This window comes from Centruroides sculpturatus, unplaced genomic scaffold (genome assembly GCF_000671375.1).
Source record: "Centruroides sculpturatus isolate CEXI.00-Female unplaced genomic scaffold, Cexi_2.0 scaffold669, whole genome shotgun sequence".
Classification (NCBI taxonomy): domain Eukaryota; kingdom Metazoa; phylum Arthropoda; class Arachnida; order Scorpiones; family Buthidae; genus Centruroides; species Centruroides sculpturatus.
In genome coordinates, this window is record NW_019384872.1 from 5863 (window position 1) to 77951 (window position 72089).

General features: G+C 29.2%; 1 protein-coding gene across 3 annotated transcripts; it reads left to right on the plus strand.

Annotated features, from left to right (window-relative positions):
- Positions 1-8946: 8946 nt before the first annotated feature.
- Positions 8947-49367, plus strand: LOC111630901 (ras-specific guanine nucleotide-releasing factor RalGPS1-like). 3 transcript variants are annotated; one of them, XM_023375061.1, is made up of 16 exons: positions 8947-9081; positions 10924-11052; positions 16910-16960; positions 17041-17124; positions 19699-19881; positions 20754-20877; positions 20960-21091; positions 21164-21257; positions 21331-21540; positions 27563-27595; positions 27671-27777; positions 31141-31195; positions 31280-31379; positions 40877-40969; positions 46923-47120; positions 47878-49367. In XM_023375061.1, the coding sequence occupies exons 1-16, from the start codon at positions 9016-9018 to the stop codon at positions 47902-47904; spliced, it is 1686 nt and encodes a 561-aa protein (XP_023230829.1). In that variant the 5' UTR covers positions 8947-9015; the 3' UTR covers positions 47905-49367. The 3 variants fall into 3 exon arrangements, with proteins under 3 accessions (XP_023230829.1, XP_023230828.1, XP_023230827.1); XM_023375060.1 differs by having other exon boundaries at positions 47220-49366; XM_023375059.1 differs by having other exon boundaries at positions 47217-49365.
- Positions 49368-72089: the final 22722 nt, after the last annotated feature.

Below are 72089 nucleotides of genomic sequence, written 5' to 3' on the forward strand. Positions count from 1 at the left end.
ACCATATATGCTGAAACCAATAGTGTCATCTTGTGTCTGTGTGAGGTCAGCCGATTAGGATGAGGTTTTTTGACAGTCGAGCGGTTCTTTGTGTCGTGTGGGCGCAGAATGACTTTCTGAGACAGGTTTACCATTTTAACCCGTTTATTATATTACAAAAGATTCTTACAACGTTCTTCAAATTTTCAACGTAACACAGCTCGTGGAGCAAATTAAAAGTTCCTTCAAGGGTCTGACGTTCGGTCCGCGTTTCTCCGTTTGGTCCTTCGATGTCGTACATTGAGATCGATGGCCCTGGGGCGTGCGGCACGGCTTCGGCGACAGTCTCTGGTGAAAGGCAAATCCGTGCAAATCACGACGTCACGGGAGAGCGACAGTAAGTCACACTGGGAAAGACGCACAGAAAGCAACGAAAGGAGATGATGAACGGCAATCGGAGGAAAACCGAAATTGTCGTCAGTGCTTCCTCTGTGTCAGCAAAAGCCCCTTTAGACAGAAACGATGAAAAATGTAATTGTCTCTGATGGTGAGGTTGGAATTGGAAAGATCTGTCAAGGAAAAATCCGAAGACAGATAAACAAAGGTCCACACCGAATCAGAAGACAGACATCGGAAAAAGGGAGCTATGACGAGGATGCCAAACATATTTGTGACTTCCGAACATGGTATGCATGTACAAGATACGAAAGCATACCGGAAGCGCATGTTACAGCTTTTGCGTCACTCTTTGGTGACGGAGGAGTCCAATTAGATATTGAATCACTGTTCGTGGTCCTAAACAGAGAAATTGGGCAGGAACACAAATACATTCGATATTCATCCCTTTTTGGCTTTTCTGGGGAGATTTTGAATCGGATTTTAAGATTCATATGAATTGCTCAATCTATGGAGAAACAAAAATGTCTTTGAAAAAAAAATCGGCTTAGTTATAAAAGAGGAAATGTAATCCTTACAAAGAAAATCGCAACTTTTGTTCAAGGTTACGCGACACCTTCTCCAACTCGATATCCACGCGAGCGCGAACTATCCGTTCATTGTCCAGTTCATTGTCCTATCTCGAGTGGGTCGCGCCGAGCTGGTGGACGAACGTCCACCAGCTCAGTGGGACCTGAGGCCCAATGTTAAAATGTCGCCACCTGATGCGACATTTTAAAAGAAAGGGGGATGCCCTGTGAGGACCCGAACAGGGGTTGATTGAGAGGTCCGAATGAGGGGTATCGATTTAAAATAAAAAGTTCCTTTTCAGACACTAAGGAAAGGGATTAGGTGTCTCGAATGAACAGTGCAATTGTTTTTTTTTTTCGTAAATTTGTTAAACAATGGAAACGGATAAATTCGAGGAAAACGCGACGAGAGAGAGGAATCATATTCAGTTGCAACGTTGACCTCTCCCGCGCCCTTCATTAGGTTTCGAATGGTCACCAGGTGACTATGAGCGACCAATGGAGAGGCGGCAATGGTTAAGAAATCTATAAAACCGTGCGACTCAAGGGACATTGGTTCTTGGTTCTTGGTGCTCCTCTCCAGGATTTTTGTGATCCTACTTATCAACAGGACCGATTCGTCAACTACTGTGACTTACTGTCGCTCTCCCGTGACGTCGTAATTTACACGGATTTTCCTTTCACCAGAGACTTTCGCTGAAGCTGTGCCGCACGCCCCAGGGTTGTTGATCGCCACGTACGACATCGAAGGACCAAACGGAGAAAGTCGGACCCTTGAAGGAACTTTTAATTTGCTCCCCGAGCTGTGTTACGTTGAAAATTTGAAGAACGTTGTAAGAATCTTTTGTTATATAATAAACGGGTTAAAAATGGTAAACCTGTCTCAGAAAGTCATTCTGCGCCCACACGACAGAAAGAACCGCTCGGCTGTCGAAAAACCCTCACCCTAATCGGCTGACTTCACATCTGCTTGATTAAGAACATTTTTAAGATATTTTGGGTGACTAATTAAAATGGAAAACCCTGTATAATTTTAATGTTTTTTTATCCACTAATACCCAAGAGGATAAAAAAAATTACTAAACATTGGTAGTTAGTTGTGGGTTTGCATCTTATCAAGTGACTATGTGGATTTTTTTGGTTTTCTGTGTATGTATAACACCTGAATAACAGCCAATTTACCATAAAAGTTCTCATGGAAGACATTTTCCATGGCAATGTTGTTGCTGTACCCCATCAAACCAAAACATATTTTTCTTTAGCATTTCTGTAATAACAAAGCTCCTTGTACAACAAAATAGAACTTCATTGCTTGACTTTTAGACATTTTACTTTCACACATTTTTAAGAATGTATTACATCCAAAATTCAAGGACTACAGAGTTTTCAAATTATTTCATAGACATTTTTCTAATTAAAATATAAAATAATAATTTATAATACAAAGCTTACTACAAAGAATTCCAAAAGTGCTTTTTTGAATTCTAATAGTTCATTGGCTCAACAGATAAAGGTAAGTAAGATACTGTAATTATGTTTTGTTAGAGAGTTATTATCAGAATAATCAAAATATAAGTACTTTAAATCTTGCTGGCTTCTAATCAAAGAGAATCTATTCAAGTGCATTTAAAGAAAAAAATTTAAAAAGAAAAATTAATTTAATTTTTTGTTCTGAATTATGTTGTTTGTTATGGAGTAATTCAATATGATGTCTGCACTGGGTAGGGGAGATATGTAAAAATTTTGTGACAGTGGGGAATGTTAGCAGAACTTTTTCTATTTGAAATAATTTTTTACTGGTGTCATTATGCCAAGTATTTTGATCAATGATCATACAGCAAGTTCTTGCTTGTGTAAATAGTTGCACTTTAGTAGAAATACCTGTACTAAGTATGTTCTGTTAGAAATGCTTTAGTATAACTTTTAATATGAAAGGATAATGGCAGCAATTTAACCTTTACAGATTACAGATAAAGAAAGATACCACTGAAAGATATACCAGTGTATAACATTTAGTGTAGGAGCTACTTAATACAATATCACTAGACTCTTCTGTGGTAAATCAATGTTTTTTTTTATTAGTCTATTTTTAAAATTAGTCTTGCCTTTGTAGGAAATGTGAATAAATTAATGTACTGTAGATTGTTTTATAGAAATGCTTGATTTCAGTATGGGGTCCAGAGATCAGCATCGAGAGGTGTCTAAAAATTGATGACAAAATGTGATGGATTGGTTAGATAGTAAAAAATAACTTAAAATTGTTGACATCATATTTAAATGACTAGCCTGATATAAATTTTCTAAAATTTGTATTGTTGAAAATTTGTAACCTAAGGCTATCTATCTATTTTGAAAAAATTTTAATACATTAAGATACTACTAGAAATTATTATGATAATACTGTACAGTTTGTTTTTAAATTAATAAAATTTTACTGAATAAAAAACCATCAATTTTGGTGGTTATAATATCTATCTGAAACTCTGAATTTAAACTAACTTTGGAAAATATTTGAAGATATAAGAAAATGCATAAAATAAGAACATATTTTATATTCTTGGCAGTTTTTTTTACTTACATTAATTTTCAGCTCAAAATAATTAACAGTAAATAATCAACTTTCAGATATTAATCAAATGGTTAGGGTATTGAGAAAAAAATTAATTACTTGGCACAAATATCTAAAGTGCATGAAACACAAAAAAATTTCATATGCTTGATTACTATGTCAATTTATCCTAAACTCACACTAATTAAATTTTTTTTTACTTCAAATGTTATTTAATATCTTTAGATGACCATATATAAATTTACATGCTTAAGATTAGTAATTTAATAAACTTAATTTTCAAAGAATAACAATTTTTATTTTTAAACCAGTTCTCTCTAAATATGATGTTACCAGTGATAATATTAATACAAAACTAGCTTCTAATTTTTTTTTGCAAAATATAAAATTAACAACAGATACAATGATTAAAATTATGATGATTAAAAATGAAATAAAACAGAAAAAACAAAATGAAAATATTTTAAATTATTATGTTGTTCTTTGAAACCTGTATTTATTCTAAGGAGAATTTTCTACATCGAAATATAAATATTTTAGGTATGTAAGAATAGTTTTGAAAAGATTTGCAGTCTTATTATTATTACTATTACTATCAAATATCTAAAGTAAATAAGTTCTATTCATCTATTCATTTCATTTTAAATTTCATATTTGTTATTGCATACTCTTTATAAGAATGAATAATAATTTTAGAATTAAATATAACAATAATGGAGACATAACATAACCAATATGAAGTTCATAGTAATATAATTTAGTTTTGTGTAATGTAAGGTTATATATGATTTTAACAATTTGGAAATGCATCAAATTTCTGGGTGGGTTCATTTGTCTAAAAAATGTGTAAATCAAATAATATGTTTAAAAACTTTTAAAAATTTCTGATTGTTTAATCTTTGTCTCTGTTTACTTTAAATATTAATTTATATATATTAATCATTATATAATTTATTATTGATAAAAAGTTGCATGAGTTATTAAAAGAATTTAGTACAAAATTTTTGCATCCATTTTGTAGCAAGTTTTGTGCAATAAAATATTTTTCAAATTAAGTTCATATATATATATTGTGTATGTTAGTCACAAATTTTTAAATATTGTTTGCATTCCATTGGTTAGATACATAACTTCTAGAATATAATATAATCCTTGCTTTTGAAATTAATTTGCTTAGAATCTTAAAATGGTCAATGAAAGTAGCCAAAAATCTTTGTTCTTATATAAATCTATTACTGTATATTAAAGGTTTTTGTTTTAAATAAAATATAATGGATGAAAAAATAATAATAATAATTAAATTTTTCTATACTGGTTTGTTTTATGTTCAACTTTGTATCTCTTGAATAATTTTTCTTTTAATTATTATTGTGTATTATTTCACTTCTGCTATAATTAGCAAAGCACACTAATGTATGATTTATAGAATTTTACATCTGCTAATGCAGTACTTTATGATTTACTAAATAAACATTCTTTAATGAGTGGCATATGTTTGTAAAAATACTTTATTAAGCCTATATTTTCTAGAAAATAAAAATACAAAATATTTTTTTAAGCTGAAAGTATTTATTTTATTTGATAATCTAAGCAAATTTAGATCTTATAAGTAAATAAGATTTCTTTATCTTTTGAAAATTTCAAATCAATCACTTAATAAATAGGCAAGCTCAAAAAATTTATTTTAATACTTGTATATACAAGTTACAGTAGTCATGTAGTCTACTGTGACTTTTTCTATTATAATTATAATTTCTAGATGTAGGTTTTGTAGAAAGTAGAACAAATAGTACTTTTTATTTGTAAAGCATATAATTAATTGAGCTTTAAAAATTTTGTAAATAGAATTTTTAATATGTGAATATATTAGTTTCAAAAAATAAAAGTGATTTTTTGTGTACTGTGTTTATAAGGGAAAATTTAAATATTAATAGTTCACATTTGATGATTCAAAATTGATTTAATTGTGTAATTATGTAAATGATGTTTTCATAATATATTTAATTCTAGTTTTATAATATTATATTTATATTTTGATGTAGAAAATTTTCTTTAAAATAAATACAGGTTTCAAAGAACAACATAATAATTTAAAATATTTTATCATTAATTATGTTTTTTCTGTTTTATTTTGTTTTTAATCATCATAATTTTAATCATTGTATCTGTTGTTAATTTTATATTTGGCAAAAAAGTTTTTAGTATTTTTATTTTAAATTATAATTGGTAGATACAGTTTAATTTTGAAATTACCATGCTTGTTCTTACAAATATTTTTGAAATGAATAAAATGTCTGTTGAGGATCAATGAGATCAATAGTTAAGATTTGAGAAAGGTCATTGCACTAGATTGATACATACAGCTGTTACCATAACAACGAAATCTAAATTACTGTATTTCTAATTACTTAAATCTTTTTCACTTCAGTTTTATTTTATGTCATAATTATTATAGTTCTACAATAATACCTCTTTGTATATATAATTTCCAATGGTAAAAAAAATAATATTAAACACGTAATATGCATAAATCTTTTAATTGTAATAAAATAAAAATTATATTTTCTTTGTTATTTTATTAATAAGTTTCTAATTATAAATATGTAAATTACCAAACATTTGGTTGTAGTTTTTGTGAAAATTCTTTAAGTTTAAATCTTCTGTAAGTTGCTGGAACAATGCAAATACACCTGAATTGTGTTTCTGTGCAACTTAAAGGAAATAAATTAATATTAAATAAAACTGGTTAATTAATTAGTTTTATTCAAGAAAAATACATGATTATATAATAATAATGAGAATTTATTTTATAATTAAGTTCTTAACAATTTAACATTATTTATATGAATGAGAAATTATAATTTATTTATTTATTATATATAATAATTTAATGATTCAAGTAAAAATTAGACTATGCTTCATAATAGTGATTTGCCATCATACTATGAAAAATAAGTTTATTTATTTCCTGTAAGTTACACAGAAACATATTTTGGTATATTTACATTTGTTCCATCTTTCAGAACATTCTGAAGAATTATATTATGACAATTAATCATACATACTAATAATCTTTAACCAAGAGACCAAAGGTTAGATCTGGTCTATCCAGCATAAGATTTTAAAACATTTACATGACTAAATTTTAAGTGAAACTATTATACTAGATTATTAATAAAATTAAATAGATATTTTAACTTTTTAAACACAAAAAGTATCATTTATTTTTATTTTTTCCACTGCTTTTCTTTGGTCCATAGAATTTTGTCATCAGTCATATTTGGTCCATGTGAGAAAGATGTGAGAATCATGATTCATATCATTAATTTTTAAATTAACTACCATATAGTTAGATGTGAAAAAACTCATCCAATCTTCAAGTTTTATTACTTCCTGCTTCATTGAAGATCTTGTGGTTGTTTCTCAAGTCCTAAGTACAGTACTTTAAGACCAAAAGACCTGAAAGTACTGTATGTCAGACTTATGAGAAGCAATGAACATTTTCTATTTTTTAGAATAAAAATTGACTTAGAGAAGGAAACAGCTGATGCAGAACTGATTTTAAATGTGAACAGTATCCAGTCTAATGGTTTTTTTAGTTTCTTTTGAAGTTATACCTCTGATGTAGGCTAAAAGACATAAAATTGCAGTTATTTCTTATAAGTGTGAAGTAAGATATCTGATAAAGCAGGAAATAATAGCATATGACCTATTTAGCCATAAATTGATGTGTGATAACATTCATTCTCCTAAGACAATCATTGTTATCAATATTTCACTGATTATAGTTGAAAAATCTTTTCTAATTCAGGGAAAATATTGGTTGAATGGTTTGAGTTTTATTTTTTACTTTCCTAAAGTTATCTCAAAAAGAAGAATATATTACTATTCAAGATGATGAGTTTTAATTGAATCATTTATCTATCATTCTGCATTTTTCTCTGAATAAGAAATCTATCTTTCCATTAAATAATGGATGACTCGATTCTAGTAGTAAATAAATTTCATTATTTCACTATTATCTAATATCTTTTATTTTACTTTTATTTAATATTTGTGTAAGGACTGATAAATAAAATAAATATAAATAAATGAGGTTATCAAAATAACTATAACTATAACCTATATCAATAACTGTTCTTTGTGTGATATGTTACTGAAAAAAAGCCAATAGCTTTTGGTTTTTTTGAAATAATACACAGAAATCAGTAACAGAATGATTAATTAAATGAGATTATATTTCAAAATTATCTTTTATTATTCATTTAACAGAATGTTTTAAACACTTGTGATTATCATCATATGTTGAAGTAAACAATCTTGTACTACTGACTCAATTTCTTCTTTTGAATTAAAAATTTTTATTAGTTTATTCTGTCATTATTTATTAGTAAAAATAAAAAACAAAATATTTCTGTATATATTATTAAACTTTTTAATGTGTGTTTTCTCTGTCAAAACTACTATTTATCAACTTTTATCATAAATAAAATTTGATATAATAATCTTCAGAAATTATTGTTTTTATAATGGAGTTGAAATTGTTGCTTTTAGGATTAGATAAACAAATTAGGCAAGTCTATTATTAGCCAAAAAATGAAGGGAAAAAAATGTAAATTAAGTAAAGTTATTTTTTATATTCTGAAAGCACCTGAAGGATACAAAATAAATATAATTAAAAATACTTTTCAATCAATAAGTTACAAAATCATACATATTTATTATATTAACAGTTTTTTAAATATTATGATTTATAATAATCAGAAACAAATAATCAAGTAAATGAAGAACAGCTGAAAATTAAAATGATTGTTTATAGTAAAAAGATTGTGATGATTAAAATTTTCTTTCTCCAAATACATTAATAATTCTTTGTGTATTCGTATTTCAGAAATTTCGGTTTAGTAAACAGAAATTATTTCAATTAATAATAGTTTTTTTTTTTTGTTTTAAGTTTAAAGTCTAGAATAAAATTGTTTGTGTAATGAACGCTATGGCCATCTTTCATTATAAACTCCAAAGTTCATAAGCTCTAGATAAAATAAGTTTGTTAGACTGTTTATGTTAGTCTAATGAAATATAAATTTTTTTTTATTTCATTAAAACATTTCTTTCTGAATTTAAGAGTAAGATTCAAATACTTATTTATATCAATTGGTTTAAATTTAAAAGGACATTATAATAAATTTGATGTACTTAACATTTAAAACTGAAATTTTATTTTCTTGAGACTTTGAATATTTCTTTTAAAAAATATTTGTTAGAATTTCAAGGTTTAAATTTATTATAGAATNATATTTATAATATAATAAAAATTGACATTGTTTTTAGCATTTTTAACATTAATTTTTTTTCTTCTATATTTCTAAATTTTGATATGAATTTTATTAAATCTGACTTATTATAATTGTATAAACTAAATCTAACCTTTTTTTTTTTAACAGTGTGACAACTATAATATATTTACTTAATGATTTCAACATTTATGATTAAATTATCAGAATGAAATATAGTGAAATGGCAACTGATATTGCACGAGGTGGAATAGAAGCTCTGCATATTGCTGAGGTATTTAGTCTATATTTATTTATATATTTAGTTGATACTGTAAAACAATGCTGTGTAAATTAGTCCAATAAATTAAATTAGAAGTTTTTAAAATTAAATATTATTTATTTTTAACAATATACAGATATGAAACTATCAATGTATGAGGTGATTCAAAAAAATAAGTTCATTGCCTTTAAAGTCAACCAGAATTTACTTTTAGAAACAAGATGCATTGCAACTATACCATTTTTCAGTGTAATCATCTTGGCAATTCAAGCACTTATCCTAGCACTGCATCAGTTTCTAGAAACATTCAGCAAAGAAATGGTCCATGTCCCTCAAGGAAAGTTTTCATATGCACATATGGTAAAATAATCAATGTCAAATAATATTATCAAACATCAAAGCTTGAAGAAAACGATACAGAGAAGGTCAGACTTGTTAAGCATTGGTGTACTTTATTGGATGATAACACTTACTCTTATCCCAAGAAACCAGGTGTTTCTGTGAAATCATCACTGGGAATAATTGAGTCATCTCTGATGCATTCCCAACATCCCCACTCATTTTGTGTTTTTTAAGCTGAAATGATAGCCATCCAAATGTTTCAGCAGTCAAAGCATGTTTAAAAGCCTTTCTCAAGGGACTTGGACCTGATATTTTGCAGAATGTTTTCTGAAAACTAGTGCAATGCTGGAATAAGTGTTTGAATCGCCAAGATGATTATGATGAGTAGTAGTACAGTAGAGCCTTGATTATCCAACTCAAATGGGGACTGGAGTTGGTCGGATAACCGAAAAGTATGAAAAAATCCATTATTAGTGTAGTATATTATTATATCCCATGTAATTAGTATATCGCTATTAACCTACTTTGCGTTGAATTTTCATCAATGTTAAGCCTAACAAAAATTTTTTAAAATAATAATCGTCGCTATTGTATCGTTAAAAATTAGAAAATTAAGCCTCATTTAAATACTGGCTCCCTTTCATGGTCGAATGAGTGTTGCCAGCTAAAACACGTAAAAATAATATTAAAGTAGCCAAGACATAGCCAAATATTGTAGTGCCACATCACTAGTGGACATTTGAAATTTGCCGACTAGGATGGTCGGTTAATCGGGGGTTGGATAATCGAGGCTCTACTGTATAGTGATTTGTTTCTGAAAATAAATTTTTGTTAATTTGAACAAGGCAAAAAACTTACTTTTGAACCACCTTCATAATTTGTTCAGATAGTTTGTTACATATTCTGTTCAAATAATGCCAATATTATATTACAATAAAATTAATAGTTTCAGAATGTAGAGGGGGGGAAAAAGCTTAATTCTATCTAAAATATAAGAATACTAAATTCTGCATGACGTGTTTTGAATAGAATGACTAATTGTATGCTAGAGTAATAATAAAAATCATTTAATAATGTTTAAAAATTATTTAAAAAGCAATTCATTTTAATTACATTCACTAGTTTACTGCCATCATTAATCAGTTATTTTGAGAAAATAAATTTATAATAATAATTAAATTTTGAAAATTTAAATGATTTGAATTAGATATTTACATTTAATATAATCCAAAACTGATATTAACTGTCATTTCAAATTTTCTCAAATTATTTTATTTAATTATTACTTAAGATAATTTATAAAAATTTGGAATATAGTATATATAGTATATCCTGAAAAAATATGATTTGTAATGTAATGACAAATGGAAACAAGAATAAGTATAGATTAATGAATCTTAGAAACACCTATCTTAATTCTTACAACATATTGCTATAAAATTGTTCCATTGTTAATAACATATAAATTAATATAATCATTGAAATAAGGAAAGTATGATATTTATGAAACAGGGTATTGCTCGAATTTCTTCAAAATCAGAAGATCATTTAGATACACGGTGGAATGTGGGCGTAAATAATATGAAAACATTTGATGCCGTTGTTTTTGATGTTCTTAAAGTTATGCCAGAAGATTTTGCTGTAAGTTTTGATTTTTAATTTATAACTATTATAAAATGTAATTCATTTTATATACGAAATAACATTTTTAATATTAACTGGATATTGTATATATATAAACAACATTTTTTGAGAAACTCATCTCTTTTTGTCTTCAGAATTGAAAAAATTTTTAAATATAAACATTAATTACATTAGTTAAAACAGGTTTTTTTTTCCAATATACTATTTCTACTTTTAAAAATTCATCAGCAAGTTACATAACTTTCCTAGCTAGAGTTAAAATTGTATGTAGCACCCATTTCTTATGAAATTTTATTTTTGTTAGAACAATGATGTTTAGATAATGAATTTTAAGTTAAGTCCTTTAACTTAAAATTAAACTTTATTCTAATCTAAGACTATATATGCACTTGTTCACACATCCATAACTTGGTACGTGGCTGAAAACAGATCTCTTCTTGTTTCAAGTGGTCTTGCATGGGTTTTGCCAGTTCATACACAGTTTGCGATATCAACACTTGCTTTAGTTTAGTATTCCCTAACAATTTTTAAAAACTTTTTATATTATTAATTATTATAAAATGCAAAAACCTAATTTTGAGAGTAGATATGAGTTTTATAAAAACAAATTGTAAATGTTAATATTAAGTAAAATCTTTATAAGTCCAATTCCACTTGAGAAATGACATGTAACCTCTCTCTTTCTCCTCTACTGTTTTGACTCTTAACTACCAAAATTTTATAGCAACAATTCCCTAATAAACAAACCTTTCTATAAAATTTCAGAAATTTTCGACAAGATAGAAAAGAGTTATTAAGCTTCAAAGTGGGTGGACAAAACTGTACCTCCACATACACACAAACACAAACATTCATGTGTACAGAGAATAGCCCCAAATTTTTTTTGCATTTCTCGACACTTCAGGGTCCTGAATCCAAAAATGTTAAAATCTTGGGTGGGTAATTTTTACAGCTGGGAAAGTAAAAATGAATTCAAAAAATTATATTTATTTTTTAAAATAAGTTTTTTTATGATGATGAAGTAAAAGCAAACAATTTATAAAATTTAAAATATATATTCCTTAATGAATCATTGGAGCAATTAATTATTGTCTAAAATTGTTGTATATTTTTTATACCAATAAATTGGAAAATATCATCGTTCATTAGAAATCATAATTAAAATGGCTATTTTAATTATGGTAATTTGTATATACAGTAGAGTCTCGAAAACTCTGCACTTGATAACCCGGCAGTCCGGATAACTCGGCCACACCCTGGCAGGGCAAAAAAATCCTTAGTTAATTAATTTTCATTATAGACAGCTTTATGCCTCATAAAGTATTTTTCTGAGGTCTGTCTTATCAGGTGAATTACTGTACACAGTGTATTCATTAATTTTCATTTTCATGTAGTAAATGCTCTATGCCTTCATAAAGGATGTACTTTTCCTTTGCTTAAGGGTATTTGGGCAGTTTATTCTCTGTTGTATTCTCAAGTAAACAATACATACAAGTACAGCACAGTATTTTCTGAAGAAACACTCATACTTATTTTTTTTTTTTAACCGCATTCCCGATAACCCGGCATTTTCACAAACTCGGCCACCCTTCGGTCCACATTAGGCCGAGTTTTCGAGACTCTACTGTAATATGTTGTCTTGTTGCACTGTTTTTAGAGAAATTTCTTTCAGTAATATTGTAGTAAAAATTAAAATTAGCTTTATAAAAAGAAAAATTGTAACAATTATATTTTTTTTGATTGTTATAGAATTTTTTTATATTTATATTTAATTTATAATTTTTCTATAGTTGATTTTATCTTTTCTTTAACATTTAATATTACAAATATCATTATTACTTTTTGATTTTGATTTTTTGTATAGACATTTCAGTTTTGCACATAATTAAAAGTAAAAAGTCGTCATATACTATTAATTTAATCTTTATATGAAACAAAATTTAAAATAATTTCATATTGATGATAATTTTACATAAATTAATCAATTCAGAATAAATTGATTTTATTTGAATTATAAATATTCTCTGATTTAATATTTTAAGTAAATTATCAGAATGTTTTTGATATTTACTAAGTGTTTCAATATATTTTTATGGTCTATGTAAACTATACATTAAATACTGAATGCTTTAATATGAAAAACACCAAACCACACTTTAATCCAGTAAAGAACAAAAATTTGACGACGATGTAACATTTTCAACCTTTTTCAAAGGCCATCATCAGGTTCTAAAGATGGAATATAAATTTGAACAGAAAACAAAATTCAAATATAACTGGATAGATATATATTGTGACATGTCACATACATACACATTAAAAAAATTATTAAATACAAACTAAGTTTGATTCTTTTATCAAGTTCAGTTTGTATTTAATAATTTTTTTTAATGTGTATGTATGTGACATGTCACAACATATATCTATCTAGTTACATTTGAATTTTGTTTTCTGTTCAAATTTATGTTCCATCTTTAGAACCTGATGATGGCCTTTGAAAAAGGTTGAAAATGTTACATCGTCATCAAATTTTTGTTCTTTACTGGATTAAGGTGTGGTTTGGAGTTTTTAATATTGTTATGGTTATTGACATGAATGAAACATCAATTTATCAGGTGACAAAACTTTGCACAAATCAGTAGAACCCTGTTAAGAAGTTTTTGAAGGGACCACAGTAAAAAATTTCTTAGGCAGGAAAACTTTTCATGCTGGAGTTGTAAAAGAGTAATTTTTTATTTGTGTATTCAATTTTATTTCAATATTAAAGTAATATAATATAAAATAGCATAGTGTAACAGTAGAATAATAAGATGCACTGACAATAGCAAGTGCTTAAATGTCTGGTGTCAAAATGACATGTCATTAGTTAATGGACAACATCAGATAGGAAGTATTGTCAAAACAATAAGACCTCCAGCAAAATTAGTGATCACCCAGATGTGCAGGTGTTTGATATACAATGTGAATGAAATACAATGGTGAATATCTGGATATTACTTTATTAAAACTTTACTGTTTTTATAAGTGATAAAGTTATGGTCAGGAAAAAGATTACAATTTGTCTCCAATGTTCTTAAGTTGTAAAATATTATTGATGAGACTAATATTTTGGAATTTCTTGCATGGGAAAACTTGTTAAGCAGGAAATTTTAACACATCTTATGGCATAAATGCTGGGACTGGAAAATTTGGACAACTTATGTTGGAACTTCTTAAATGGGTTCTACTATAGTGGCTATTTACAAAACCTACACAAATTTTTTGATCATCTGATATTTGTAAAATTTAAAGTTGTATTATATGAAAATGATAAATTGCATTTGAAAAATAGTGTACAACATTAAATTTGTGCACTTTCATTTCATATCCTTACATAGAAAATTGTTTCATGCAAATGAATATTCTTCATAAAATAGTGTTATTTTATGTAGAAATATTGTAGAAATATGTCATTTAAGTAGAAATATTAAAATAACTTCAAGAACAGTTAAAGCAAACAAGTATATTATTTATTAAATTCAAGTTACTGTGTTTGAATATGACACTAAAAATTCTATCCAAATTAAAGATGATTATTTAATTAATTTTTTATGTGGAGAAACAATATGGTCTTATTATATGATGTGGCTATAAGTTACATTGTTTGTAAATGATCTTATAATGCAACCCTTATCTTAGCTGAGTATCTTTGAATATTCAGTGATTATTAATATACTTGACTAAATAACATTGAATGAGCAATCAACACGTTCTTGCATTATGACTAATACTACTATCAGAAAACATAGTTATTTCATAAACACAAACTTTTCGTTCAGTTTGGGAATTTAGCATTGCAAACATATATTATAGATAAACCTAATTCTGTTTGACTATTACTCCTAAACTGTACTTACAATAATAATAATAATGTCACACCAATATCTTTAAATGCAGTAGAATTTTAATTATACTCGACATTTTTGGTTGTTTTGTTCTGATGCATTAACTTTCAGATCAAATCAATAAGTTCTATATTGACAGCATTTGTTCTGTTTAGAAGATATTTTTTTCCTGGGAGAAGGTTGTTAAAAATAGAATTTTAACTATACTCTAACGTTTTTGGCTATCTCATTTAAATGTATTGGTGTGACATTATCTGGTTGAAGCTTTTCATCCATTTGGCAATAAAAAGTCAATAGTAAGATCTTCAAAAATTTGATAAAAACCAATAAGAAGACATTTAAATTTGCATATTAACTCATACTATAAATAATGAAAAGTTTTTGTATTTATTAATTTTATACTGTCCACAAATCCTTAGTATATAGCTCATTGATATCATATCCAAAGAAATCACAATACATTTAGACATAAATAGGATATAATGTGATTATTTGCTTTTGAATGTAATCTGAAGAGGACAATGAAGCTAAAATATATCACTACTACAAGTTGAATATTGAAGAGTCTAAACTGAATTGTGATTTCTTTACATATATCAACAAGTTAAACAAACACTACAAATTCATGACTGATATAAAAATAGTGAATGTATATGATTGTTAACATTATTAATGTGAATGAAAATATTTTGTTAGATTTAATTGTCTTCTGATTCATTTTAATCTTATCTTGTATATTCAGTTGTCTTGGAAAAATATAAAACTGTTATCAGCTTAAAACAAGATGACAGACATTTATAAAAGCTAAATATTACATTTCATTTATAAATACAGTAGACCCCCCTATAACGCTTAGATACGTTCCATGCTAACCGAAAATTACGTTGTAGGAACGATTAAATACATGAGCCAATCGCAGCCCGATAGGTGGGAACTTTACGGACTAAGGCTGTTCGAAAGGTTTTCTTCTATAAAATTAACCGATTCTAGACTAATTCCACTCAACATTTCCAAAACACGTATAATTTTTTGGGAGTAATCCGTATAAACTATGCTATAAACAAAAAATTATAGGATTACTTACCGAGTGTGTACCGTTCGACTACGCCCGTTGTTCAAAGCTTGTCTTCGTCGCGGAACAGCACACGAAACGGCGGCCGCGATATCTGATAAATAATTTATCGCAGAAAAATAACTTGACCTTTGGAGACATCATTAATATAAATAATTTTTATGGCCGTTGAATAAGAAGTGTTTCTTTCACAAGAAATGTATAAAATTAGTGCTGTATTAGACTTACGGTACCTAATTTACATACTGTGCAGACGATAATAAACTCAACTTACTAGCCTAAAATCTCCGTAGCGTGTTGCCAGGCGGCAGAAAGCATATATATAATTATAATAAAGTTACAATAAATTAAGTTAATATATAATTATATATACAGTACCTAATTTATATATAATTAATATATAATTATATGTACAGTACCTAATTTATACCTAATTTATATATAATACTAAACAGACGATAGCAAACTCAATTTAGCCGCTCCGTAGCGTGGCGCAGGGTCGGAGGTAAGTAGTTCGGCTGCTCATCCACTATTGGTCCAGACTCTATCAATCTTCTCGCGAAACGACGTTATAGGAGGTACGTTATACGAAAGTTTCTACAATTTTTTCGCTACGTTATAGGAATTGTCGTTATAGGAACGTACGTTATAGGGGGGTCGACTGTAGTCTACAATGCATACAAAGAAAATGGAATATTAAAAGATCAAAAATAAATGAAAATAATTATCTTATTTTTACGAAGCTTTATAAAGTAGTAAAATTATTCAAGTTACAGCTATTATATAATGTAATAATTTTAATATGTATGTAATACCACGTATGTATACAGTACTGTACATATATGAATTTTAATAAAATTATGATATCAAAACTTAAATTCAACAACAATAATTTCAGAGTCAATTAACTTTAATGGATATGGATGTTTTTAAGACCATTCAACCAGAGGTATGTTATATAAAAACAAAAAACTTTATTTAAGTTTCTAATTATTTGATAATTAAAAATTCTTATTATTAATCTTGCAGGAACTTACAAGCTGTGCATGGAATAAAAGAGAGAAATTAACTTCAGCACCCAATGTTGTAGCTTTTACACGAAGATTTAATCATGTAATTGTTTTTATATATATTACATTAAATTTTACATAATATCTAATAATATATCTTGTGTCTGTATATTTATCAGCTCTATGTAAATGGCTTTTTATTTGTGGAATATGTATTTCTATGGTAACCATAGAAATAGAATTTGAATTCAGATTTTCTTTCAGAATCTGCTAAATTTTAAAAGTGATTAACTGTTAAATTTGCAATAATTTTTTAATTTGTTTATATTCAAGAAAATAAATTACTTCTGTTACTGTGGCATTGCTTAAAATTGATTAATATTCTTTCTTAGTGCATCTCATTGTTAAATGTATAGGCTTATTAGAAAAAAATTTTACTACAATTTTGTATCATAATAAAAATGCTAGTACTTTTAACAATTCTGTACTGTTGAAAGTACTTGCATTATTAAAAAAAATTTTAATGTTCTCCAACAGTGTAAAGTTTTGTATCCAGTAGTAAGTTTTAACACCTGTTTGCTTAAATTATTTTTAAATTAGTTTTGCGTTTTGAAATGATTGTTTTGTCTGTGTATCTTTACAAAACTATTAGTTGCTACAGAAATGAAGAAAGAACTTTCTACAGCACTCCAATGGGACTATTGGGTTAAATTTTTATGAGAAGTCTTAATGTTATAGTTGAAAATTGTGAAAGTGGCACCCTACTAGTCAAGATTGGAGCTTACACTTGTTCATTATGTGGGAGTTCCAATGGGCAACTTTGATGCATTTCATTAGCAATTGCATTTGAATTATTATATTTTGTTTAGAATAATTTGTCAAGTCATAGTTTCAAGAAATATATATATAATTCCTAGGCAACTCAGAACAATTGTGGGGCACGTTATTAGGAAGTAACAGAATCTTTACAAATATCATTGTGACAAATAAATAAATAATTATTATATTTTAATAAATATTGCATAGTTTTAAGTAAAAATCAATTTTTTGATGATTGTACTAGAGTATATCTATATCTATCTATATATATATATATAAATGGACATGTATGTCCCTATATTTCACTTTTCCGCAAGAACTACACATCGCACGTGAATGGTGTTTGTACGTGGTGGTAGCCCCAAGTCTCCATTCGTGCATAGGGGTGGTTGCGTCTCGATAGCTATAAGGGTGCGGGAGATATGAGGCTGGAAGTGGTTGAAAGTGGCTTTCTATTTCGAATGTTTTGTTCGAATTTGTTCGAATTAAATTCGAACATAAAATTCGAATATTGGTTCGATTATAGAACGATTGTAAACGTTCCAGAAACGTTGAAAATAGTTCGTTTGACTTGACATGAACGGGAGATGTTCAGAAATAGAATCGAGACCAGATCTCTAATCAGAAACGGGGGACCTAATTCTTGCATTCTGTGAAAACGGGTAAAATTGGCTATAATATAATTATCTTAATCTTCACTATTGTTACTTTTTGCCCAGCGAAGCGGGTCCTTGCAGCTAGATTCTAGATTACTTAGAAAAACAGTCTTTTATATATATAAAAAAACTATATTACATACAAATGTACGAACAAATAAAAACCCAGCGAAGCGGGTCCTTGCAGCTAGTAATATATAAAAGTAGTGCAAAAGTAGGTATATAGCTATGAATCAGAAATACAAATGTTTGGTGCATACTTCTTTGTTATTTATTTTACAACTTTTATTATTTTGTATTTCTTATTTGTGATTTATATATAAGAATGAATGTTTTTCGATAATAAAACTGTATATATACTTTTGTATTTGTGTTTATACAGGTAACCCCCGTATAACACGGTAGTTACGTTCCAAAAAATTGTCGTGTTATGCGAATCCGTGTTATACGAAACAAAGAACTAGTACGAAAAGGAGGGTTAGGTTCCAAAAATTAAAAAACATGCTATTATAATTTCATAATTAAGATAAATATCTTTATTAAAATTTTCTTAAGTGATACATAATAATATAAATTAAACAATGTTTTCTTCGTCATCACTAAAAGCACTATTAACCAAGAGCGTTTTCTTTTTGGCAAGTTATTCTTATTTTCTGAGTATTTTTCTGCGTTATCTTCAGATCCATGCTTTACCTTTTGCAAAAAGTATGTAATTTTAGATTGCTTGCTTTTAGTTAAAAGATCTTTATAAATTTCCTTATATGGTGCTAAGCACTTATGAAGAATAAAGCAAGTATGGAATAAGGAAAAAACATCTGGCAATATCAGAAGCAGAAGCATCGAGATCTGGTGGCAACATTGAAACAAGTTTTGAGAAGAACCAGAATCATCGACAGAAGGAAAATAAAATTTACATACTTAAGTATTAATAGTTCACGAAAATAATAATTTTCATGAACTATTATTTCTTAAGTATGTAAAAATTTATTACGTTTCATGTTGTATGAGGGTTTTACCCAATTCTCGAAATGTGTCAGAGTGAATCCGTGCTATAACAGTACCGTGTTATACGGGGATGGTACCAATTCTTGAACCGTGTTAGAGTGAATCCGTGCTATAGAAGTGCTGTGTTATACAGGGGTTACCTGTACTGTAAAATTTAATTTAAAATTAAGTATTAAATAGGAAATATTTTCTTTTAGGTAACATTTTGGGTAGTACAAGAAATACTTTCAAGTCAAACACCAAAACATAGAGCAGAAATAATGACTCATTTCATCAAAGTTGCTAAAAGATTACAAGAATTAAATAATCTTCACTCAGAATTTGCCATTATTTCAGCTCTACAAAGTGCTCCCATTTTCAGATTGACAAAGTCATGGGCTGTAAGTTTAGTACTTAAAATCATTATCTTTTACTATATTAAAATTATAATACTAGTTTATAGAAATTGAAATTGAAATTGTTTTGAATAAAATTTGTATTGTATTATCATCTTTAAACATTATTTTTTGAATTATTTTCTTACATCATAGTTTTCAAAACTGTAAAATAGCCTACAACATTAGCAGAGTACCAATAGAATACAGCAAAGATAAAATTTTATCCATTTGTGAATATTTTAATTTCAATCTGCAAGAATGTTTGTCTTTATAGATAATTAAGCATTATATGTGACTATACTCTATATTCACATGTAATGCTTAATAGAAGATTAATAGATAGAAGAACCTAAAAATGAAAGATATTTTTGTGATTGTTATATTAAAAATTATTGAAATTAAATGAATATAGAAATAAAAGTTGACAGTTTATATATAATGGAATTGAAAAATTAAGTAACTGTTATTTATTTTAAAACACAGTAACTCTAGTTTATTTTTAAAATAATTTAATTTCCTTAAATTTTATTATGTTTTTTATTTTTTGATGAGGTTTAATTGAGTATTTTATTTTATTTTTGCTCATTTTGAAATTTATTTTAAATAAGTTTCTAGTTTTTCCATTAGAATAAGTTATCTTTCATTAAGTGTTATGAAATAGTAATTAATGTTTAGCAAATATTTAAACTTGAGGATGAACTAATATTAATAATTCTGAATGTTATGTTTCATAAATCATTAATCAGTTAAATCTCTAATTTAAAGTTTAGAAGTTATTACTAATTTGCTTAATATTTATTATAATGAAAAATAAATTAAAATCTATAAATATAGTAATGAAAGTAATATATAAATATGAAAATTTTTATATGTAGCAAATTTCAAAGAAAGATAAATCAACCTTTGATAAATTAGCTGAGATCTTCTCAGATAAAAATAATTTCGAAAAATTACGAGATCATATGGGAAGTCTGAAATTACCTTGCATACCATATTTAGGTAGTATTATTTTTATCTTTTATATATATATTTAAATGTAATGATTATATTTTCTTTGCTAAAATCATACTTTTTCTATTAGGTTTATTTTTGACAGATTTAGTTTACATTGATTTGGCTCATCCTGCAACACAAGGTTTAGATAATCATCAAAGACAAATGCAAATGAACAATATATTAAGAGTTATAGCTGATTTTCAACAATCTACCTATGGTAAAGAAATATTTTATGTGCAGTTGAAATATTACTAATGAATTTTTTTATGACGGAAAATTTATCTTTCAGAAAATCTACATGTTTTACCTCATATATGGAATTATTTAAAATCAGTTAGATATATAGAAGAACTTCAAAAGTTTGTTGAAGAAAATAATTATAAGTAAGTTAATGAAAGTATTATTAATTATTTTGTATTTTTGTATTAATATTTTGTTTTGTTGTATTTTTTATAGGATATCTTTAAAATTAGAACCTCCTATAACTCATCATAGTCTTAGTCAAAGTAGAGAAGATTTGTATAGTTCAGGAAAATTTCAACTTGAATGTAAAAGTAGTTTACAAGTACCTGGTCAACTGCTACCTGGTTCCTCTAGATCTATGCCTGGACATTGTGGTCCAAAATTTGTGCCAGGACACAGAAAAGCTCACAGTTTAGGAACAAAGTAAGATTTAATGATTATTTCAAACAAATATTTTTTAATATACACTTGTAATTGTCAAAAATAAATAATACACTTATATTTATTATTAAATATATAGAACAAACTTTTAACCTTCTGATTAGGAACATTTATTTTGAACTTTCAAAATATAATATCAAAAGCAATTAGCTGTTATATTTTTTCTTACATTTTCTAAATTTCAATTTTATCTAGTCAAATTAATTTCTTTCTATGAGAAAATTTATTATTATTATGAGAGTGCAGTAGAGCATCAATTATCCAAATGCCGATCAACTGAAACGTCAGTTAACCGAAAGTGTTCCAGTTAGACTGTATTGTGCTGAATCGAACATTTTTGATACTAGATTAACTTTTCAAGTATAATTTTTTTTGTTTTTATATTTTTCAATATATTTATTTTGCTTGTACAAAATAAAGAAATAATTTTTAATGATACAGTAGCCATGATTATTATTATAAAATTTTCATTAGGCTTAACATCAACGAAAATTCAATGCGAAGTGACATGCAATGAAGAAAAATTTAAACATATTAATATACTATTATTGGAATATACTAATATACTATATTAATAATGTATTTTTTCGTACATAATTGGTTATCCAAAAAATCAATTTTCCAAACAACCCTAGTCTCGAATTGATTCAGATAATCGACGCTCTACTGTATTCTATAATTGTGATGATTGAACTTATAAAGTTAATATTTCAAAACAAATCTGCTTCATTTCTCTTTCAAAAATGCAGTAAGAATCATTTCATAATGCAAGTATTATCATTATGAAAACCTAACAAGATTTCAGAAATTTTTAAAATATCTTAAACTATCAAATGACTTTGATGATTCCCCTTATTTATATAAACTTAACCAATTTTTCTAAGTACAGCAAAAACATTTGTAGCAAACTTTCTGTAAGTACATATTTGCCATAATTTCATATTACACTGGTCAAAATAATTAGAGAATCATATGAAATTTCAAGGAAACGTACATACAATCAATCATCATAAATACAAAAGTGTCTTGTTATGATGTGTGTATGTAACAAACAACACAATAACAACACTGATATGCAAATTTAGCATTTAGTGCATATGTTATAGAATGGCATACAAGGTTCATATAAGAATAACATGAATATTTAGTCTACTAGAAAGCTCTCATAATGTATATGGTCCCCTCAAACAGCTAAAACTGCAGCAAAACTGTGTGGCATTGATTCAGTTCGGCTGTCAACAATGTATTGAGGGTATGTTGCCATTCTGCATAAAGGGCTTTCTCCACTTCATGAAAAATCAAAGCAGGTGCTAACCTTGAGTTCAGAATCAAAGTTTAATAATAATTTTAATTTTATGAATTAGTAATGTGAATTTCTTCTATGGTTTTAAAAATAGTTAGGTTAGGTTAACCCATATTTGAATGTAATTTTTCTCAAATATCAGATTAAGCATAGTTCTTCTTTGCCAAATAGAACTAACACACTAAGCCATTGTATTATATTTTACTTTGTAGAATACAGCAGTCATAGAAAATTCTGTTTTACAACACCAATGCTATTACATACAACACAATCAATAAAAGAAGAGTTTGATCCATTGATTGATGATGAAATTACCTTTTATTTATAACAATTTCATCATCATCTCAATTATTTTATCATTATTACTATACTATANATAGTTAGAGGATAGCAGTCCTCTTTAATATTGTTGAGGGAATGATATTTCATATTTAAAAAAAAAACTAATTATATTCAATGTTTCACATGAGACTGATTCTGTTTATCATCACAAATTAACTCCAAATTTTATTCAAACATATCATGTTGCATTTATCTAAATGAAAAGCAATAAAAGAATTACTATGTAGCTGCTCTCAACTATAGTTAAGGATAAAATAGAAGATTATTTTTGTATAGTTTTGGAAATGAATAATTCTTAGCTAATTAATATAACAAACAAGCATTATTAAGTAAACTTTTTTATTTAGTCTAACACCAAGTAAAGAAACAGCAATAAACATACATTTTCTGAAGGGTATTAAGAATGAGATTTATCAAGATTGATCATTATACTCAATATGAAATTTAAGTAATAAAAAAAGCTTAAAAGGAGTAATTTTGTTCAATTATGATAAAAATTTCTACAGTATTTAAAAAAATATTTGTTTAAAAACACTAGGACACATTAGCTCAAAGTTAAAATTGTTCGTAGCACCATCTGTTATGTTCTTTAAAAAATAACAGTCATATTATTAATTATTTTGTATTTTTGTATTAATATTTTGTTTTGTTGTATTTTTTATAGGATATCTTTAAAATTAGAACCTCCTATAACTCATCATAGTCTTAGTCAAAGTAGAGAAGATTTGTATAGTTCAGGAAAATTTCAACTTGAATGTAAAAGTAGTTTACAAGTACCTGGTCAACTGCTACCTGGTTCCTCTAGATCTATGCCTGGACATTGTGGTCCAAAATTTGTGCCAGGACACAGAAAAGCTCACAGTTTAGGAACAAAGTAAGATTTAATGATTATTTCAAATAAATATTTTTTAATATACACTTGTAATTGTCAAAAATAAATAATACACTTATATTTATTATTAAATATATAGAACAAACTTTTAACCTTCTGATTAGGAACATTTATTTTGAACCTTCAAAATATAATATCAAAAGCAATTAGCTGTTATATTTTTTCTTACATTTTCTAAATTTCAATTTTATCTAGTCAAATTAATTTCTTTCTATGAGAAAATTTATTATTATTATGAGAGTGCAGTAGAGCATCAATTATCCAAATGCCGATCAACTGAAACGTCAGTTAACCGAAAGTGTTCCAGTTAGACTGTGTTGTGCTGAATCGAACATTTTTGATACTAGATTAACTTTTCAAGTATATTTTTTATTGTTTTTATATTTTTCAATATATTTATTTTGCTTGTACAAAATAAAGAAATAATTTTTAATGATACAGTAGCCATGATGATTATTATAAAATTTTCATTAGGCTTAACATCAACGAAAATTCAATGCGAAGTCGACATGCAATGAAGAAAAATTTAAACATATTAATATACTATTATTGGAATATACTAATATATTATATTAATAATGTATTTTTTCGTACATAATTGGTTATCCAAAAAATCAATTTTCCAAACAACCCTAGTCTCGAATTGATTCAGATAATCGACGCTCTACTGTATTCTATAATTGTGATGATTGAACTTATAAAGTTAATATTTCAAAACAAATCTGCTTCGTTTCTCTTTCAAAAATGCAGTAAGAATCATTTCATAATGCAAGTATTATCATTATGAAAACCTAACAAGATTTCAGAAATTTTTAAAATATCTTAAACTATCAAATGACTTTGATGATTCCCCTTATTTATATAAACTTAACCAATTTTTCTAAGTACAGCAAAAACATTTGTAGCAAACTTTCTGTAAGTACATATTTGCCATAATTTCATATTACACTGGTCAAAATAATTAGAGAATCATATGAAATTTCAAGGAAACGTACATACAATCAATCATCATAAATACAAAAGTGTCTTGTTATGATGTGTGTATGTAACAAACAACACAATAACAACACTGATATGCAAATTTAGCATTTAGTGCACATGTTATAGAATGGCATACAAGGTTCATATAAGAATAACATGAATATTTAGTCTACTAGAAAGCTCTCATAATGTATATGGTCCCCTCAAACAGCTAAAACTGCAGCAAAACTGTGTGGCATTGATTCAGTTCGGCTGTCAACAATGTATTGAGGGTATGTTGCCATTCTGCATAAAGGGCTTTCTCCACTTCATGAAAAATCAAAGCAGGTGCTAACCTTGAGTTCAGAATCAAAGTTTAATAATAATTTTAATTTTATGAATTAGTAATGTGAATTTCTTCTATGGTTTTAAAAATAGTTAGGTTAGGTTAACCCATATTTGAATGTAATTTTTCTCAAATATCAGATTAAGCATAGTTCTTCTTTGCCAAATAGAACTAACACACTAAGCCATTGTATTATATTTTACTTTGTAGAATACAGCAGTCATAGAAAATTCTGTTTTACAACACCAATGCTATTACATACAACACAATCAATAAAAGAAGAGTTTGATCCATTGATTGATGATGAAATTACCTTTTATTTATAACAATTTCATCATCATCTCAATTATTTTATCATTATTACTATACTATATTATACTTTTATTACTATATAGTAAATAATAATAATAAAAATATTCAGTTTCTATATTCAAATATAATAAAATTTTTAAGTCATTCATTACGTTAACAAATATTAAAAAAATTTATTGTAAAAAACTAAAATATAGTACCAAAAACTTTGTAAGTGACTACAATAGAATATGTGTAATATAAGTAAAAATTAAACATAAGTAATCTTCATGATAAAGTTGAACAAAAATATCATATCTGTAGACATCTTCCCAATTGTTGTGTGTATTTAAATAAGTAAATTGAAAATATGTGCATATGAATTTATTAAGAATTATTTTAAAGACACTATTTGATAACAGATGTACCAGCAGAGAGAGATTACAATATTACTATAACACTTGAGCATTTGTTGAGAGAATTCTTTATTAACAAATGTTTTCAGCTTGCTTCCATAGCCCATTATCATCAGGTTTTAAAATAAGCTTAAGAAAATGTTCCACAGATAGAACATTTTTTAAATTTCTTACAATTTGAAGTATTCTGAAAACAAATTTAAAGTTACACAAATTAAATAAATAAATTATAAAAAAGTATATGGTTAACAACAAACAAATAAAATTAAGAAAAATATGAAAAGTAAAAACTAAGGAAGTATAATATAAAAGTAAAGCCAAAGATGATTATAGGAGAAGATACTTGAGTTTTTATGTCCTAATCTTTTTTCTATCACGTATTTCCAAACCAAGGTTTATGCATTTGCATCCCTATCATTCAGGCACTGTTTTTTAATTGTGTTCTTATGTATATTATTTTTTCCGGCTCCATAGTGATGGTTAGAAAAACTGTTTTAATAATGTTTCTTCATTCCACTTTATAACCAAGCCTTTCATTTGTGATAAGTTCTACTAAAATTGTATTACTATGGCCTTTTTCCACATACAAGTCACATTGTGAAGCTTTTTGTGTAACCCCAACCTAATCTTTTTTGACCCCTAACTGTTGGTTTTTATGGGATATTTTGTATACTACAGATTGTTCTTCCTTTCTTAATTTATCTTTATCATTCTTCAGTAAGTGTTTGATACACTTTGAGTTCTTGTAACTGGCCATCTCATTTATAATGTTTCCCAAACATTTGTTGTATGTAAATTTATTGATTCCATTGATATTTTATAGTTTTATCTTTGTTTTCTTCATAGCTCCTGATGAGTCCTTCTACAGAGGATGTTTCATTTCCTAAAGTTGTTGCAATTTCTGTACATTTATTGATTTCTTTTAAGCAATACTGTATATTGGAACAAAACAATAAGGCTCTTCTAATCAGTGCTCGGAATGCATGTGTTGTAGTATGACAATATTTGAATCATGATAAAATGATTTAGATATTTTTAAAACCATTGATAACATAAAATTAAAATCCATAGTTATCTAGAAAATAAATATTGAAATTTCTTCTAAATTCTGATTACTGTTTCATTTATATTTCATGCATAAATAAATTTTACTTAAAGCTTTACAATTTAAAAATATTTTGTAATTAAACAAAAAGCATATAAATTATATATGTAAAGATTATGAAAAATTAAATTATCACAGTCTTCACATATATAATAACAACAATTGAATTGCATTTTTGAATATAATATATAAATTTATTTATTTCAGAAATGTTAAATGTTTCATTATTAATGCCAGCACATTATAAAATAAATTATACATTATACTTGTATTAATTTTTAAAAATATATTTCAGTTTTTTTAAATGTGAATAATTTAATGTGTATTAATTATATAATTTCATTTTTAGTGTTTTTACACCTTGTGCCCTTGATAATGAAAGGTAAGACTGTTAACTGTATTTAATTATTACTTAATATAAATTAATTTAAAATAAAATATTTCTTAACTTTTATAGTTCTAAATGGGGAACATCCAATGGGCGACACCTTTTAGATGATAGTGTTTTAGAAGATACGCCAATGTTAAGTAGGCAGTGTTCTGTTAATAGTACTGCTGCTTGTGGTAAGTTTTATAAATAATTTTAAATATAAAAGCAATATTAAAATCTTTTCAAGTTTTTAAAATTTGTGTGTTATGTGATACTTATATATACTTTGTGTGATACTTTATATGTTTTTCATATTTGTGTAAATATCTTTTGTCTGAAACTTGAATTATACATTATAAAAGTTACTGAAATGCTTCAAGAAAACCTTATTGTCACAAAATTATTTCCATACTTAAAAATAGGATATTGTAAATATAAAGTTTATAGAATATTTTTTTAAAGTATATAAACTAAAGATTAGCAAGTGTCTGACAGTTTTCTTTCATAATATAAACAAACACTAAACATAAACACAATCATTAAAAATAAATTGTTGTTTCATTGTGTTTGAAAAATATTTTAATGAATGATTGTGAAAATCACACTGAAACTAACAAAATTGGATATCACATATTTTAGAGTAGTATATTTAAAGATATATGAAACTGTTAATAATACTACTTTCTAATATGAATACCAAATCAGTAATTAAAAGTTCTATTTTTTAATATTTTTTATGACATAATACTGTGTATTTGATATAAAAGATTATTAAAATTTACTTAGAAACATTCCATTTCTCCTTTACCATTCAAATAGAATTTTATATGACTTTTTGAAAAATAATAAAACAACATATTTGCATGTTTTTTACAGATTTATAAAGTTAGAAATTTTTATAAAAGTGTTATAACATAGCAGTATTTAAGAGGTGACAATTAAGCTACAGGATTATATAGATTTGAAAGAAACCATAAGAATACAAAAAGTATAGAGCTTCTTTGAGAGAATTATTTTGAATAATAATAAAGGTTTTTAGAACTGTTCAAAGGAACCTAATAAAAATATTTTAAAATTTTATATTTTTAAAAAATTTAAATTAGTTTTAAAATATTTCACTTACTCACTTAATCATTGGATATATTTTACAACTAATTTAAATTTATTGCCATCAGTCTTTGTCAAATTTCTTGTGCTATACAGGTATACCTCGCCTTACGTCAGTAATTGGTTCCAGGAAAACGACTTAAGTCGAATTTGCTTGTCTCCAAATCTACTTGTCACTAGGCTAAACCGTAAATTACCATTCCCGGTTCTGTATTTTATTTATTAATGCATTTTTAATAATATATGGTTAGTAAGGATCTATTTTAAGCTTACAAACAAATAAATTTTAGTTTTTAATATAGTACAGAAAAAGTAATCTAAATTTACGAATGCATGTACTGTAAATATAGTACATACTTGTAAATGTATATATTTTAATGTGATTTTATGTGCTTTAAACGTTTTTCTAGTGATATTACGACTTCAATATTTGTGGCGGACAGACGTAAAGTCGAATAAAATGACTTAAACTTGATTTTTATTTTTCCATATACTTTTTTGACAAACGACGTATAATCAGGAACGACGTAACTCAAAACGACATAAGTCGAGGTATACCTGTACTCTTTTTCCTCGATTTGTCTGTAGCATTAATATTATTTTGGAAACAAGAAATATAATAATACTTGTTTTCGTTGACTTTGGTTATCATTGATTTTTTCACGAAACATTTGTCTCAGATTTTGTCAGTGTGCCCACATGTCCTTGCTGCTAATTTTGCAAAACCATGCATTTTCCTGCTCAGTGTGGTGTGGTGTTTCTTGTGTGAGCATTACCCCACACATCTATCCAAACAATGGGCGTAATCAAAATCTGTGTGCGGTCAGCACCTCTGTTCAAAATCTCGGATGACTTGGGTTGCTCAATACACCAGCAAACAAAATGGCAGCCACCATGAGTCTCCTAAGAGCTCCATTTTTCATTGACAATTTTGAATTTATTTGTTGATGAATAAACCGTGGATAAATTAATATTTGGTTAGTACATTAATAGAATGTTTTAATATACTAGTATATTTATGTAAGACATCACATAATTTGTTTTAATTATTTAAAACTCCCATGGAAATTTTGAAAATTTTTTATTCCTATTTCACTTTTCAAAATATTCATTTTTCATTAAGCTGTTCTCGTTAAATAAGTTCAAAAATAAATTTAATGTAACATGAAAATCCACATCATTTGCTATTTTTATTGTTTTTCTCTTCTGAAATTCCCAGCAGTCAGTGTTTTGTGTTCTCTAAAAAACGCCAGCAGTCACGTCACTTCTGGCATCATCTCACTGGATTGATGCTGAGATTTTGAATATGCTGAATTCCATTGCTTTCCTTTTGCTCCATCATGGGAAATGCCATGTTAAATGTTCATTTATTCTTTTCATTAGTTTTTCATATTCATTTTATATTAATTTCTTATTGTTTTTAGTATTAAACACTATATTTATTCTCTATAAAATGTATTTTTGGTATGTATGGTATTTTTGAGTGTAGAACAAATTAATTTGATTTACATTGATTCATATGGAAATAATTGTCTTGGTTTTCATCAGTTTCAGATTTCACTGATTGTTTGGGATGGATTATCAACGAAAACCAAAGTATCACTATAGTTTGAGTGATAAATCAAAAGAATAAAAGAGTTTTGCATTTTTACACTTTGCTAATCATTAATCCAGAAAGAAACTATATAGCTCCATGCAGTATAAATCAATACATCATTTGAATTTATTTTAACCAAATAGTTTATAAGGATGGTTTGAGTGTAAAGATCAATTGCAAGTTACACTTTAAAGTTTTCTTGGCCTGGAAGAAACAGTATTCTTCCATTCCATGGATGCTCTTTGAGATAAAATAGTTCATACATCAGCTGTGAAGATAGTGATTTCCTTTCACTCATACTTTTCCAGAAATAAAGTGACAGCATCCATTATCTTTACTTTCAACCTTAAACTGCCTTGGTACATACTGAGCACAAATTTTCTGGTAATGTTGCTCATTATGAACCATATGATAAACTATCTCATATCTGATGTCCACAGTGACAAGAGAAGTCATTTGTCTGTTTTCATGAATAAGCTCAGCAATATTTGCAATGTTGACTTCCATTTTGAAACACGTGATTCTCTGTTCCTTTTTATCACAAAAATGTTTTTCTTCCACAATTTCTCATGCTATGTTATGATTTTGTAATTCATAAAATTTTTTCTGTATACTCGTTGGCAATGAAAATTATAAATTTAGATTTTGAATTAGCATATGAAATTAGAATAATTAGTATTAAATAAGAATATAAATAACAGTTATATGCTCGGTGGACAATTACAGTAGAGTATTTTGAATAATTGTAATTGATAGTGTGTCAGTTACTTTATTTTTGTTTTTTTTTTAATTGATATTTAATAATTCATGTTATAGATTAATATTTTAATATATCAATATCAAATATTTTTAGAAAATGAAGAAATTGAAACTTGGGCTGAAGAATTATTTGTGCCATTAAAATATAGGTAACTTTACTTTTTGTAAATAAGTTTTATTTAATTTGAAAGTACATAAATATTTTAAATTTTATTGTTTGTTCTTATTTTTAGTGGATCTGATGATTTCTTATCAGCAACTGCTGATTCCTCTGCTACTCATCAAGGATGTCTCCGTCGCAAAACAATTTTGAAAGAGGGAAGAAAACCAGCTGTAAGTCTTGCAATACATATTCACATAAAAAAAATTTCTGTTTATTTTAAATATGAATGTTAATATAGTGAAAAATGAATTAAGAAATTGTTAATTTGCTTCCATTTTATTTCATTTTCTAGCTGTTATTTATTTTCACATAAAATTAAAACAAAGAGCTTTTTAAATATCTGGCTAAATATTAATTTACACTTTAATAAAAGCAGAATAAAATAAGATTGCTGTTTATATGCATTTATAGATTTAATATGCTATTATAATCAAAGTTTTAAATCTTTCTGAACTTGTTATAAATAACATAAACAGTCGGTGGAATATAATATAAAAAATACAATAGAGATTAAATTTTATTAGTTTTAAGGAATCAGTATGAGGTAAAAAAAATTCTCTCCACTGTTTTAGTAATAGCAATAAGATGTATTTGCATATTAAATATATTGATTGTACTTTTTATCTAGTTTTAATATTGTCAGCAATGTTTAGTGAAACGCACTGAGTTTTTTTAATTGATAAAAGTTTTCATATCATTTGTAAATTATTTTTAATGATAATTCCTATATGAATTATCAATTCTCTTCTGTTATTAAAAGATTACATTTTATTATCAAACTATTACATGATAAAATCATGAATTAAGTTTTAACATGTGATCACATGTCATTACACTGCATGTAATTTCCATTTTTAAATTTGACAATTCTGAAAAAAACCTGTAATGTGTATTCTCTGCACATGTCAAATTTCAACGTCATATGGTTGGTTAGTTTAAGAGACATTGTTTTGCTTACAGAACAATGCCATTTAAACTTTGTGATAATATGGCATAATGTGAAATGAATTCAGTCAGAATGAATGGGAGGACCAGTCCTTCTCAGATGGACCAGAAAATAATTCTTCTGTATTTTTTGGGCCTGAAATAGCCTCAAAAAATTTAAATTATCAAATGTCATAGTCTGAGGCACTATTTCCATAAGATAAAACAAGCATTCAAGGTCATAGCAATTTGCAAACCACCATCTCATTTTATCATGCACAGCTGACATCATGACTACCTCTTGCATCAATCATGTAAGACCTCTGACAACATTAAAAATGGCATCAGAGCAGAAATTTTCCATGTTATGCATGTGATTGTGGGATAAAAACAAAAAGTTTATACAAAAGTTTATACAATCCCCACATATGTAAGACAGCAATTTTTTACACTGGTTTTTGAGGGCCTGTGAAAAGCAGAAAAAACTTTGAAATTTTTATATAGTTAAATGGATAACATATAGCATGAGGATATCATGGAAGCACAGCTAAAATATGAAAAATGGCAAGAAAAATAAAAAAATTAGAACTATCATATATGATCATGTTTTAAGAGTATTTTATTCTGAATTTTTCTGTAGTTCATAAAACTAGAAAAAAACAATAAGTAATCTAATATTGCCTGATTATGAAATAACCCTAAAAAGAGTTTAAACAAAACTGAAAAGAAAGCAGTATTCATTTTAATGTAAATGTATATTATGTTATATAATGTTACATTACTCTTATTTTACAACATCAAACATTAATAACAGAATCCCAGTTTTATAAAATAGCAGTTTAGTAAAAATAAATTATTGAAAAATGTCAGAAATTGTTAATTGCTTATAAAATTGATTTAAATTTATGAAGTGTCTTAAAGAAAATTGAAAAATATCTTCTTAAGAAAATGAGAAAGCTTATCATTATTATTAAATAGATCATATTTAAAATAAATTGAAGTTAGAAAAAAAGAAGAGAACTGAAACAATAATCAGCTGGTAATTGAAAATTAATAAAAAAGAGAAGGGAAAAATGGATGGAGTGGGAAATTACATTAAAATTTATTTAGCATATTAGCATTTTTTTTTTTTTTCGTTTTCCAGAGAATTTATTTATATGATATCTCCAAGGTTATTTATTTGTTCTATATAAGAATGACACTATTATGAATAGAAAAAAATTTTTGCAATAAAGAAAAACATGAATGCAGGTGATTCATTCAGTTAATTTTTTAATTGTGAGAATATGTCCCAGAAAAACAATAGTTGAAGATCATACTTTGAAAGAAAAAATAGTAGATATCACATACGTTAGTTTTTCCTAAAAGGTAAATAAAAGAAAGAAATTAATGTGTAAAAAATCCAGTTAGAAATCCACTGAATATTGTAGACAGACAAAAAATTTTAAAACAAAAATTGTTTATAATAAAAGTTTCAAACTTTTGCATTTTTCATATTCACAGTATCTGTAACTATAGTAGTGTCTGTTTATAAAGAAATTTTACAGACAATCAGAACTGGTTTGTTATAACCAATGTTTGTTATATTGGATAAGAAATAAAATATAGTCTGATTTTGAAAAACTAAGTTTAATATCTTGAAGGTAAAATGTAGCAGATTATTACATAGGAAGTTTCCCCTTAAAACATCAATATAAATGAAATGCACATGGTTACTTAAAAAACTGTTATTTTTGTTTGTCAATTTTTGCTTGTTGCATAGCATTCTATAATATATAGTTTCACCTTAGCAAAACTATTTAAAATGTTTTGTAGAGTATTATGCATTTGTAAAAACTCTCGGATAACAACTGTGTTTTGCAAAACTTCAGAAATTGTCATTATCAGAACATCGACCGACACCATCTGTGTATGTTGTGTCGTCATTTTTATCCTCACTAATTTCATTATTTTTAGAAGACACTGAAGCTGTATCATCATCATCATCGGTCAAAAGTTCCCTACTAATAACAGTATCAAACCTGACATACTGTTATTCTTCAAAATCACAGTCAGAAAATGCATCTGGTAACAGCAGAGGGAGCACATCTTGAACACTTTGTTTCATCATTTGTAAATTTACTTTTCAAAAGTTTATTGATTGGAATGTCATCATTTTAATTGAACTTTTCTCCATTAGTTTGTAGAAAGCCAGCATGTCAAAAACAATTTACTATTATTTCATTGATACATTGTATACAGGTTAACCACTTGTTTATAGATACTGGCATAATACACAATCAACTCCCAACAACCTTTAAATGACCAGTAAAATATTTAAAAGTACTACAAATGTTTTCGGTCTTCTTCGGGTTAAAAGTTCAGAGATTCGAATAGCAGTTTGAATCTTGGAACTTTTAATTTGAAGAAGACCGGAAATAACAGTCAAAAACATTTGTAGTACTTTTAAATATTTTACTGGTCATTTAAAGGTTGTTGGGAGTTGATTTCATTCATACATTTTTCCATGCCATATAGACAAAGTTTATTGCATCAAGAAGATTTATAGAAAACAAATCTTTGCTGTTATCTGTAGAAGTTACCATTTTCAAAAGGAGAATTAGCCAATAGCTTCTCTTTAAGCTGTATATAACCCCTTGATTTAAACACTATAGTTTTGAACTTGTAATAGGTGGCATGAACATCAGTGTAATTTATTGTTCTTGATGTTGGGATGATGGGACAATTGTCAATCAATAATAAAATTTTTCATTTCTTTCTTCTCAGTTCACCATCCCATTCTCTCAGTTTGCCACAGAAAACGTCAGAGGTCATCCAAGCTCTTTGGTTAGATTTGTAGTTTACCAGTAGCTATCAATTGTTGAAACGTCTTGGATTTTTCAATTTACCAATTACTAACAATTTTCTCTTTTTCATTTCCATAACATGTACTGTTAGTAGAATAGTAATCCTTTTTTTAGATAACTTTTCTCCTGCATGGCTTTCTTCTTTGAATTTTAGTGTCCTATTTGGTGTAAGCTTATAAAAAAAAAAGACTCATTTCATCTGCATTAATTTTATCACAATCTTGGAAATTTTCTCTGATTTTTGGCCACGTATTTTGCAACCAGTTTTCTACTGCGTTCTGTTTATTGCAGCTGCTTCTCCGACAATATTTTGGCTTCCAATACTATGTCTTTTTTTAAATCTCTCAATCTAACTGCTACTGCATTTAAACTTGGTACTCTTTTCCAATTTGCTTCTTAACTCTTCTACTTTTGACTGCAATATAGCACCACTAATTGTTGTGTTTTTAAGTCTGTTGAGAAAACCGTTTTAACAATACTTGATCTAATTCATCATACACTGATTTTCAAAGCTTTTTAGCATTTGAATTATCACGTTTGAAACTCTCGAATATTTTGTCTTTTTCCTTCCAAATGGTTAGCAACTGTATATTTAGTTATATTCATTTCTTTATATAATCCACTTTGCTTTACACTGCTTTCCAACTTTTTAATAATTTCATATTTAGTCTGTAACATAATGACTTATGTTTCTGTTTACATTGATTAGTGCTTAGTCATCATATTTCACAAGGACATATGCACAGTACTTTGTAATTCAGGCTTAGCAAATGGTAAGAGTCAATAAGCCTCAAGATTACACACAGTTCATTATTCTTTACAATCAATGTCAGTGAATGGAATTTTTCTAACTAATAATAGCATAAATTTTAAATTTTGTGACTGTTTGGTTTTGAAATTCAGATTTGAAATAATGTATTTACAGTTGAAATTTGCCAGCCAATGAAAAGCATACTTTCAATTGCCAAATGTTAAATGGGTGAGAAATCAAAGAAAATCATTTAACCATTAATAACAGATGAGAAATTACATTTGAAATGTTATTTCTCATCTGTTATGAATTGAAATTACAGCACTAACAAATGAAAATTTTTGGCAGTGTAAATTTGTAAGTTCATTCGCAATGGGCCAGTAGATGAACCTCAGAAAATACCTTAGTGAAGTATGAAAACTGGTAGAAAGAGTATAAAAATTTTAATTTGTGATGAAAAATTAGGTAAATAAATGTGTGCATTGAAATTAATTAGTTTAAAGCAAAAATACCCAAATTAACATTTCCCATATTAAGTCATTTTAGGTCAATCTTTTGGTTAAAAAAAAATGTATTTCTAAAACATTGGCTTTTCACAATGTAAAAGTTAAATTAGCTTTACTGATTTCATATTCATAGTTTTGTATATGTATAAATGGATTATTGTAATTTTAACCTATTAGAAGTTTATTTTGTTTTCATTATCTATTATATAACCAAGGTATTTATTTTAGAGGTCAGTGACAAAATATAATATATTAATTTTTTTTGTTGTTTAAAAAAAACAAAAATATTTTTAAATGTCAAAAGCATAATTACAAAACTGGCTTATCTGGTTCTTTTTATTTCATATTCTCTTCAGTTTGTGTTGTTGGCAATTGTTATTCATTCATTAATACAGGTTTAGATTAAATTAGATACAATTAATTTTTATTTCTTTTTGATAGAAAGTTGTGTTGAATAGAAATAAATTCACTTATATATGTTTTAGTAGTTAATTAAATTATTTAATAAGATATAAATAATTTCATCCTTTGATATTTGAATTACATTATTGAAAACTTTAAAATCTAACTTGAATGGAAATGAAAATAATTTAATACTACAAAATTTAATAAATAAAATACATAAATACTGTATAATAAAATAGAAATTTGCATTTACTGTACCTTGGTGAGTAGTAGTAATGTCCTAGTTATCAAGGTTACTATGCAGCTTCCTTGGCTTTCTCAGAAATCCTCTTGGAGATGATATCACCAGCCAACTGCTTCTCATTTATTCACATTAAGAATTTTTCCATCTCCTCCATAACATGCAATCTCCTGGAGGTCAGCATTGTTCAATCATGTTTTCTGGTTTTATTGCTTCCTTGTTCTTAAGAATGGTGCACACTGTTGACTTTCAGCATCTTAAATATGATCTCTAGATTCATCACACATGTACCACTTTAACACTTTGTGATAAGTTCCTTTTTCATCTTAATATTGTTATCTATGACTGATATTATTAAACTGTAAGGATGTGATGAAAACAAAAATTAATACTTTTCTTGTAGAAGGATATAATGGAAGCTATTAATAATTATTACAGCAATTAATATATAATTAAAAATAGATATATCAAATGATAGTTAGAGGATAGCAGTCCTCTTTAATATTGTTGAGGGAATGATATTTCATATTTAAAAAAAAAAACTAATTATATTCAATGTTTCACATGAGACTGATTCTGTTTATCATCACAAATTAACTCCAAATTTTATTCAAACATATCATGTTGCATTTATCTAAATGAAAAGCAATAAAAGAATTACTATGTAGCTGCTCTCAACTATAGTTAAGGATAAAATAGAAGATTATTTTTGTATAGTTTTGGAAATGAATAATTCTTAGCTAATTAATATAACAAACAAGCATTATTAAGTAAACTTTTTTATTTAGTCTAACACCAAGTAAAGAAACAGCAATAAACATACATTTTCTGAAGGGTATTAAGAATGAGATTTATCAAGATTGATCATTATACTCAATATGAAATTTAAGTAATAAAAAAAGCTTAAAAGGAGTAATTTTGTTCAATTATGATAAAAATTTCTACAGTATTTAAAAAAATATTTGTTTAAAAACACTAGGACACATTAGCTCAAAGTTAAAATTGAATATTGCACCATCTGTTAAAAGATTTTATTAAAAAACGATTTTTATATTATTAATTATTTAATTATTATAAAATTAATTTTAAAAGGTTTAATTTTTGAGGATACACATCAGGTTTTAAAAATATTGTAAATGTGTAAAATTTTCATTAAGTCTTACCCCACTGATGATATGGCACATGATCTAGGGGATCATGTGTCATATCATCAATGAAAATTTTACACATATTATTTCTTTCTACCACTTCAACTACCAAAATATACTAGCATCAATGTCCCATATATTGAAATAATTCTGCCAAGTTTCAAAATTTTTTGGTTTATTAAAATAGATGCTCACACACACACACACACACACACAAATCTTTTAATGTCGTAACCAACGTTACATGACTGGTTTCGCAGTAAGCACAGCCAGTTTACAGATGTTTTAGGTATTGTAAATGTTATAGTTACATTTACAAAGTGTAAGAGTAATATGCATTATAGCATAAAGTATTACAATGAGAGGTTGTAATACTTTATGCTATAATGCATATTACTCTGTACACTGTGTACAGTATTCATTAATTTTCGTTTTCATGTAGTAAATGCTCTGTGCCTTCATAAAGTATCTACTTTTCCTTTGTTTAAGGGTATTTGGGCAGTTTATTCTTTGTTGTATTCTCAAGCAAACAATACATACAAGTACAGTACAGTATTTTCTGAGGAAACGCTTGTACTTATTCTTTTTTAACCCCATTTCCGATAACCTGGCATTTTCACAAACTCGGCCATCCTTCAGTCCACATTAGGCCAAGTTTTCAGGACTCTACTGTAATGAAATTTTAGCTGCTATATAATGTAGTGATAATTTATTTCTCGGGTATTAATATTAAGTGCCCACCAGTGGCCGAGTGGTCTTCGTACCCTAAACACTGGGAGTTCGGTCGTGGGTTCGCGCCGCGATCGGACAGGCTGGCTGCTTGGAGTTTTCCGGGTTTTCTCCTTGCCAATAACGACTAAATAGGAGGCCAGTTCCCCATTAAAGTCCTCCCGGAAGGCATTAGTTCCCCTCGCGCAACATCGCACCCCAGAGAAGGCAACGGGAAACCACTCTGGGTAGTAACTTTCCCTAGTATACACCTTGGCGGATTACAAACCTACGCCAGGTGTCGCCGACGTCAGGAATCTGATATGGCACCAAGAAGAGAGATTAATATTAAACTGCATTAATCAACAATTTACTTTTTTCTGCTGGAATTGAACCAAACCCAGGTCTTTTAGAAAATCCCCATTGCAAAGTAAAATGCACTCTGCACATATGCAAAAGAGAGTATGGAAGGAAGACCTTGTTGGGATATCCCCATGGCAGCTTATCAAAAGGCAGCTTTTTTGGGCTCTTTAATGTCTGATGTTTATAACACTGAGAGAATAGGAAATAAAGACAAAAAAAACTTCCCAAATGTATTATCTCAGGAAAAATTAAAATCTACAAATCTTTTTGACTATTTTGACCTGATAAGTGATATAGAAATATTGTACTTAGTAGTAGCTTGTGCTTCAAATGCGAAATCTTAAGAGAATTTTGACCTAGAGTTCAAACAATGCTTCTGCAGTAATTTGAACTAAGTGCACAACAAAAAATGCACTTACTGCATAAATGCCATCTGCTGTAAGCTGAAATTGTCTCTTGCTGTAAAAGCATTGCATGTTATGCTTGTGTAAACAAACAAGCATTACATCAGTGCTTTTTTTTCACTTTAGTGTTTAGTTATATATATTACATCCCTACTTATTAACCATGGCATCCAAGAAGAGTCTTGAAAGCAAGAAGAAGGTTGTTGTATTAATGATTAACTGCTATATTAATATTTGTTTTGTTTTTTATTGAACAGTCTATAGTAGGGGTGGGTGTCAAACTCATACTCCTTAAGTGCTAATGTTTTTGTCTCAAGTATGACAGCAGGCCAGATTAAAAATAAAATGCAAATGTAATACTAAGTATAAGTAAGAAGTATATAAAAAAGATTTTATTAAAGAAAAAAGTTATAATTTTTTTTAAGTAGAGATGTATTAAACTGAAATATTTGAAAAATAAAAACAACAACAATAATAATAATAGAGTTTAACAGTTTGTTTATTAAGTATTATTTGTTTAAGTACAAAATATCACATTTTCTTTGGTATCAAGATGATAAAAAAATAAACAAATAGCATTATTGAATTGATGTCTTTGACATAACCATAGACCTATGGTTAACTGTTGGACATTTCAATAAGATTATATTGAAAAATTATTCAAATATTTTCTGTAATTCTTTTAAAAAAGACTATTTCAATGGTTAAATATCAAGCTTTTATAGTTCTGAGCACTTTCAAGCCTACTGGTTCATCATCAGAGTGAACTAAGAAACTATTTATTCAAAAACTTTGAATTATTTAGAATTTCACTAATTCTAAAAGTCAAATATGTTCTAAATTTCATCATACTCAAAACATCCAAGCAAACAAACTGATTTCTAAAACAGCATTGCCTTAAAGACTGTTTTCCTTTAATTTAAAAGTATATTTTTTGTTTTATTCTTTTCAGTTCCAATCATTCACCTTTCTCTTCTGTTCCCATTCTTGGTGTCATCCTATTCATCCAGAATATATACTACTATCTATTTTTAAACTGTTTTTTACTCTCCTCTCCTGCTTCACCATCCACTTCCATGCTGCTCCATCCTTGAAATTAAGGCTATTTTAGATATCAGAGTTTGTCTGCTTGGACATTTTGAATTTGACTTATAGAATTAATGAAATTAAAATTTTTGAATAGTCAATTTATTAATTTGCTACTGATGATAAGTAGGGGGGCTTAAAAGCACTTGCAACTGTTATTTAAGGTTTTATTTTTTTACTAAAGTAGTTTTTTGAAGTATTATAATTTATGAAGAATGATGTAATTTTAGTATATTTAAGTAGAGAGAGATTTAAAAAAAAAAAAAAAAATTTTTTTACTTGCAGGTATCTCCATGGATGCGATATTGGGTAGTTTTATGGGGGACTTCATTATTATATTATCAACCAAAATCTTTGCGTGGAAATGAAAGAAGTGACGTTAGTATATTTTTATATTTATTGTTTTATTAATAAATTTATTGATAGCGAAACATTAGATTAAATTAATTAAAATGTACAGTAAAACCTCATTTGTATGCCTACCTTCTGGGTATAAAATTTCTGGTCACATAATTAAGTGGGGTGGTCACCAAAGTGGATGTTATGAAAAAATTGACTTACAGAACTGTAAATAGAGTTTTGTACTGGGTCCTGTTAAATGTTTAATACAGATCTTGGCAACTAGCAATAAATCTTATTTCTGTTTAAAGTGCTTTAAACAATATGTTGAATTTAGGAACGCAGATTTTTCCTGTTCTGGCCACATAAATGGGGATAAATGTTACTTTAAGACATTTTTGTGTTGTCCATTTAAGTGAGGTGGCTAATGGTCACCAAGATGGAGTTTGATTTATATTAAAATTTGTGCAGTTTTACAAGGAAATTTCATGGGTGGCCAGAAAGTGGGGTTTTACTATATTTAAAATTAGAAGTAATAATAACAAACAAGGTAAATTAATTATAATTAGATAATGTTTTAAAGTTATGAAATTTTATATATTTAAATGGAGAAATTAAATGTTATACATTTAATTCTGTTTTTATTTATTTATTTACATGAACTGTTTTGATCTAACATTTTCATAAATTTGCTTTTTTAAACTATATATTTGATTTTAATTTTAAGCAAAAATACTCAATTTTCTAGGAAATTGCTCTTTAAAAAATATTCTTGAAGTTTGCTTAGAACTTTTGAGTGTGTGTAGCATTTAAGACTGATACACACACTCAAGTAAGTTTTAAGATTCAGCTGGTTTTATGACTTATTTGAACATGTGTAACAACATTCAAACTTTATCCCATCAGAAGCAGCCAAAAAAAACTTAAATTTAAAGTTTGATTTCTTTGTATAATTGCATTTCTTCCAATCCTTTCAACATGGGGTGCACTAGTGGTCAAATGGATACACCACTGAATGCTGGTAGTTGGTTTCAGATTTATGTCTGATCAATGGCTGCCTTCAAGGAGTTTTTCAAATTTTCTTTACATGTCTAACACTTAAATAGAAGCTAGTTTCCCACAGAAAGTCTTCTCATGCTGCAATCTGGAGATGTCTCCTTGTCCAGATTTCAGTTTGCAGATCATTTTTCAACATCAGGCTATAGTTTTCTTAATGACTTTGAGGTCATTGATGATGTTTCCTAAAAAGCAATTGCCAACATGTAAATCACATCTGTGATTTATTTTCTTAAGAGCTTCAATAAATTATGTTTCTTCATTGGCAGTCCTCAAGAATTTCTGGAAAATGATTTTTGCTGAAATGCCTTTTCAGGCCAACATCATGTCTTGATCCACAGATTGCAACAAAGATTCCAGCTGGTAAAATCGCAATTTTAATATCATCAGAAGCTACGTTAATTGGAATACATTGGACTATTACCAAGGACAAGAACAGTCTTTAATGGGAATTTCAAATGTCAAATGTGGATTAATTTTCAGAACAAATTCAGTTGAAAAACTATTCATTGAATTTATTCAAAGAAAAGAATTCATTCAAGCTGATCTTAGAGTGTTTTAGTAAACTGGTAGGGTATTGAATTTTGCATATTTAAGTACTCTTGGATTGGCTGATTTTCCTGCAAAAAAAAGTAGTTTGTGACTCCCAGCAACTTTTGTAGAGTACAGAGAATCACAACGATTCTCTTATTCATTTTGTAACCAGTAGTAAATTTTTTTTTATTTGTGCTGCTAGCATTTTGACAGAAGCTAAAATTTTTGTTGGAGAAATAGCACTTGTAGTTTCTTGATCTGCTGACAATTTCTCACAACAAATACCTAAACAGTGATTTCCATGGCACATTCTCCATTGTAAAAGTTATCTCTTGTGGCTAAGAATTATTTTCTGCTATTGACTTTCTTGTGCCAGTTACACTGCCTTTTTGTTAAAAATTAGTCTGCTAAGAAATCAAATTATTATTTCAGCAACCCAATATGCTGTTTTTTCCCAAACTTATCTCAACAATTTCTGAATAAACTCTCTTTTTTTTAAAAAGAATAAAAAGAAGTGTTATAACATATTGAAGTCATTGTGATAAGTTTGGGAAAAAACAGCACAGATCCAAACAAGAATCTAAATGAAGAACTACTAAGAAATGTTTTTTTTTGTTGTTGTTGCATGAACTGTATCCATAATACATTGATGGCTTTATTTTTTTATTCCTTTGTAGTGTACCTATCTGCACATTTCCTGATTTCATTTGCATGCTGATGTCTTGAAACAACTTCAGTTTCTCTCTAATCATTTACCATATTTTTTCTGACACCTAGTTCATTATATATTTGTTTTTTAGATTCTCCATTTCTGTGCATTCCAGTATTTAGTTGTATTCACTTGTTTGAGCCTATCATTTAAAATTAGTATAATTTAAAAAACTGATGACAAAATTATGTGCACATGGAGTGACTGAAATTCAAACAGCACAAATGGCAAAGATACTGTAACAATCCTATAACTTTTTCACTTCAAAATGAAGTGAAAAAAGTTATAGAATTGTTACAGTGCACACTACTTGTTTCCAGAATTGATACCATAAATCTGATTCAGGGAACAAAAATCACAGAAAAAAATATTTTAAAGCAAGACTGGATAAGAGGGAGTCTGCTGTAGTGGAAAATATTAAGCTAAAACATTTTAATCAATTACATATAGAAAGACTAGCCTTCTATATGTAATTTATTAAAAATTTAAAGTTGTGTATACAACTAAAGAGTTGCAAATTTATTTTATGCATCTCAATTTAAAAAATTCTTAAGATGTTCCAAAAATGTTGAATATTTTCCAGAAACAACATGTTTGAGTGGCTGAGGAAATGTTTTCTTGAGGAAATAGCCCTCAAGAAAACATTAACTATTGTTTTTAAAACGAATCATTACAGGTGATAAAACATGGGTTTATGCTTTTGACAAAACATCTCAACAATCAAATGAATGGCACTTGAAAGGTGAAATGAAACTGAAAAGTCATGTCAAAGTCAGTCAAAAATTAAAGTCTTGTTGATTGTTTTCTTTGATTGTTGAGGTATTGTGCATCACAAATTTCTTCCAACTGGCCAAACTACCAACAAAGAATATTATTTGAGCATTTTATATTATTTGCTTAAAGCAATTTGTGGTGAGAAAACTAATGAATTTACCACCATAATAATGAAACTGTTTACAATGCTCTTGTTTGTGAATTTTTGGCCAAAAGTTGAACAAATATGGTTCCGCAAGCTCCATTTTCACCTGACATGGCATTGTGTGACTTTTTCTTGTTTTCTTGAATAAAATTTCTGCTTTGTGGTTACCATTTTGAGTTGATTGATGCCATAAGACAAAATTTGCTGAAAGTCCTGAAGAGGTTTCATGAAAATGACTTTCAAGCTTGTTTCAAGGATTGAAAAAGTGTTGGCATAAGTGCATTGCAGTGGAAGGGGATTACTTTGAAAGGGTCAAAATAAATTTTGATGAATAAATTCAAGTCTTGCATTTTATTGAACCATTCTTAATACATTTTGATTACAGTTATAATATGGGACAGAAAAAGTTATTTGAAAATGAAACAAATTTAAACACACAAGACACCTATACCAATTCTGGAAAATTATTGAAATAAATTTAAAGAATATAAAGGAAATTTATAAAATACAGTTTTCAAATTTTATTTTATTAGATAAGTTACTTTTACTATTGAGATAAATTTCCTTTGTAATTCATAGACATTAACAATTCATTTATAAATTAAAATCCTTGAGGACTTAGTGCTAACCCTCAGAACATTTTCTGAGAAAATTGAGTTTGAATGTTTTTTAAAAAATTTTAAATTCATAAGAATTTAATATTTTGGTTCTCCAAACCACAGAAAATTCTAATAGTTGTATAATTTATTTAGCCACTCCAAAAACAATACTGTGCCATCTTTTTTATAAATAATAATATATATACAGTAGTGTGTTTGATGCTAAGAAGTTTGCCTGGTGATAAAAACATTAGCATTAAAATACTGTACCTGTACTTATTACCCATCTACTTCAGAATAAAAACTAATTGATCAGAAACTTCAGTTATATTTTCTTATGTTCTACGGTTTGCCTTCATTCTCAATTGTTCTTAAAGCTAAAAGGAAAATGTTTAAGTAAGTTGAGGCTAAGAAACATCTGGATACTGTACCCTGGAATTTTCAATCAATGTTATTGGCATTAGTGCCTAAATACACATTTATCTTGATATTGCAGGTGATTTTTTAAAAACTCACAATTTTACTTTGAATTAACCATAAAAATTTCAAATTAAACATGACTTTTTTTACATTACTTTTATTTGAATTTCAAGGGTCCAGGGGAAATATTCAAATTATCCACAAATTTGAATTTAAAATGTTTGAATTATTTAGGTTCTTTTGTACAATATACAATTTCTTTAAATATTTTCAAAAACTTATCTACTCAGTTTAAAAATATATACTATATTTTAAAATGTATAAAACATAATTTTAAATTTATATTCTTGATAAGTAATGATTGAATTATTGCAATAAAAGTTTTAATTCAAAACTTCAAAGATATTCAGTAATTCCCATGTTATGTATTAATTAGTATTTATTAGAAGCCATCACCGAACTGAACTATTTAAGACTGTATTGTTTCGTATATCATATACTCTGGATTTTGATTCACAAATTTACATCAGTTTTATTCAATAGAGAAAATTGTTGAGTAAAATTATTTTGGAAATGAATTTAATAAGCAACAGAAAAATTTTTACTGACAAAAAAAATATGAAACCTTATTTTCAGATGACTGCAAGCTATAATAATAAAATAGAGATTTTTATTCTTGAAATTTGATAAGATTTCAATTATTTTTGATTAAAAATATATGATAAAACCTCATATGTTGTTTCTGATTTAGCTTTGGATATACTGTAATTTTATTTTGTTTGCACTAATTTTCAAAAGTATTTCATTAAATTATTAGAAATAACTTTAAATATATTATTTATTAAATTCAATTCTTTCTAGACTGCATATTGTAATATCAAAACACTTACTAAAACACCTTTTCTTGCAGCCGACACTTTATTATAACAACTTTCAAATGTTTTCGGTCTTGTTAAAAGACCTTTCTCAAGAAAATAAAATTAACTAAGTAACAAAATAAATAACACAATCGTAAATCGAACGCTTAGTACGAATAACTGTTTTTTCAAATCTTTCGAACTCGCTTATAATCCGTTGTATATGACGTCAGTGTAACCGGAAATATAAAAAGATTACATAACTATCTAAATATAAATACTTAAAGATGCCATCTCCTTACATCGTTCAAAAAATATAACTTGAGATACATATTAACTACTTTCTTCAATTATTAATTTTATATTAAGCTAGAGGACCATGCTGCCGATATTTTAGTCGATTCCCGGAAGTTGACTGCAAGGCCTTTATGCTTTGCCTTACAAATCTGCCAGGCTTCCGCGTAATGTCGGTGTCTCCTGTCTCGGACTATCTGCATTAGTCTTGCTTGGTCCCATTCAACATTGACGTCTTGCTGGTCCGCTAGAACGTAGGTGGCTAGCGCAGTGCAAGGTTGTTTTTTTCTTATATTTGCTTGATGTTCTGCTAACCTGTCTTTGATACTTCTTCCTGTTGCCCCTACAAATAAAGCGTCGGCTGCAAGAAAAGGTGTTTTAGTAAGTGTTTTGTTATTAAATTCAAATATAAGAAAGGTGTTTGTATATCTTATAGCAATAAATTTAAATCTTAATCAAATGTTTCTCAGATAAACAATAAGAAGAATCCCATATTATTAGTTTATTATTAGATATTATTAGTTTATTATTAAATATATACTGTATTTCATTCTAAGAAAAAGTTACCTCCAAGTTTAATAGTTTATTATGTTTAATATTTCAGTTTAAATCAAATCCAGGAAAAATTACATCTGTTGTAGGATGGATGGTTATAAGCAGTGATAATCCCCATCAGCCAGATGCTTTTCAACTGACCGATCCCATCAAGGGCAATGTATACAAATTCCGAGCAGGAAGTCAAGCCAAAGCAATGGAATGGTGTAAGTTTCTACAAGATGCAACAAAACACCATCAGGAAAAGGTAAATTTATCATTAATTTCAGTCAAATTAAAAATTTAGTATATATAAATAATTTTTTAAATTTATCAATGCATTTAAAACAATTCCGTTCATTAGCAGCCAGTCGATAATTTGATGACCTTTGAGTGAATAAAAATGTACAGTGGAAATGGATCAAAGGACATGTTATTTTATAAAAACAAAAAGGAAAAGAAATGCAACTGAAGTTCATTTTTGGAGATAATCCTAAAATCATCTCAATGTGCCATTTGTTTGTCGAATAGGTGATCAGCTATAAAAGACAATCAAGACATATCATATTTTTAATCATTCAAGCTTAACAAGATGAGGTTATGATCCAAAGAAAATGTGCTCAAAAATGCAGTTTATATAAAAGCAAATCACCAAAGATTTTCTTTTTTTAGCAAAAACGAATTTATTCCTTCATTTAAAGACATTGCTCATTATTCAGATCAACCAAAGTGTTTTCGTAAACAGTTTTTGATGGATCAACAAGTACTCATTTGTGTTGCAAATGTTTATATTTCCTGAATTCTTTGTTCTTCATTGTTGAGATTAATTTTTGGCACACATATTATATATATATATGTAATTAATTACTCTTGCACCATATATTGTTTTCACCACCATTTATCTTTAAAAGAAATAGTAACTTTTATATGAAAACAAGTTGTGTGCACTTATTGTATTATAGGATTATATTTATCATTAGGGCTACAAATTTTTGCATATTGTAATTGTTGATCATTTCTTGCAGATGACATGCCTTATTTCATCTTGGTGATTTTTCAGTGCCTTCAATATTAAGACAAAAAAGGGGGGAAGTTGCTTAAACTGTTGGAAATTAGATACATTGTTTACTTACTGGTCTTCCCAAAATGTTATTGCTGTGATATTCCTTGTTTGTGATGTATCCAGTTGTTTGAAGTTTGACACTACAAAGTACAGATGTGTTCTATTTGGGCAGCTTGAAATTTTCATATAAGTCCATGACAAAATAATGCAGAATTTTTTGCAAGTTCAAAATACTTGTACAGATTAAAATGTCTCTGACAAACTGTGCTTTGTTTATTTCCTTTACAGATATATGTAGTTTCTCTGTTATGTCTTAATATATCCTACTGTCCACCTCTGTGTCGTTGTTCAATTCAGTGAAATTACTGCTTAAATGTATAGCAAGTGAAAATTATTTTAATTAAAAAAAAATCATTGTTTACTTAACATTTGTAACATTTATTAGAAATCCATATGTATCATTTCACATAAAGGAAATAATTTTTTTTGTATCTGAAGAAAAACGATAAAATTTTACATGATTGGATTATATGAAATGTAATCTTCTCAGAAAAGAGAAACCTTTTATGCAAATTTGCAAGAATGTGAAATCATTTATTGATTATCAATTTTATTTCTACTGGAAAAAACTTACTGCAGTAACTAAAAGAGAGACTTTACCTAATCATTCACTTTATAAAAAGTTTGTGCGAAAAATTTACATCAAAGGAACTATTATAATTTCGGAATTTCCTGTTCATTGATTCAGTATATCCCATGTTTCATAAAATGCATTAACATCAATTAGTAAATTCATGAACATTGCAGTGATTATTCATTTTTTGTAGCATACGGCAATGTAAAAGTTTTAATTAGATATAAATGATGCTCTCAATAAAATTGGAGATTCCTAGAACTTGTTCATCTTTTATCCTGATTTAGGAAACTACCATAAACTATTTTAACATAAAATTTGTGTGTAAATTTTTATATGTAGGTTGTATAATTTACTACATACCCCTCCCTACTTATTCAAATTTATTGGTAACACATTCGGTATGAATGAATATGCTTATTTAATTTAAAAAGCTTTATGAATGCAATGAGATAAGTTGTGAGGATATGTCATTGTAAGTATTTGTAAAAGAAAAAAAATTACTGTTATAATTATATATTTATATTAAATTTTAACATACATTAAATTTTATTTTCTACTCAAATGCTGATATAAAAATATTTAGAATTTATTAAAATTTGAATGATGATGATAATTTATAATGTAATGAATTGTTAATTTGCTTTGTCAAAATTATCTTTAAAAAAATTTGAAGTTTAATAGATTGTATAAAATTATGTAAATGATTTCATTTAAATGAAATGCTTTTCATCCAATTAAAATCTTTCCAGAAACAAATAAATGAATAAAATGATGTTTATTAGGTTCAGTTAAGAGACAAAATTATTAATACTTAATCTGGAGCTGAAGGTTTTACTTTAAATTTAAACATATATAATAAAAAAAAAATTGCATAAATTTTCTACATTTAAAAAAAATGTTTTTTAACAGAAATTACTACATAAAAATATAGTGTTTTGTATCCAATGTACTAGCATGTTTGTAGCTAAAGCCCATGAATTGGATAAAGCAAGGATTAACCTTTTAATGTTAACTTTATTCAAGTTTTTTTAATTAAAGCAAGTTATAATGTATTAACTTTTTAACTTGATCTGTATAAAGTGTATTTTATCCAAGTCACAAGCACATAAAGCTGACATTATCCAAAAACAGATGGATGAAGCAAGAATAAAACTTAAAATTTGGGCTTTATTTGGATCAGCAGAGACTGTCTACTGTTGTTTGGATAGAGCTGAATGTAGATAATGTCTTTTTACAGTTTACAGACATGAGTTTTTTTTAAAGCCATTATGTTGATAGTATAAATGAAGCAATATTGCCAGGGTTTTTTAAAGCCACATACACCTATATGTGTAATAATTTTAATACTACTATTAAGTTTACATTCTTGGATTAGTAAGTACAAAATTGATTAATTATGGTATTTATCAGGCATATTGTGAGGTATAATGTATTCTTATTTATTATTCTTTTAATTTATAGTTTTTTATTATTTATTCTTGAATTCATCTGTATTATGTCTTCATATTATTTGCTATTTTAAATATTTTTGTTTTTAAATTGGACTGGTATTTACGTCGCTTTTATTAATATTTATTCTACTTGCATTTTTCTTTTATGGAATTTTTATTTTGTATCTTTTATAAAATTTCTCTCAAACAATTACACACTGGATAATTTATTTAAATTGTGCATTGAACAAAAGTGCTTTAAGAGAGAACTGGAATTATTTTAAGTACTAGTGCATAAAGAGTGAACAAGATCAAGAAAATGGGCGTAAATAAAATTCGAAAAATTATGGATACTTAGATTATATACATATTTTTAAATTATGATAAATGTTGTGTTTGGACATTAACACCTCTTTGAGGTGTACTCCTATGATAAAAATATGATGATAAAGCTATTTATGACAAAGTAGTTACCATTTTTCATATAATTTACTGAAATTTTCCTGATAGATAGAAATAATATAAATTCTTATCTTATGAAATGAAAAATACGTTTTTTTTTTGCTCTTACATAAGCTTGTTTTCTTAAGAAATTCGTACATGAATTTAAACTAAACTAAACTAAAACTATTCTGACATTGATGGAGTTTCCATTGTGTTGATAAAACACTTTAAACGCCATACTCTGTATCCAATAATGAAAATAAAATTTATAAGCCATGTCTAATCTGATATAAAATCAACAAGACAAAATACTGGTGTCCAACAATTGACAGATAGGTGCGTTGCTTTGTCAAGCCTTATCTCTGGAAGATATGTCAACATGACCTCTGTTTGACCCACCGTTTCCGATGCCAGGTGAATAAATTTCAGGTTCCAGTCACGATTCCACGATCCACCTCTCCACTTGATAGTTTTCGCCATAGGGTTAAGAAATTACAGAAAATTATGGTTTTCCAAACCGAAATGCGAATTAGATACTTAAAAATATCCTACACACAATCTCTCATATTTATAAGTTTTAAAAAAATAATAATATAAAAAGTTAATAAAAATTAATGTTATCATCGTAAAGGGTGCTATACAGGATGTATTTGTTGTTGTAAGGTGCGTTACCTGTACCCTTGATAAGGTACGTACTATAATGCTTTAGCCTTCGTCGTCAACTATACCTACCCCCGTAGGAGTCTGACAGAAATGTGACCCAAAACGTATATCACTTCGTCAGAGACTGACGTAGTTTTATTTATGTTCAATCACACTGCACCATCCTTTGACCATTAACACTGCTTCCTCCGTAGGGGGTTCGATATCGTCGCACATCTGATTTATCTACTCAGCCAATGGTGAGAACAGGCGTGAGTTCTATGTGGTCCACTGTGGAGATAAGGGCACTAAGCGATGACAGCGCGTGTGATCGGAATTAGAAAGACGAAATTTTATTATTTATAACTTTTTTCCCATGCGCTTTTGTTAATACATATCATAAACTTATCCCGTATCAAATAATAAATATTTTAAAATTTGTGGCTGCTATTTTTATCTTTACTATCCTAGAATTATAAGCGTATAAAAGTGGCCATCCAGAATTATTAAGTTTCCTAGGTGGCTATCGAACTGTAGGTAGTGGGGAGGAGGATGTACGAGATGGCTTAATACGAAATTATACCAGCAGATGGCATTACTTTTTTTAAATCATAGCGCACCTGGTGGTATATAGGAGTATACGCGACTAATATATAATTAAAGCTCTTACAATGATCGGAACGTATGACATTCAGGTGGGGGTGGTGATGTCACATCGAGGGTGGGCCTCAAAAACCGGCAGGGGAAAATAAGACGGAAGTGGGAAAGAAGAAGAAAAAAAAATGCGCTTAGTCATTTTGTTCATTTAGATCTTTCTCCCTCCTTAATTATATCCCTGGTGATTTGGACGTCTACACTTCATCATCCCCTGCTACAAATCACCAGTGGGTTTCCCATTCGAAACTCACAAGATGAATTTGGGGAAAGGTCATCCCTTTACGGAGTCAAAAAGTCAGACTTTAATAGCTCAATTTAAAGAAGTACGTTTCGCAATAAATTTTCTATGATTTAATGCCTTTACAATGCTTGGTTGATAGCAATTACAAAGGGCATAATTCGCGTCTCGGGGTGGAGATCAATTACCACTAATTAGTTGGCCCGATACCGAGTTAAAGAAAATTTTACCAATTTCGAGCAGTAATTTGCAGAAATGTCACGATCGGTGGCTACGAGATAAACAAAAAAATATAATGGTAAAAAGAGGCAGACAATCGGTGGCGAGACTTACATTATAGGGTATCTTAACAGTGGCTAAATCGTTTTATCAGCACCATCTTAGCTTCCGAAATAAAAATTCACCATCACGGACACGGGTTAAGAATAGAGAGTTAAACATCTCTACAGTAAAAAGCAGACACTAAAATAAGGGTGTGTTAGGAGATGTACGGAAAGAGAGACCTACCTACCGTACCGTTCATTAATTTTAAACCCGAGACACTTTATTATCTTCAATGGAAAGAATAATACTGTAAGGTTAAGGTCGAACAGAAAGTGCAATTCCGTCCTCAGAAGAAATTGTGAGTACGGGGGCGGTAAGGATATTAAGTAACGGAGACTAGAAGGGGTTCCATTATCTCCGCCACTGTTATTAAAGAGCCAGGGATAAACTGATTTTCAGTATAGCTTAGAGAAATAGGTGCGGCCGGATGATTGATAAGGAGACGACACACAAGAACTGACCCTTGTGCGAATGCGTGCACGGGCCTCCCACTACAGTTCGAATTTATATTTTGACCCTTCATTAAAAAGGAGACACCCCAACTCTACCTTTTTCCACCGTATTTGTAACCACCCTGACGTCAGGATGGATTAGAGAAACTCGGATGATAGTTCTATTGTGGATTTTCTGAATAGACTTTTTTCATTGACTCGTATACATTGTTCGTTCCATCGACTTCGTGTCCAGCCATCTCCATTTCTGAATTCGAAAACTGCAAACAATTTGTAATACAAGTTTCATCTTGTTCTGTAGAAGTATTTGCAAATATATCTTAAAAATTCTTAGTTATTTCAAGAATTTCAATTAAAAATTGTGCTTTAATTAGCGTTTACAACAAGTACTCTTACAGTTGATGTATTTATAAGGAAATTTCTTAATATACGATTCAATTTAAATATTTTAAATTAAACAATTCTGATTTTTCCATTGCTGCAACAGCAAGTTTTCTTTGTGCTTTATTATCTGACCTATCTAATGAATAAATTGATATAGCAGATTGCCTGTTTCATAATGAATCCTTATATACTTAGTTTATATATATATAATGAATTCATGAACATGAAAAAGTTCATAAATTTTGATAGATTTCAAATTAAAACGTGGTTTGCATAAATATATCCAAGAATACTTTTTACATTCTCGTTTCAAGTGCTTTAAGTAATATCTAAATATTTATTCATGCCAAGTTTAATTATTATTATGCTAAATAAAGTCCATCATTGTGATAGACCCGTTAATAATATGGAATTATCGGCAAGAACATTTTCCCACATCAAAGGGGAAAATTTGTAGTTTCGTCCATAGACTAGAATTAATATTTGCTTCGGTACATAATACAAATAATCGAATGTCGTCACGATATATAAATAGTATTAAAAACGTGTTTGTAATTCGGTATCGTGAGATAAATGCAGAGATAGGGGGATAGCACGCGAAAAGTCATCAACACTTGCGTGTCGCGCACCAGCTTCGAGTTTTGTTTACGTAACAAAGCTTCTGGGGTTATAATCTTCCAGCTACTTTATTAATATTCAGTCGGTAGAGATTGCTGCAATTACACACCTCCGTCACTAACCCTCGCCTCTTATCATATATACACACATCTTACAATAGGAACGCGAAGCGGGCCATAATTATTAGACTATAAGTTCAATTGTTATTCAGTGCTTGGTCATATATACCTTCTCTCTGTCTTCTCGTGGTCGGCCTTTCTATTGTGTTCCCGACTTTGGTCCCTGTCATTACTGCACTCCCCGACACCACGATCCCGGAACGGTGTGGTACTGATGTGGTACCATCGCCCGCCTCCAAAAAGGTCAGAGGTCGAGATCGGCCGCTCCGTGGGAGTCTGCAACCAAACAGATGTTACTCGGTTCCGTTTAATCGATTACACCTTTAATAAACGTATAAAAATTAATTGTTAATTTAATTACAATTAAGTGGACGCTACGTAGATTAAGTAGAAAGTGTTATTTTGAAGTATGTATTAGAAAAATCTTAGAAATTCTAGAGGAAAAAGATTGCCGATTCTTTGATTAACATATGTTCAATAAATATGTCAAATTATTGGATCATCCCACACGAAATATCGCGCTGCGGGCTTTAAGTCACAGCAGGTATGTCATTGGTTTTGTCAAAGATCTCGCATTTATGTGATGAGTTCTGATCTTTACACGGGTCTTTGAACTTTTAACGTTATATTTTTGAAATTTAAATAAATATTCAGCCGAATTCGAAAATAAATTCTAAGTTTTATCATGAGAAAATTTTTTTATGTTAATTCCCGTACGAGACAAAGTAATTGTAATTCATCTTAAGTGTATTCGTCGAAACGTGTTTAAGCCGTGTTAATTAATATACGGTATCGGAATTAAATGGAAGAGAAAATTATTTAACTTATGTTAATTGACGTAACGAATAAAAAGATATTACGGATTAAGATTAGATTAGAAAATATTCCTTTTCGGTACGTTGTTACGCGTACAGAGACACGCACTAACCGGTTTATTGTTGTTAAACCGCTTATTGTATGTCTGTATTTGTATCCGCATTAATGTATTAAAATACTGTAAAAAACCAACTTTACTAGATTTACAAAAAGGACAAATTAAACTCATTAATCATCAGCAATTTTTTATATTAATAATAACTATTGATTAGTAATAAAAATTGTTTTTCTTGCCCGCGCCATCTTGATATTTAAGGAAGATAAAGTTTTTAATGTGAATTCTTGTCTCTCTCATTTGGTATTCCGTTGCTAAAGGTGAGATGCCAAGAGTTATTATCCAGGTGAATGGCTGATGTAGAAAAATAAAGCACGCTCAACACACTTAAAAATATCCACCCCTCATAATTAGACACGTCTGATTGTCGCGTGGGAATTATTGTGCGTGTCGTTGCTCCAATCAGGTTGCTTCGTTTCGAAATTTTAAAACAAAAAAAAATGGAGTCGATTCGTCTGTAAATAGACATTTGACCGTTAATTGGGTCTTTGATCATTTAAATATACACACAAAAGAATGTTTTTTAAGCAGTAATTGTAGAAACATTTGAAAATTTCGAATTATTTTAAAATAGAAACGAATTAAACTAATTTTTCGTAACAGAAAGAGAGAATTTAATACGAGACGAGTAAAAAAAACTATTAAGGGTCGATTTTAAGATGGAATAAACCTTCCCTGTAGATTCAGCATCCATCACAAAGTCGTGACCGAGGCTATCATCGCTTGCCCTCCCTCTGCGCGCGTCAGCCACGTGCATCGACGTCACGTTTTACCTAGTGGAAAATACAACTGCATCATTGCTTACCTGGTAATTATTCTACTACGAGATGAAAGAGGTCAGTATATGAGGCTGATGATAATTTCTTTATCGTAATAGTCTCCCACGAAACAAATTTCGAAAATTAAGTCCTCGATAATGATTTTTTTTTTTTGTATAGGAGAATATACAGTAACTGTTAAAAGTATAGTCGAGATAACACAAGTTAATCCCGTAAGCAGTGATTGTCATTTGTGTAGGATCATTTGGCAGAGTTGTGACATATCTGATGCATTGAGTTGGAATCCTCTTTAACAATCCGATCGCGTCAAAAGTTCTTATAAACATTCCCTTCTGTCGTCACTATTCAAGAAGAGACACGACCTAGAAGATAAGGACGGAAGCAAAAGGCGATGGAATTTATTGTTCATGGCGCACCTGTCAACTAGTATACGACAATGTCTAGATGGCACGCGATAAAGATCTACGGAACCCTCTACCCGAGGGGACAAGGGAACTAATCCAACAGAGAGAAGGGTTGTAAATCATGATGTCTTCTTTTACGAGCAATTCGTGAGTCCGAGCTTCATTCGTTGCTTTCTATGATAGAGTTGTCCTCTTTTACTCGTTTTTTCTTTCTTTCTTATATCTTCTTTTGGCTCTTATTCAGAAAAAAGAAAGAAATTGGGCCGGATGAGTCATAATTTATTACATTTCGTGAAATTTATTTAAATATCGTGTTCCTCTCCGTCCAAATCCAAGAGGGATTGGCAAGTTTATCTTCTTTAACCATAGAAAATTTCGAGTTTTGAGTTGAAATTTCTCGGTTTTATAATGTTAAAAAATTAAGAATTATTCGAAATTGCGATTATTATTAAATTCAATATTTAATTTTAATTTTAAATTGGAAAAAAATTGGTAATTTATTTTACAATCAAACCTCTGAACAACGGCCACTAACGTGAACGTAAAATGCGGCCATTGTTCAGGAGTGGCCGTTATTGGAGGTTCGCCTGTATATTATAATCATTTTCTACTTTTATACGATTAATATAAAATTTATTAGATAAGATTCATTTATAAATTCCTAAGTTCCTACATTAAAAAAGCATTAAAATGACCGCTAATATTGTTACACTATAAAGATTATTAATAAAAAAAATTACTACTACGAAGAACCTGTTCTCCATTTTAATAAATATTACTACTAGATGGCGGCACTTTTCAATAAATTTAAAAAACGATTATATATATATATATGGTATTTGTATATGGTAAGCGTTGTTTAAATCAAGTAGAAAAGTTAACATTTTATAAATTCGAAACGTTTTTTAACTCTTATTGCCAATTTCCGAACGTAAAAAGGGGGACCTTGAATTTGGCCAGTCACCTGACATCAATGATTTGCAAGAGCAATTAAGCTATTTGTCATCAGCAAATGGCGTCTCGGGTTAATCCTTAAAACTACATACTTGTTCAACCGGAATCCGATTCCTTTGGGTTATTAATGACGTCATTATACATCAGTGGCACTAGTTATTGCCGTATTTTAGGGGATTTTCCTTCTTTCTTATGTCACACATCCGGTTTTAGCAATTAATGGAACACTTAAATCTTATATTCCCGAGTTTAATGTTCATGATGACAAATCTATCAAGAGATAAGGATTCTCATTTAATTATCTACTGGAGGGTGGCAGATGTTAATTTTTGCATAAAGATGCGTAAGAATTGCTATTTTTGACTTTGAAAATTGTTGCTGAAAGTTCAGGATTGTCGTTTCTCTGCTAATTTTTTGTTTTCTGCAACTGATTTGACGATGCCAACAGTCACATGGATCGGTTCGAACACGTTGATCCAGTTTTATAGAATTGCTCCTTGCAGTTTCCGAATGTTATGGACTTCTATCTGCTTTTTTCTGATTCTCTGGACTCTTGATTTCTTTTTCAAATTGCTCGAATGTTTCAAAATATTCTTTTGCTTATAAAATATTCAGAAATTCTAATGAATCTATGAGGAAAAATATAAATATAAAAACATAACATAAAATTCCATCTCTGAACATTGAAAAATGGACGATGTATTTGCATAAATGAATATGTTTTTGTTTTTAAATTTTAAAAGAATAATATGTATCTATGCACTAAGAAATTGGCTTAATCATTTTTTATATAAAACGCGTATCCATTAAACACGATTTAAAAAATTAAGAAAATGGCTGAAAATAAGAGAAATTTCTAGAAGTGCATCAAAGGATGCCATCACGAAATGCTTTGTGAGTAAATCTGTAACTCTGTTTCGTATTTTCTTCTACAAATTACTATACTATCTGAACGATTAATCAAAACAGCAAATGTAAATTTTCCAATCGAAACTCATCCCTGTACCACTATGGATGTAGTATCCACTAGCGCTGTGGATGAAGAGTAAATTGTATATACGTATGTATAAGTACAGTACATTTATCACATTCAAGTCGTTTACCTGAATTTATTTGGTTTTTTCTTCATTTATTTATTTACAAACATAAGGGGATCCCCGGTTCTCCCCCGGTTACACTACTGCCATATTTGATTAAGTAGTGTTTGAATAAGAATGATTAATTAAAAAGAACCAGTTCTCCATAGAAATGTAATGTGTTTCAGAAAGAGAGATGTAGATCATCAAGGAAATCGAACCCGACTCTTATTGAATTTCATGAAGAAACAAGTTTTGATCTCTTGATTGTAAGGTAACGGGATGAGTTTACAGAAGTACATCAAACCACACCATCACGAAATGCTTGCCGAGTAAATATATAATGTTGTATCATCTTTTCTGATACAAATTACGTCCTAAAAGATCCATCAAAACAGCAAATTCGACATAAAGTAAGATCATAAATAGTTGAAAAGCGTTTAGAACGCAACAAGGTATTTATAATGCAATAAAGTTTTAATCGTAACAAATTTAAGAGTAATTAAAATTACATACAAATAAAAACTAGTTAAAATTAAGATTCTGGTATCATAAAATGACTGAAAACTGCATCACCTGTCGTCAAAATTCATCTCCAGCCGGGCGCGAAATAGCGATAACGTACCTGGAGGCTTTCTGAGATAATGACAGCATCGGTGGAATGAATGATGACGCATCGTATTCGTGACAAGCGGATTTCGGGTGGCCCTATGTATCACGTGACGACATGACACGTCACGTGATACAATCGGCACTCAGAAAATTCCAAGGTGATACTGCAGAGTTGACAAGGATCCCTTACAACCTTCGTATGATCGGGTATTCGTAAAGCTCATATCTTAAAATGCCGGAAGAAGAAAAACATTTAATTTTTACCTGGTGAATATGCGTGAGATTTCCACTGTTTTGTAAATTCTTTCTTTAAAAGTTGATATTTATTTAGCTAATTATGTGAAAAAATTCTGCAGCTGGCAATATTGCAAACAAAGTAGCTTTTAAGATGAACTAATTATATTTTAATTAGAAATAAATAGGATTTTTCATTAAATGTATTATTTAGAAGTAATTTTTACAATTATCATACATTTTTTTTGCTTATTTCTTCGAATCAAATCTCTGATGGTAACTTAACTATCATCTGTTCAGTTCCATCATTAAACAATCAATTGAAAATCCCGCAAGAACTTCAAATTAGTAAAAAATAAATCAAGAATAGCTCAATAAAGAAATCCCATCTCAGATTTTACTACTTAAACTCGACCCAAAAAAAAAGACTTTGATTACTCTGAAAGGCCACAGTAATCCTCGATAATGAGTCCAGGTTACGATTTTAGAGTCCGACTTAAGGCAAAACTCAATAAATTAATTGCATGACCGAGATAAGAAAAATAAGTCGCAACCCTCTTAATAATGGAATTATTGTTTAGATCATTTCCATCTTCCATTTAAAAGTAACTGCTGACATCTTGATGGACAAGCCATTAGTCGAATACAGTAGATTTGATCATCTCCGGCCCTACTTAGTTCTTATTGATTGACACATACATTAGGTTCGTTGTCAAGTGAGATTGACAGCTTCTTTTTTTATACTTAATTGTTTAAAGTTTATATTCTTAATACTCAGTTAGATATATAAAATTACTGACAAGAGGAATGAGGAAGATGGTAATCGTATCACCAATTGTACTGTATGTAACAATGGTGTTTAACAGAATTAGGTTTTTTCTTTAGTTTTAGCGTAATTAAAGCTCAAGATTTAATAGATTCGTGATTTTTATGGAGATTTTATTATGATTAGAATGGCCGTATTATATTCACGAAGTGCATTTATTCTTAATTTATTAACCCGAGCGTAACAATATTAAATAGCGATTAACGTCTAACTAATCCGCCATTTTGACAAGTAACATCTTTTTAATAAAGTTGTTTGTCAAAATCTCCTTGGTTTTTTTTATTTTTTTATTTCGTTTGCTATAGAAATAGCAAAAACGGGAGAGTGAGTGTTGCGTGGAGTAAAACGGGACACGGCTTCATTGCCCCCAACGATAAATTTTCGTCAGTAGATGTGTCCGTCACGAAGATTCTCTAGAAAAAGTCATCTCATCCTTTGACCTCTAACCTGACGTGAAAGCGCTCGTCATTTTACGATCCACTCCTCCCCCGCCGGTTTCTGGACCTCTATTTATCGGATGACTTCCATTAAAAAACTGCCCCGATAATCCAGACGCCAGGGGGCGTGACATGTTACGCCCCATGTCTCCCGTCTCCTCGAAACCCCTACAGCAGTCTATGTGTAATAAAGTATGTACCGGTTACCCGGACACTTCAGTAGCTCTTGTAATAGACGAAGCCACTCTAATCTATCCGCCATCTTCGGTGACCATTTTTGAAGACGGCGGCACTTTTTTGGAATTTCCAAATAAACCAGGCACGCGTTGGGCCAAATTCCCAATAAATCTCTTCTAGTAAAGTTTAAGTAAACCTGTACGAAAGCCCGAATTTATCCTCGATCGTTCGGATGCGTGGTTCTAAAATTAGCAATGGCCCGGGAATCCCTACCAAGATAAGTGATGCAGTATGCTGACTTTATTGCACGTTCATTTTCTAACAGAAGAATGCTTTTAATATATATTTTCTGAATTAAAAAAATAGATAATAAAAAGAGTTTCGAGTGCGTTAATGGTGGTTATTACGAAAATGCAACATAAATAGGTAAAATGTACTCCTTAGAGAAGGGAGGGACGGCATTTCCTGTTCTTTGTTACACAAATCGGACAGTGCAAGTATTTTGCACGTCAGTGTCTGTAACCCGGGCGTTGTCGAAAATTCCGTGAAAAAGAGAAGAGTAATTATGTGATAGTTTGGTCTTGTGTCGCGTGCGTCCATTATCTTAAATTTCGCCACCGTCCTGTCATCATTTGGCTAGTAAAAATGGGACGATCTGACTGGAATGTTGTCCGCCACAGATATGACGTCACACCTGGGTGCAAGTGATTATCTACTTGAGATTCCAGCAGTGATGCACCCTTCAGGTATGCCCGCGCTCAAGATGGCCGATAGATGCTTCTAATTGGAATTTCACAAATGATAATTGACTTTATCTGATAAAAACAGTTAGAGGAATTAATAGGCGTTAAAATTTATTATATATTTTTACCGCCATGTAGATTATGTTAAGCTTTAAACTGTTACGGCTCACTTTAATGTAATCGTAACGAAGATATATTCTTTATATAATTAATGGAACGTCATTATCATACGTAAACAAGCGTGACGAGATATCTACGAGTTGTTTTTTAAAGCAGTTTACATAATTTTCATCTAAAGATTCGTAACGCAATTACTTACAAAATTACCCATCATCGTAACGTGGCTGTAAAAACTCCGAGAGTAATTTAACATTAAAAAATATATTTTTAAAAAGCCGAACAAAATTAAGCGTGAAATTCGACAAATTTAATAAATAAGGATAGGACCGTTCATGTTCAAAATAATAAATGACTTAGGTTAAAGTCGGGAAAGGATCCAGAAAACGTCTATCCGTCCATTAATTCGGGAGGTGCCCAAAGTACGCGTGCGATGGGGGTGTATCAGTCGGCTCATTTACATAATGACTCCCGGTAGAGCAGACAAAAGAAGCAACAGCCAAGAGAGAGAGAGGAACCACTTAGTTTAGAAGGTCTGCGGTCGGGCTCTTTCACGGTAAGCCACGGGGCTAGGCGTTGTCATTAATAAGAGTCTTTTTAGGTACTAACATCACGTATAGTGGAAATTGTGGAGGAGGAGCCTATCTTTGTAAGGAGAATCAATAATAATTTCCTTTCCCTTCTCGCCTTATTCCAGATGCTGCAGTTCGGGTTGGCATCCCCACAATTCGAAAGGAAAAAAAGCCGCAAGTTCAAGACGCCGTGGCAACCCCAAAAAACCGACTTTAGAAGCATTTAAAACGGGACTCGTGTAATGGGATTCTTCCATCCGAAACGGTATAAATAAATAATGAAAGATAATGGTCCGGTAATAAACATTATATCGGTGTGGCAACCCTCAATCACCTCCCATTTTGGCGTCAATCTGCAAAAACAAACATTACTAACAATGTTTCAATCAGTGCACGCTACGCAAATAACGGACCTGCCCTGAGATTAGTCAAACTCCCAATAGCGTGTAGATGGGCGATGGGGCTATAAACGGAACGCCTTGTCGGCCGTTTTTATGTTCCGATTCGCTCAATCTTGATAAAAGATAGCTAGAATCAATCAAAAAACAAATCATAGTCCGCTGTTTAATTACCCAAAGGATTCGGCAATAATATCAACACTGCATTTAATAGTTATTCGCATGTATGCCCTGGAGGCAACCTCCCGTTATTACTCCGCTAATATTTTATTATTACTCCAACAAATGACGGAATAAACGTAACCCACATATTAAAAATCAATTATTAAAAAATAATAATAACAACTAAATTTTTATAAGTCCTTACCGTACCCGAAAAGCTAAGAATTTTAATCCTCCTATTAGTATGTGTGTCTACCCAAAGGCTGCGTAGTATTACAGTAATAATTTCTATGAATATGAAGATCATGTTCGCCTCATTCTCGCCACTCCGATCTTAATTAAGCAACGTAGACCTATATTTAGCTTAATAGAGATATTATGTCTTTTGTGGTCTAAACTAAAGGGGGAGGTCATAATTAAAAAAATGTTTAAAGGGTGTCTTCCACGGTACTTCAGAAGAATGGTAAAAACCTGCAAATTTCCTTGTTAAAATATTTTAAAAAAAATTGCGCGCGGGTTTGGAATTTCCCATTTATTCTGATAACAAAATTAATCACGTTAGGAGGGGGCTACTAATAAGAATTTCGCGTCACGTGACCGCAACCGACCTTAAGCGGCGCCGTCTGTACACAGCGAGCCCGCAATGTTAGAAGCCAAGTTTCGAGCCAAGGTAAAATTTATATGGGACAAGCCTTGACTTCTCGATACTACGTGTCAATAAGTAAACCCCCTATTGTTTAAGCAATAAATTCATTGTTTCCTATATGTCATTCATAACTAGAAGCGAGATGTACAATAAATCTTATCTGAATTGTCTGAAGTTGGGTGTGGGTGTTGTTCACGAGAATACTAAATAATCCGATGATTTTTTAATATCAAAATACTATTGTTCTGTTATCTTTCGAAAAATACTTTCATACTGAATGTAAATTTATTTTAGTGACATTTGTGACTGATAAAATACAACAAATAAAAGTAAACTTGGTTTTAACAGAAGGGATTCACGCATAACTTTTACGTGCACTCCTATTGAAGAGCTAATTAATTAATTTATGCATAATTTTTTGTTTAATTCTTTTTATTTTATAATAAATTAACACGAAAATCATTATTAAATGTTATTTTTTAATTCGATATAACAACATCTGGACGTCGTTAAAAAGTCTACTTCTTGTTTTTCCTGTTGCATAACATACAAAACAAATATAAAAAATTATGAGAAAATAATACTTTTTTTAATTTTATTAGAATGTTTTTATTTATAGAATAAATAAAATAAAGTTGTTTTCATTATTGCCTTATTGTGGTGCAATGGAACCTCCCAACAACGGCCATTTTTATGTTTTCGTTGTTCACAGGTTTGACTGTACTAATTAGGAAAATCATAACTAACCTGCTGCAATGTTAATATTTATTTAAAATTAAAAATAAAATATTACTAAATTAAACAAGTTTATTTTTATAGCTTTATTATTTGTATATTTTTTATCATAAATGAGCGATTGAATAATTAATTTATTTAAAATATAATTTTATGAACCGCTAATTTAATTTAAGAAGTTTAAATTGTAATCAATAAGAGAAACCTCCAAAGAACGGCCATTCTTTATATTTTCTTCGGTGGCCATTGTTCAGAGGTTTTGCCTATTAATTAGGAAAACGCTGCAAAATCAAAACTTGTCGCAATAACTCATTATTTATAGGTGTAAGGTTTTATTTACGAGTAAATTAATATTGATAGATTGTTATCAGTTAATTTATTTAAAACTTAATTATAATTTTATAAAAAAAAATTAAAAAATAAATAAATTATAAGCCACTAATTACCTTTAATTCAATAGGTATAAATTGTGCCATTAACAAGAAGTTGTCTTATTGAACAGCCAGCAAAAAGCACATTAACTTGTTGCAATTTTTATATTTTTTTAACATAAAAAAAAGTTAAATTATTTAAATTATAATTACTTAAAAATATCCTCTATTAATTTCTCATTTTTGAAATTGTTTTTATACTTAATTTCTCATAATTTAAGTTATTAATTAATAATAATAATAAGTTAATTAATTTGTATAAAAATTTAATTCTCATAATTATCTTATAGCTACACATTAATAAAAAATGCAAGAAAATTAATGTGTGTTATTAATTTTTAATTCGATACATGGTAACATATAGCCTAAATTGTAAGATAAGACTGATGATAAATGTAGAGATTTTTTTAATTATAATTAATTTAAAATTTAAAAAATAAAAGTATCTCGTTTTAGAAATTTATTTATATTTATCTTATTTCTAAAATATATTTAAATTTACACCATTAATATTTATATCGTCGATTAATGGGAGAAAAAGTTAATTAAATTGTATAAAATTTTAATTATCGTTATGACTTTATATTAAATTATTAATGGAATTATTATTCGCCGATTAATTGAGTTCGATACGTGTGGAAACGGACATAAAAACGAGACGTCCGTTTGTCTGGATGCAGCATTAATGAACTCGGCTAATGAAAACTACTTCTCGCTTATAGGTGTTTTTCATATTGAAGAATGCTCGAAAAGAAAAATTAGAACTACAAATTACAAGGGTTATAAGTCAAAATGTCTACCTTTCTACGTCCTGCTGCCTAAGTAGACTATCTGGTAAAAAAATGGCTCATACCACTTACAAGCGACCTTAAAAGCAAAATCATGGTAAGGGGACCGAACACTTACTTCAGAACCAATTAATGATAGATAAAGAGCTGCTAATGATACTCTTATCAAGCTTTAGTAGACACTAGAAGAGGGATGCTGAGTAAAAAAAAAAGAAGAAACTTAGCTCGAAACAAAGTTGATAACTGTTATCTTAGTGTGTGAGTCATTAAACGCCTTCGCTCCGTACATCTGCTTGAGACTGAATCTCTTGTCCAAGTTTATCTCACGAGATTGTCTGGGAGTTGATTTCCAATAATTATAGGTAGTAATGTATGTTTTAAAGTAACTTAGATTATATATCATGCTAAGTATTATTTTGAGCGCGAGGATATTCTAGAACGTGATTATAACTTAGCGAAGTCGTTGACACTTGATTAAGTTGAAATTGTCGCCTTATTGAAGGCTAAATAAATTCAAAATCTGTATTAGAATTAGCTTACGTAAGTTAGGAGTGCAGTTTGAGATCATTTTGGGTTGTATTTAGGAGCACGCGGTAGCGAGGAGACCAACAAAAAAATTGTCAACTCGGCAAAGGTGAGCCAAACTAATTAAAATGGCCTAAATGTTAATGAGACTCGGTTGGTGTCCGTGTCTGGAATGCGTAATGAATTTAAAGCGAGTGTCAAAGTATATAACAAATCGTTTTTTCTGTACGCAACTGAAAGATGAATGCACAGTGGTGAAGTGTACCGATTTGTACTCGATGACACACATACACACTTTCCCTCTCTTTCTTGCCCCCTTACTCTTTCTCTGCCCTGCAGATATGTATCTATTATTATCTTACTGATTGAATACGTTAAGTAATTTTAAATTGAAATTACTCAATTAATTGATTTTTAAATCGATAACTCGGACCTACAGGAAGGTGTTATAGAGTAAATAAATTGCAGCTTATGGTAGATAATGTCGGTTGGATAGATGATATCGAATTAAGCCGCCGTTCTATAGTCACAGAATGAAGATAGGATAAATTTATAGCTAAAAATGTCTTGTGATTATGTTAATTAGAAAAGAATAGAAGATGAGATATGTTACAAAGTACTCAAAAAAAAAATAAAAAAAATACACAAAAAAAAAGGTTATAGTAAACGACGGGTGTCAAAACCATTGAAGCTCGAGTCAGCGTGACATGCGAGCATCCAATCGCGTGATGTCAATCCGTCACCTCTATCACAAATCTTCGTTTTTTAATGATACCTAGCTAAATAACACATCGCTCTTTGCACTTCTTATCAACACAGCGATCAGGCGACCTTCGGGCTGTTTTATAATATGGTCGTACCTGATGCACACACGCAAACTTTGGCGCCATTGTGCGGATCTTCATCTCCATATATTTTTTATAGTCCCTCTTTTTTTCGTGTCGGAAAATTTGTTATCGCTTTCTACCAATCCCTTTTAATAGATATCATAACTTACCTTTCTTCTTTCTCGAGTTGAAAAGTTCGACTCTCCTTTAACTTTTTTCTTTAAGAAAATACCGGTAACGTATACGAAAAAAATAGTATAACGTTCTGCCATTTATAACTCGAACAAATTAAGAACATGCGAGGTAAGACATTATTACATGGGGGTAAGAAACCACACCCATAGGAAATGGTACATGATTGGAACGGTAATAGCTGCGATCTATGATGAAATGGAGAAGCTCCGATTACAGGATGTAAACACTTATAACCCCCAAGGCATTCATCGGTTGAATCTCATTTTTTATTTTTATCTTATAACTGTGAGATACGTTCCGTTGTTGCTGCAGGTAGAAAGTTACTGCTTAATGACGTTTCATCTCGCCATCTTCTTGTGGGAGTTTAGCTTAAAAGATGAAGTTCCAGATAAAAAGAATAAAGCACTTCCGAAATTCCGAAGCGTGTGGAGGAATATCGAGTATAGAAGATGAATTTTACGATGTTTTTTTTTTATTTCTTGCCTTTTTTTTTAAAGCTAAGTTACCATGAAAGTACCGTAGTAAGCTTTATTCGTATCGGTTATAAAGTAAGCTATAAAAACATAGTACCGGATATAAGTCGTTCGTTATGGGTTTTATTCAAGTTGACTGTTTATTTGGCTCAGTTCACACGTTAATTATGGATGTGTATAATAATCTTCCTGCCTTTGCTTTGACAATTAAGTACACATTGAGGACTGTTGATGCAAAACTATTTTGACATCCGCTCACGATCGACTTCTCTAATTCTTTATTTTTTTTATACGTGGAATTGTTTAAATTATTTATAAAACAAACCATTGTTTAAAGAGTAATACAATCTTTCTGTTCAATTTAATTTTAGAGAAGGCTGCTTTTAGATATAAATTTATTCATAAGAGTTTAGTAGAGTAATACATAAATAATTTTATTTAAAGCGAAATATATTATAAAGAAGGGAAAAAGTTAAGCATTCTTTGAGGATCTACGAAAACAATTGTATTGTATAGTTAAGTGTAATGATTATTATAAAATGCATCAAAATTCTTTGAAGTGGTTATTGATTTAAACTAGGGACATGTTAATATTTAAACCTCATGCTAATTCTATCTTTAAAGGATACTATTTAAGAAATAATTATTTTAGCTTGACAATTGACTCTTTCCATTAAATGTTTGTTGTCTACAATTTCATCAGAACGTATCCTACTATTAAGTCTCTCCCTGAAGCATTCACGATTTTCACCTCTCGACCTTCTCTAACGTTTCATCTTACGAGTGGTATCGTTAATCCTACAATTCTTTTATTTCTATTATATTTTTAATATAATTTATTTATTTTCTTTCGTGATTCTCTATGGAAATTTCTCTTGTCCATCGCGCATGACGGTTTTTCTAAGAGGCATTTTTAGCGTTTTTTGCATGCAAATTACAGCGTATATAATAAAAATATTTTATAATGAAATTCTAAATTTTTTTTAAATACATTTGTTAAATTTATAAAGATACAAAGTAAAAATATGGACATTGCAAACCGCAGTAATTCACATCTTCACGGTTTGCAGCCTTCACGTCAATTTTTATAATTGAAACGTACGAACGTATTAAGAGCCGTGTTATCTTCGTTGGTGTGTGTGCTTCCGTAAAAATAAACATTTTCGAAATTTATCTCGACAGAATGAATTCTATTTTGTATTATGTATATAGGTAGTGCGAGCACGTGCACGGAGGGGCGTAGAGGCGCGCCCCGGGGCGGAAGGATCCACACAGAATAGTTGATAGAGGAGCAGAATCAGATAGTCTTGCGCCCAACCACATAATAACAGTAATATGAGAACAGCGAGAAATGAACCGGGTGGATGTAAAGCGATTCTCGTATGCTATGCACGATAGCTCTTCTAGTAGAACACTTCAAAAAATGCAATTCGTATTTAGAAAAAGATACTAATACTGTTCTGTCCATATTATACAATGATATTTGATTGTTTGTTTTTTTAAAATATAATTTAACTTTCAATTTCTCGTATTTATTGTTAAATCAATGGAAAAAAAGAACGTCTAACATACACTGGCTGGAGAGTTACTTCAGATTTTACGTCTTAATAGATGACTCCTCGCAATTTTTTAATTTTAAAATAATAATTTGAAGTTTATCTGTAAAATTTTGAGTATAAATCCAAAGTTTACTACTTTCTTCTCGGGTTTTCATAGAACGAATCACATAGAATGCTATCCGAAAAGAGGGGAGAATGTTTAACTCGTTTGCACCCTGTAACGATAATGCACGCAAGTAACGTTTGTACAGTATGATAATAAAGTAGGACCGGGTATAAAAACAGGTCTAAGCAACGAGTGAAAATTATATTAATTATCGAAAGCCATTTAAGAAGGTTTACCCATCAGACAATGAGGGAGAGAGAGGGAAAGTGCTGAAAAGCGACGAGAGATTCCAACATTCTTCCACACCATCAGGTTAAGCAAATTCGGAGCGGCATCAGTTTGGAGAATAATGTCTAGGCCCGGGGCTATGCCTCGATGTCATTAGATATCCTCACCTCGCAGTGGAAAGAGTGCGGACATTTACACGGTATTAAAGAAGTCGTTAAAATTTTTACCGTCCACTCATTAAACTGCGAAGCTACTTAGAGAGCTTTACCTGTCGAGCTTCTTGCTTAAAGTAATAATCTGGTTTATGTGGTGTCCGAAGGCATTTCGAAAATTTTCAACCATGGCTGTTCACGGTGTCGAACGAATGCTGCATCTTAATTTTCAAACAGATGCTCGAGATAATCATCTTCAATTAGTTCATTTTGAAATCTTTAAACTGTGTTTAAATATTTTTTTAAGCGCTTTCAATCTTCAAATTGTTAACTCATCGCTTCTTTTGTATACGAGATAAGATCTTTTATATTTATTTATTTTTTTCTACACTCATCTGGGTGTAAGTCACCTTACCCTTTGTAGAAATTTATTAAGAGACGTTTCTAATAAGTTTACATCAATTGAAAGCATTAGTTTTCATGATACGGATTAGCAAGAATATACTGTACAGTACAGTGTTCAGTACATCTACAAGTCTAAACAGCGGGATAAAGTTTAGATCCACTGAAAAAATTCAATACTTGTTGTATGTGTTTGGATAGAAATACAATTTTACTTGAAATTTTTGTAAAAATTCTATTTAAATATTACAAGAAATTGTCAAGAAATTCCTCTCACATATCTTTATTAAGCTTAATTGGTAAGTTTTGTAAGGCCTTACAATACAATATTTCTAAGAGGCTTTATTATGGGGGTTGATAGGGCCATTTGGTTTAGGCCTCGAAATTACAAAGGCCTTTAAAACATTTACTTTTTGTCAATTGCAATATTTAAATTAGCATAGATTGGTGCTCTTTTCATTGAAAACGATACACGAAATTCACGCTCGGCTATATTTTAAAACAGTGAAATTTAAAAGTTAAGTTATATCGTTCTCCTCTCCTTTTATTTATTTTTTTTAATAAAAATTTAATTAAAAAATAAGGAAAATGAAAGGACTAAAAAAAAATTTTTTTGCCAAAACCTTTCAATTGAGAGGCAAAATTTGAAGAGGAAAGCAAAGTAATAAATTTCTTCCGGACTCGAAGCAACTGGTATTATAGGTATTCGTCCCGTTCCCAATATCCCTATCAAGCTAAACGCTTAGGGTTACAGACAAGCTCAAGTTATATCACGTCTCGTGTATTCATTATCTCCTGGGTTTATTGCTGGGTCCCTTCCTTTCATAAATGATTAATAGGTTGTCTGGGGGGAAGGATAAGAGGTGCCCCTTCAGACTGGGAGGCACCCTTCTTTTCCGGGATAAGTAGACACCGTGCGATGCTTGAAATGAACTAAACGATAACCATAACTGTTCCGTTAATCGCTGACCGTCCATTGATCCAGAAATCAATACAAATGTAACTTTCGATCTTCTAATTTCTTTTCAATTCTAATAGATACTAATGCATTGACTTCGACGGAAGAACGCCTAAGAATGAAAGGAAAAAAAAAAATGGATATTTAGTATTTTATTCTATTCTAAATTTAGAATAATAAATTCTGGCTAATTATAAACATCGGAGACCGGTGCAATTTTAAAAATTATTTAAGTTTGTTCGTAAAAAATCGCGTATAAACTCCTGTAAAATTGATAGCTTGTTCGAGTTTCCTTACAAAATATGACTAATGAATTAATAAAACCTGATATAATTACAATTATACTTAATCAATATTTCCTTGTACAATTTTTAAAAGTATTTTTTGAATAAAAAGAAAGTAGTAAGAAGAGAGGAGGCGTATACAACCCTTTCTTCACAAAGGCTCCTTTAACAGGCTAACGAGACAAGAGATAAACAATAATTGACAGGTAAGGTCAGATTGATCTTGACCACTTCCTACTGCCGAAATGTCAGCATTTGAGGGCCACATGTACAACAAAACGTTTACGCTAAGGGGTTCGTGTTGACTCCACCCTGACCACACCCATCAGTTGTTTTCAAATTGTACACGGGATAATCTCGGTGGCTGATCGTATTCGTTTAACACAAATTGACATTTTTACCATTGAAATTAATAACTGGAAATATCATTTAAACAAAACAATAGGAAGTACTCTAGTAACATATCGTACAACTCTCGACCCTCCCACATCTTAACTTCGGTGGATACAAGTCCTACTTTTTAAATGGCCGGAACAATGCTAAATACATTCAATTGACGTTAAGTTTAATTTGTATTTTTTTACTAAAACAGTTAAAAAAAACACAAGACGGATCAGCAGCAGTGGCATGGAGTTCGAAAGAAAAAAGATTCATTGATAGACTGGTTCTAACCATAAGACTCATGCTGTGAAGGTTAACAGTTTGCAAAATTACATATTAGCCTTTACACGTCGAACGGATTCCACTCAGATTATTTTTCCTGTTTTTTTAAAAGACTAGTAATTGAATACTTGACATTTTATGTTGCTTAAAGGAATAAACCGAAAACAATTTATTACAATTGATTAGCAAAGGCTTGAAACTTACATAAAGTATAGAGGAAAGCTGAAACCGAAATTCCTCAGAAAATTGGGATTAGAAAAGAGGTAGCCGTTTGTGGTGTTTTAAGGTAGCATTTTTCTTCAACAATCCCATTTCGGAAAGTGAGAGAGAGGTGACAAGTAGGCCAATGTGAGGCCATTGCTGTTGTGTGTGTGTATTAGTTTTCCTGCTGCGTTTGCGATTGCCTATCTACGGGGTGAATGATTATAGCGGTGAACGGCCATCGGTCAACATCAGAGAGTAGGCTTTACGTGTAATTTCGGCGAATTTATCTTACTTTTTTTTCCTCTTCTTCTTTTTTTAAACGCGTTTTAATTAGTTTTTTAGCTTCGATCCGAAATTCAAACATTCCTCTATCGAAATTCGTTTTTTCACACTCGAGTTGTCATATTGATAAACGTTTTGTATACAGGAAATGGTTGACAATCATGTTTCCTTTGGTGATTTACAGTTTGGTGAAATATCGCTGAAAGAAACCGTTAATATGGTATCACAGGAAACGGATGGATGTAGTACAATAGCGTCTATAACCGAAGACAATGTAACGAATACACACGATTGATCACCTTCATACCTCACTCTAACAACCGACTGCGCCTCAATTCAGAAGTAATTA

What these genes read in the sequence shown, in the direction of transcription:
- LOC111630901 (XM_023375059.1), top strand. Translation starts at nt 9,016, where the DNA reads ATGAAATATAGTGAAATGGCAACTGATATTGCACGAGGTGGAATAGAA. An exon ending in ACCTTGCATACCATATTTAG is followed by an intron (nt 20,878 to 20,959) that starts GTAGTATTATTT and finishes TTTTTCTATTAG; the next exon opens with GTTTATTTTTGACAGATTTA. An exon ending in CAAAACACCATCAGGAAAAG is followed by an intron (nt 47,121 to 47,216) that starts GTAAATTTATCA and finishes TCCGTTCATTAG; the next exon opens with CAGCCAGTCGATAATTTGAT.